The following is a 72089-nucleotide window of genomic DNA, read 5'->3' as shown; positions in this document are numbered from 1 at the left end:
CGTCTCTAAAATTAATCCCTACTCATTTTTATCTGTTTTTTTTTTTTATATTAAAGATAGACTTGATATCCTGATATGCATTAAGAAAACGTTACTTTAATCCATAGCGGGGCCTACAAATCAATCTGTCCAGTATATAGGATAGAACATTAATCTCAGCCTTTATCTTCAGAACCCGACAATGAGCTTCCTAAGAAATAAGGTCAGCAGATCGTCACGGTATTTACTCAACAACAAAGTTCAATATGTTATGACTTAGCAAAAACTTCGAGGCATCGTTTCCATATTGTGAAAATAATCAATCATCTATCTGATATGCAGAGCAGATGTGATACAAATGACCTTGTGCATTTCCTTGAGTAAATGTTAGCACGCGTAGTCATAAATCATCGACCAATTGTGTGATGATCGATGGAATGTAACGTTTGATCCCTACTTGGCTTGCGTGACCTTTGGATAGGAATTCAATTTTAAGTTCTAGTAAAATGGAAGCATTCAATCGTATTATTTGTCTTACTTTAATTTGGTTTTTATTTGTTTCATACCAAAAAATTGGAGTGTAATTTTGTTCGGTTCTAGGTCAGAGGATGACCTGTGTAACTTTTCGTAAAATCACCCTAAACAAGCGTGGTGATGATGGTCTGTGCCCTGCATTGGGATATTAATAAGTCTGATGTTGACCTTACTTGTATAATAATATAATTTGGATATGGCATCAGGTTTTATTTAATGCTTATTTATTTTATGCCACGAAAATATGTACGACAAAACCACTACTGTGCAGTAGCTACAATAATAGAGTATTTGCATTAATTAATATGACGACTAGACCCGAATCAATTTGTTTACTTTAGAGAGACTGTCACGAAAAGATAACATCTAAGCTTACTCTCTAAAATTAATTATTTTGTGCCATTACATTTTAAAATATTGCGATAATTTATAAATTGTCTACAGTTCGCAATAATCTATGGTAATCAACGCTTCGTTTTGTAACATTTCTTACAAATACAGTATAGCACAAGCAATATACAAAAGCATAAGAAAAAATACTGATGGATCTCTTGAATAATTATGTGATCTTTGGTACCATTTAGGTATACGAACAGACAAACAAACATGTTGATAATGTTATATAACTTTGCAATCTCGGTTACAAGGGTAACACTAAGATGCTGACGTCATCTACACGAGGAAAAAAGCTACAGAAAATCATGAAAATAGATGTTTGTAAATTAATACGCATTTAATTGGGGCATTGGACCGTTAAATCTTTTATTTATGTACAAATGCAGGAAAAAGAGCACCGCTTCAGAGATTGGTTCAGGTTTACAACGGTAACTTTAACGATGTTGATGTATTTGCCCTTACAAAAAATAAATTTAAAAACCAAATAATCAAGCGCCTTGCCGAAAGTTACTGATTGTTGTGTTCTACGCGCGTAAGCTTGAACTTTTGCATTTAACGTCAGTATTGTTGAAGTTAGCGAGAAGAAATTGTATTGTATCTCTTTTATAGTGTTTCATCTAACTGTATCTTTTTCTAAATAGTAATATGTGGAAACGTAGTGGATTGTACATTTAGTAATAGTTTGTGTAATTTAGAAATAATAAGAAATGTATGATTGTTTGTTTCCCAAATAAAATAAAATAAAAAATAAAAATAAAATTTATAGGTAAAGCTATAAATATAAAATATTGTAAATGTCATCATCTTAAGAGTCTTTTTCCAACTATGTTGGGGTCGGCTTCCAGTCTAACCAGTTGCAGCTGAGTACCAGTGTTTTACAAAATATTGGGAATGTACTATTATGAAATATTTAAACTAAAGGAATGAGAAAGCAATTTTTATCTACTAAAAATCTACCGATTCACTGAAAATAAATTAAAGCTTAGTATAAAATAAATAATTATAAATTCCCTTACAGTATAAAACTATTACTTGAGTCATATCATGTTTTTTCTATCGTGATTATACTAGTTGTTGGAAAAAGCTGGGTTAGGCGCTCCTGGGTGCCAGGGAGGGCATTACTTTGGTATTACATTGTGAAAATATACTTTTTGTGTCTTTCAAATACAATGAAATATATTTTAATGGGCAGCACTTAGTATTAGATCTATGTTATGAAATTAATTAGTATTTTTATGTGTTTAAAAGAATTTTTCATTAGGAAGTCTCCTATTCACCGTTGTTTGAAAATTCTTTCTGTTTTTCTAATCAGTAATCATTCAATCGGTTTTTACAGCTTTTGTAAAAATGCATTTCTTCCTAAATAAATAAGTTCTAAAATTCACGAAATCAAATCCTTTCACTATAGTTCATTTTACTGAATCTTTCTAAACCGATAAACTTTCCGTACAGTAATCTGAATGCTAAGTAGAAGTCGGTGAATGTACTAAGAGTAATTCACACTGCAAACTTTTAGTCGGCCGATAGTTTGTTTGGCATCATAAATCAATATGAAGATGAATAGGTGTGCGCACATTACGAAGAGAAGGTATTTAGCCGTTATTTGACCGAAGAAAACAGGTTTTTTATGCATTTTTTTTTATTATAGTCTCTGTACCCGTAAAGACTTTCTTTAAAAAAAATGCCACAACTTGTCCGATCAACTATCGGCCGACTTTTTAATCTGCGGTGTGCGGTTGCTCTATGTCTGAACCAATCATCTCTGAGTAAGGGATCCCAGCTTTGCCTTACAGATGGCGAATGATTAATCGAGAACGTTCTAGATTTTTCTCGAAAGGCTGGGAACAGTTTGAAGTGCAGTTTATTTAATCGAACGTTTGATCACTTTGTGCGCATCAATCTTGCTTGCTTTTTTAATATTTCATTATACCCAGTGAATTTATTTTATGAAGAAATTTATCATATATTTTTTTATGTTCTTATTGTTTGAAATGGACTACTTAAATAAATTACAAAATCTTGTAGAAAAAAAGTGGACGCAAAATCAGTAAGTAATACAAAAGATGGATTATGATGAACGTTACGGTGTGACGAAAAACCCTCCATAGAAAAAAAAATCTTGAAAGAAGAATGTTTTATTTATAACAAACTTTATAGGGTATTTAGATCCGACCCGAGACTTTCGTTTCACTTAAAGCTAAGTCATACATAAGTCTTTGTTAAACTGACAATCTCAATCCTTGGGTTAAATAAAAGGATTTGGATGAAACTAATAGTGCCCTGCGGACACATACCGTGTTGGCTGTCTGGAAACAAATTGCTTAAATTCTAGAAAAGTAAACAGATTTGTAAATTCTACCTATCACTCTGATATTTTGTTGGGAAACTCGCGGTGAAGTCACGTTGTGGAATATAAAATGTGTTATAATTTTAGAGATAGGATTATTAAATGAAATTACGTGTGTAAAATAATGCTATTTGTGTCCGATAAAGGTGTTGTACAAAATAATTTAAAAGTGAGGTGTGAAACAAATGTTAAATTAACTGAATAATACAACATATTAGTAGAACTACCGGCTTACATTGAAATTGGTTTTAACAGGAACAATAAAATTTTAAATCGTTCTAGTAGGTAGTTTATTCTGCGTTTACAAATTCAAGACAAACAAACGGTATACGGCTTAAAAGTCAAACTGAAAAGAAGTAAACTTCTAAAGTATAAAATGAACCATGTAAAAACTTAAGTCTTTATTGTGGTTACCGCGTCGAACAAACTGAATTCTAATAGGTATTATGACTGCATGGTAATGCATAATAAAATCCAGTTTTCTGTCGAATCTGATCCCAAAGTGTAAGGATATTAGATTAAAGTTTGTTTCAAGAAGAGTTAGAATCCCCACTATTGGCTTTTTAAAACGACATTTCATTCAAACGATTTTGAACCTTAAAACTAGACACTTAAAGTGCATTGTGTGCGCAACAACAAACTTGCAGACTTGATGCGCTAGCTTTAAACCCGGGTTTTAAAGGAAAGTGAGTAGCATTTTAAAGGAAGAATCGATTACTGAGCTTTTGATATGGTTAACGTTATTTGGAATTTTGCTAGAGAGCACTAAATAATTTATTGGTATGCCGACATCAGGGCAAAGTTTACCATTTGAGCCGCTGATCGCAAGATTGTTAATATTGAAACTAGGGATCAGAAGCTATAAAGAATGATCGTGTAAATGTATTGTGGGTTGTTGGCCTTTGTCAACTTGTCCTGCAATGTTCAACAGTTCTAATAAATTGTGATTTTCTAAACCAAGTGTCGTAGCTTACATTTAGTTTATTGAGTCTAGGCAAACAAAACTTTATCCAGAGTAGCATAAACACAATAATTTAGGTTGTGTTCGTAATAAATCAGTGGGGACTTGTTTTTATATACATTGGCTGTGTTTCAATTGTAATATACGTAGCTAGTAAAATGTACCAATGTCTTGAATGCTACATATTGTTATTTACAAGCTTTTGAACACAACATTGCCTATGTTTGATGTTTTTTTTTTAATAATAAGTTAGGACACCTGGATATTATTTTATTCTAATAGTGTTTACAACAATAGCACTCAACCAATTTGGTGTATTATTGTTAAGCCGCATCGCAGTTACAAATTGAAAGGTTAATTTATATAATACTAAAACCTCTTAGAAGCCCATATACCTAAACAATAAACCTACGCATAACCTTGATTGTAAGGACATAATATCACGCCATGAGTCACACCAATTGTGTCCCAACAGCTATCATCAACGTCTCTTGTTTTGACGAACTAATGAAAGGTTACCGATAACGAATGGGTTCATCCCTTATCACACTCGACCCTTCCCTACGAAGGCGATTAAGAGATTATACCCTTATGAACTGGATAGATAATATACCCAAGTTTAACACCGCAAAGTAAACTTACGATACGACATATTGGTGTGGTGATATTTGACAGTTTTGGTACTAATTTGAAATTGTCTACATTTTATTTTATGTAACAATTCATAAGTAATATACTTATATATTCGAGATCGCTTAGCAGGCTATCAAACGGAGAAATATTTTTTTGAAATGTACTTACAGTTCATGACATTATCGTATTCAAGCAAACCAACTCTTCAGCTTTATTTATGTATTTGAAATTATTAACTTTTGAAAGTAAATCAGCTGTCTCAGCATGCAATCTTGAAATAATGGAAAGACAGGTATGTAAGATATTTTTTTATATATTTCAAGATAAATATCAAACATTTTGTATTGACAGTCAATACAATATATTCAAAAGGCAATCATTTCCAACACATCATTATAAATAACTTCGACAAATCATATTGGTATGAGGATGAAGACAGTATTTTAAATCGAATCACGAAATGAAATCGACACATACAAATTGATGTCGCGATTCGATTAAAGGTCGCACCGGGGCTGATCTAGTTTCGCCTATGTAATTTAAGGCTTCACACTTTTCAAGCGTTCGTTACAAAATGGGACTTTCAGGGAAAAGGAAAGAAGGAAATATTAGGCAATAGATATAATTTTGGTGTAAAAATATAATAGGTATGTAGATACTTCTATAAATTTATTTAATTATCCTGTTGGTCCATAATAATGTGGAAAAAATCGGTTTTACTTGAATCTCATTTCTTAATTGATACAGACATCAAAAAAGAGATTTGATTGTATGTAATCAATATTAATTTCAGAGAACTGTAGAGATCTTTTATTACCAATGTTCCCGCCCATAAAATTGGGTCACGTAACATTTTTAACACTTTTAGCTGCAAAGAGTGTACTGTAACTACACTCTTCACTCTTCGAGAATGTACGATTCTCGTGTGAATTGCCAAAGTTAAGCAGGTTAGAAACTATGCACTTTTGATTACAACCTACATAGTAGCATCCGAATTCTAGCTTCAAAACTTGTATTCACAGCTCTATAAACTTGCAAACTCTCTCAATAGCAACCACACTTGTACATTTAAAATTATATTCTAAAGTAGTTTTACAGGGATTCTAAGATAAAATTTAAAATGAAATAGAATTTAACGTTACACTCAAGTCGTTCACGGACTGATTCGCTCAGCTCGAAATTATTATGCAGAGGTGTGTGCGAACCTTAACTTACGTAGATAGTGTGCACAGACCATTATATTAACGTTCCTACTATTACGAACTGTTACTTCCCGAGATTATAGAGCTGTCTACTTGTGAATATTTATTCTGGTTTATTTTGCTCAATATTATTGGCAGTAGCTGAATTTTTTCCTTTGGTGAATTTTTAAAACCAGACGTAAGTGATATTCGAAGTCTGAAATCTTGCAATATCGGTCTTTTGATATGAAAAGAAGCTTTATTTGGTTATTTATTCATCTTCATTTCTTTTAACGTTCAAAAATATTGGAATGCATAAATGTAGCGAGAAGTAATAAAATGGGTTAAAAAACTTTTAATATAGCCTTAATTTGATAGGTGTATCGATTACTCTCTATTTCTTATAACAATTAATCATTCATCTTGTTAATTGACTGAGATTTTCTATGCTCTAAATACACTTACAACACCAAATACATATTTATGTTATGACCTAATCATGTACCGTAAAGCCTATTAATTTATACCACACAGCAACATCAAAGCAAATACCTTACCATTCTCCTCAACGCTGTTAAAACATCGTAACATATTGATGCATTATCACATCACGCGATGCATTGTCCCACAAAGTGCAAGTCACCCTTGGGACATTCTGTGTGCACCTGCTTCTGTATGCGACCCAGGTCTGCGGTGCACGATAAATACTTGAGTAAGACGCGGTTTTGTGAGAAAAAGAACTAAATTGCACTATCAACTCCTGTTTGCAGTTACATGAAAAAATATGTTCAATCTTTTTAAGTATTTTCTGTTGTGTATTCTGTCACTAACTGCCTAGTTTTTTGCCAACTGTTGGGGTTCCCTTAAAGTATAATCGAATGCAGCTGCTGTCCCGTATTTTACAAGGAGCGACTACCTATATGACCTCTTCAGCTCACTAACACTTGATAAGGCTGGTTGTCAGACTCTATGGCTTCTGACTATCCGTAACGACTGCCAAAGATGTTTTAATGACAGCTGAGATCCAGATATTTAACATGTCTTCCCAAAAATGGAAGAGTCGTCATGACATGATGGTTATCCATCCACGGTCTTGTGATCGGCGGCTTTTAATTGCTTTGTTTTTTATTTCGTAGTAACTGTATTTTTCTACTTCACTTTGATTGATGACAGATATGTTTTTCAGTTTCAAAATTCAATATCGGACAAAGGAATTAGGCCGCGTTTCCATTGACGCGGAGCGGGGCGGAGAGGAGCTTAGCGGTGCACAAATTGACCAATGACTATGCTTGAAATCTCCGCTCCGCTTCAATGGAAACAGTAAGAGCGGGGTGGAGCAGAGCTGAGCGAATATTCATACATCGAGGCGGTGCAGTACGGAGGACAGCGAGCATTGGGGTGCAGAGCGGAGGACAGCGGGGCGGCACGGAGCGGTGCGGAGCGGGGCGGTGCGTGACTCGCGTGCAGTGTGTCAGTTGTCTTCGTTACGTCACTAGGTGCATTCAAAATCTTCATCGCTCTTCTCCGCCCAGCTGCGCTCCTGTCCGCCCCTCTCCGCCCAGCTCCGCTTCAGTGGAAACACTGACCACTTTTCACCGCTCTTCTCCGCCCCTCTCCGCCCAGCTCCGCGTCAATGGAAACGCGGCCTTGAGTTTGCCAAATCCGTAACATCATATTTTTTATGCAACTGGTAGTTCATATTTTAGTTGAACCCTGTTACAGAATGATCAAACACAAACGAATGGCATGTTCGTTAATAGTCAAACCGTACTTTTAAATAAAAAATATATATTCTAACAATTTCTACGTTTTTGCATTGTTATAAATCGTTGGAATTTTTGAATATTCAAGTGTGTGTATAGGTACAATAAATAAAAAAAAATCGCTACATACCAATTTTATACAAAATCTTCAACCGAGTTCTAGCCAGTCTGTTCGCAATAAACTCAAAAAAGTAGTTTTTTTTACGGTTTTCTTTAATAGAGTGATCACGAGCAAGTTTTGTGTATATATCATGTATATAAGTAGATCACCACTAGTACCTATAATCACTATAGACTTACTCGCTATAAACAATATAATTTCATATCAATAACTTAAGTTTTGAATCCCCTAGTTTTTATTCCTAAATAATATATTAAACTGTCTCTCTTACTACTAAACAAAATTGTTTGCAACCTCACATGTCCCAGACTAAGTGCTTAGATTTCCTCTCAAACTGATTCAAAACTAACTAGAACGTTAACCACATTTGAATTAAGCTGTAGATTTAGAATGGCATGAAGTTCATTCAAGTAACTAACTTTAATAGTCAATTTATTGAAGAAGCTACTATTGATTGACTAGTAAGGATGTTTATCTCCTATAGATTGACTAGTAGAGTCCTTTAGGTAGAATTATTGAGGTTGGATATCCTGAATTACTCAATAACAGCTTTAGTCTACATTTTGTGCCCGTTATGTATGCTATTTGAACAGAATAGGCTTCAGTTTTGTGTCCGTAGTATATAGTGATGTGATATTACTTGGATTGAATACCAATTTATGGCGTAATGTGGAAAATGATCATTCTTGTGATACTTCTTAAATATGAGGGCCTGAAATCAATTTACGCAATAAATTGTTTACATTATGTACCTACCTACAATTTCTTATCACATCTAAAATACCGTTGCCTACAGTTTACACACCATAACAACGAAAACAGGTAAAAAGGCCAAACCGGACAACACATCAAAAACACATCAGTTATCGAAGTTATAAATAGGCGTATTTGCATAGAGGAGAATAGGAAATATACTAGTGTCAGACAATAAGTTCAGTACATTACGGGGACATAATACGTCTTTTCTATTCAGTAGGCACACGGCGATCGGTCTTGATAACCCACGCATGGACCCGTAGAGCCGCCTAAAGAACTGGCTTACTGCCAAACGTAATGTGAGAAATGATTTAAGTGAACCATATTTTTATTTCAGCAAATGATATTTTAGGTGGCGTGATTTTTAAACGGTGTTTCTTGTGTTAGTCTAGGAGTACTTTGATATTGTTTGTACTAAATATTGATTATTTAAACAATCTGTTCTTACTCCTTGAACAAGTTAAGTGCGTGATGTGTTTTGTAATTTTTTGAAATGTCTGCCGATTTGTGTCTTCAATTCAGATTAAACGGAGATAACAAAATAGTATCTTTTGAACGATATTCTGTTATAATTTGATGTTAAACATTGTGGGTAAAAATTAGCAACATAATTACAAAACAGTTATCCAAAACATGATTTTTTGTTAGTCTAGACTTATCTTAATTCAAACTCTGCTTCATGAATACGCTATTAAATTCTAAACAAACACTCCGTAACAAAAAGTTTCACATTTTTAATGAATATTTTTTAATAATTACGTTTTTTATGTGAGCTATCAGTGTTAATACTCTTTTGAGATAAAAAACCTATAACTACAGATTTTTCGTACCTATTTCGTAGTTGCGTTTATCTGAAATTAAATTATCTGCTGTATTAATAAACATTTTATTTAAAAAATACGGCTAGTAACTATTACAGCAATCTTTGTGAAAACCAAAAATATTAAAGTAGGTATAGCAATTATTTTGGTTTCGTCAATAAATTCATAGTGTATGTGGTAATAATTTCTCTATATGACCTTTGATAGCTTCCGTAACGTTTGGTTTCAGAGTTAATTAAACTGTTCCACGAGATTAACTGTAGTACTTCGTTTGCTCGTTATTTGGATTTCGTATGTCGTCAATCTAACTATTATTTGTATAGACACTGAAGGGAATAAATCAGTTTAATTGACGTTCATTATGACCAGTTCAATATTATGTTATACAAAGTAATGCATAATTTGTATAAAACTAAAAAGAAAGCTTAAACAATGCAAAAGTTTGAACAGCTACACTTAACAGCAAAAGCTGGTGTTGCCACAAATTCAATTTGCGTAACTGCAAAGTCGACTTATAATATACTTACACAAGCGTTCAAATCTTAAACTCAAACTAAACTGCTTGCAATATGTTGAGCTTAAACAGGGAACTGAAAACACAAAACTTAGCGCAACAAAATAATTAAGCGCAAAACCAAAACACGTTGGCGCATCAGTCTCTACGCGTCCCGGTGAGAAATATCCGGGCAATATGTTCACCGGTATATCCGGCATAATCCGGGAATGGAGCACTGCAATTTGTTGAGTCCCCTCCCCTCCCCTGGATTGCTCGTGTCCGTACATTCAAGAGGGTAGGATAGGCCCTACTGAGACGTGACCAACGTTTTGCAAGACGCGCTCATTATGCACCGTCATCCATGGACATCTGGCATCGGGTCCGTTAGTTGGTTTCTGGCAGACCGCTGAGCTTAGGTACATAATGTATGTAAACTTGATCAAACTTTGTCTCGAACGTTCAAGTTATGGTTACAATCAACCACGGTCTTGTGTCAAAGAAAAAAAGCGGAATTTCTCTATTCGTGTGAAACATGTCGTAGCCAGCAACAATTCTTCAAAAGCCACTTCGCGAAAACCTGTGAAATATGGTTGATAATTAGTTTTTTTACCCGACTGCCAAAGAAGGAGGGTAATGTTTTTCGAGTGTATGTAAGTATGTATGTATGTCTGTTCCTTTGTGACCTCCTGTAGCCTAAACGGCTTGATGGATTTTGATGTATGAGGTATCGTTAGATTTGTCTTGATTACGGGAGTGTCATAGGATACATTTTATCCTAAAAGTCCCACGGGATATTTTTTCTAAATTTCCCTTTAAAAAAATATGTATGCGGTATCATTAGATTCATTTCAATCACGGGAGTAATAATTAATATAGGATACGTTTTTTCTCAAAATTCCCACGGGAACATGTTAATTCTGCGTCAACGCAAAGCAACTCATGCGTTAGCAAGCAAAAAGATAGGGCGTGGCCTGGCATGCGGCGCGCGGCGCGGTGCGGAGGGGGATATGCTCGAGTATACAGCCCGAATGCGGGCACACGCATAAGGGCACACGTCGTTGACGGTCTTCAGCAGTAATGACTCACCTAATTCTTTTTCTTCTTCACTACCAACAGTCCAGATTGGCGGTAAATTTATGTTGCGGAGTAACATCACTCGTAATCTAAAGCCAAATGTCGTCGAAATAATTTAAAATGGTACTTACATATACATAGTCTTCTACATCTACAACATTTTCGTTAAATAAAAACAGCTAAAAAGTTATAAATAAAAGAATTATTATTAAAAAAACAAAATACCCGACTGCACACTAAAAAAAGAGTAAAACAAGCCCCACAATAATATTTAATTTATAAATATTGATGGAAAGCATCGCAGGCGGGGACCACCTTGACCGCCACCAACGAAAATTCTGCTAAATGGTGCACAACCGAAATGACTATAAATAAGCCTCTGTTGGTCCCCGCCTGCGATGCTTTCCATCAATATTTATAAATTAAATATTATTGTGGGGCTTGTTTTACTCTTTTTTTAGTGTGCAGTCGGGTATTTTGTTTTTTTAATAATAATTCTTTTATTTAAGCTATGTTTTTCTGATAAACAAAACACACACAAACAAAAAACTACGAGTAAGTTTGAGTATGTCTCAAATTGTGAAGTATCAAAGAGGAGTTATGAATTAACTGCTACTGAAACAAAAATTAAAAATAAATCTCAATATTAATTTCCGACTTGTCTTTTGGCCGACTTTCAATATTTTCATTGCAGAAACATTTAAGGCTACTTGGCCTGCAGCCATTCATCTTACGTAGCAACCAGGAATGCAGATATTGTGAGTAAAGCTGCACAAGTGCGGTGTAATTTAGTCGTATTTGCATATGCGACCCTGGCGTTTGTAACGTTTCCACTGCTCATTGTGGATAAGCCTTCGCGCTAGGTTACAAACAAATATCGTAGAACAATACTTGAACATTGATATTAAGGTGCATTGCTTTTCTATAGTCAAGTGCTAAATCTTTATAATAACAATATTGAGAAGATTCTTTATACGTTTCGAACAACACAGGTAATTTAAGAAATACACGAAGCTGTCGTGTTTTGATTTTCGAAAGTCATATTTTGCTAGCTACTTTATTTATCTTATTTAACTTGATTAGGTATCATTAACATGTTAGGTATTATATGGCTATCATTACAATTAGAATTTTTCATCAGTTTCCTATTTGATAACACTACTTTTATTTCCCTTTAGTTCCCCATATCTGTACGATGACTCGCATGCGGTTTCATAAGTGTAACGTTCGCTATCGATATTAAAAAATGTTGAGTTTTTTATTGGAAATTACTGTTCAGATACATCGAACATCGAGCACCACTCCAGGGTTATTTTCGAATAATAATAAGTACCACATGTAGGTACACATATTCATTTTAATGTCGACTCGAATTATAGCGAACCTGACTTAACTCAATTACATCATTGAGCTGTAAAGCTCAAACAAACGTTGTTTTACTTTTACACTGTTGTTTATTTAATTATAATCGGTATAGCTGTTTTTGTTTTGTCTACCTATACTGCTAAGAGCTCATAACTCCTAAAATATAACCTTTCTTCTATTCCTATCGAAAGATTTTTGTAGCCAGGCAGTTCGCAAGAAAGCTATCCAAGTCTTCATTGAAATATTTGAGATAAGAAGCCTTGTATTATTGAGGCAGTAATTTAAAAATAGATTTTTACTTCAGTGATTTTGAATAATCCGTCCTTAGGTATTCTTAACTTACATCCATTGACGTTGGATGGTATCTCTACGCTTTTTTGTGTATGGTATTTCGCAGTTCAGCCAAGGAGGCCGTGGACTGCTTAACCGGACTTTTCCCTGTGGATGCCCATGAATTTAAGGCCAGGAGGGTAAAAAACTTATAATCTAAGCTTCTCTACACTACATAAGTAGGTCTTAATATATAAGGCTTCTCAGGTATAGTCGTAGTCGTAGCAATACCTCCCGTTAAATCCGTCGGAAGCCATGCGAAGATGATACTAAATATAAAATTCAATATGTAGAGCGAAGTCGCGCTACATATGAGCACAAAATCTGGGCCAATATAGTTTTAATATGAAATCTTCTTGTGCCATCTATACTAATATGATAAAAGGAAACATTTTTTTGTTTGTTTGTTCCTAAAGGCTCCGAAACTGCTGAAACGATTTGGAAAATTCCTCCACAGATGGAAAGTAACACTCTTCTCGAGTAACTAGGGCTATATTTTATCTCGGTACGAGGAGCAGTTCCCACGGGACGGGGGTAAAATCGCGGGAAAAGGGTGAGTAAATTATAAAGTACCATTTACGCACATAATTAGATATCAACATAATTTAAATAATTTCTATGTTATTTTTACATATTGACTAAAAGCAGATTACTACTTCTATTACAAAAAAAGATGGGTGTAAAAATAAATTGCTTTGTTTTAAAAGGGACATAATCATGAACTTAGTAAAATATTCAAGCAGGTACATTTGCCGCTTTGTATACTTAATCGAGTAACTAACAACTTGAAAGTTTTCATTAAGCTACATTCATTATTCAGCGGGTTGAAAATTGACAAAATCTTATCCCCTGAAACTTGTTAATAAGTTTGGCAAATTGCGTTCAATCAACTATAAAGAAAAGTTAAGTTAGGCTATTAATTAATGAAACGATTAGTCGCTTCGATACTTATTGGTTATTTTTTTTTATAAGTAGGTTTACCAAAAAAGTGGAGCAACTGATTACGGGGCGTTGGTTAGCGGTAACTTCCATTATTTTGGTATAGGTATAATGATGTTCTGGTGTCCTTCGGGGGCTTTCCAAAGAACCTGTTTAAGAAGAATATATTTAGCTTCTTTTGTGTAAACAATGATACATTATTATGTGACAAAATAAAAGTAGATACAAGTAAATGTGCCTTGTTTGTAGCGTAAAAATGTAGTGAAGAAATAAAGTAAAACAGTTTCCACTTGAATATTGAGGTCTAAAACCCTGCAAAATACTTCATCACAAATTCCGTCGCCAAGATAAACTCTTTAAAATATTCTAGGTGGGCTTAAATGCAAGCACCAAGTAACTAAATATTCAAGGAGTATTATATACTAGTTGTTCTCCGCGGTTCGAACTACATCGCTATAGAACTTCTACCAGTACCCGGATAACAAAAATAGCACATGCCTTTTCTCAGGCTTTAGCTAGACTATTTGCTTAAAGAAACACCTATCGGTTCTGTAGTTTTGGACGTGACGTGACAGACAGAAAGACTTACTTTCCCATTTATATTATTGGTAAAGATTTTTAAATTTTATACCATAAGCTTTAAATTAATTCACAAAACAAATCTAAGAAGAAAAACGCCGGGAAAAGGCTCGAGGCATTTCCCTTGAGTGTTTTTAATCAAATTCGGGTTTCGAGAAGTTTGGGTTCTTAGTTTTTTGTTGCAACATGTTTCATTCATTTTGCTTCGTTTATCACGGGTTTTTGGTACGAAAAGGATTTCTTGAGGACTGTTGAAATAATTTTAACAAATAATTTTACGAGATAATCTATACTAATATAATGAAGGAAGCATTTTTTGTTTGTTTGTTTGTATCCTAAAAGCTCCGAAACAACTGAACCAGTTTGAAAAATTCTTTCACTTTTGGAAAGCTACACTCTTCTCAAGTAACATAGGCTTATTTTATCCAGGTACAGATACACGGTATATAGTTATATAGTTAGTTAGGTATATAGTTTCCACGGGACGCGAGTGAAACCGCGAGAAAACGGACTGGTAAAAAGATAAATGGTATTACTCCTATTGTATGTAAGCCTATCAATAATGTTGCACTTAATTTTAATTTGTTTATTCACTTGCTGTAAGCAGGTTAATCGTAAATAATCAGTTTATCAATTTCGATTTAACATAAAGCTTATTATCGTTTCGTACAGTATTTCATTGTTTGCATTAATCTACCAGTCTTTCGTAATCTGTCTGTGAACAATTTAATTCAAAATTTAAAGTGATTTAGGAATACAAAAGCGGAATATGTTACAATCGTCGAAACATAATACTTTGTAAAAATATTATTATAGGTAAAGTCGAAAGTTTGTCAGTATGTACCTATGTGCCTATATTTTTCTATTAGCAATATTCCTGCCATGTTTTATTGAAATGCGCTTAATCATTTGCATGAGTAGAAGAAATAATAGACACACAAACTTACACCTTTATTGTATTAGTGTGACAGCTTCATATTTCCAAGGACAACCATTTCCAAGGACAGACAACTAAATAGCCCATCAACCAATTATTCCCACATCAAAATTCCCGCTTGGATTGCATTTGACTGCACTTATTGGTATCGATGCAAATGCTCATGATCCTCAATCAAAGCCCCCGCAATGCTATTATCTGTTCTGCTTTCGAAGGCCATGTTTTACCTCACTGTTCCCGGATTATAGTGCGAATTTCGAAATAAACCTTGTTATGTCCGTGTGAAATTTATGAAGCCAGCTTTTTACTGTATAACGTTTGGTTAAGATAATTTTTGATAGTCTGTTTTTTTTTGGTTAACCAACCTGTGGAGTGATTGATTAATTTTGACAGTTATTCTCCGCTTTCATATTTCTATCTTGCCAAAACTGACGATCTCGGTTTATATAATGGGTTATCTAATACTGAAAAAAATTAAAAACTGTCTAGTTGTTCTTGAGATTAGCCCGATAAATTAGAGATACTTAGTTAAATAGGACCTTTGGATATGGTTCATAATATTAAGTTCTGTAGGTAAAGAAAGTAAGGTACCCACCCTCGTACATCAACGTTGGCTCTTTTCTATGGGAACTCGAATATGATTACGATAAAAATCTACCTGATTCGGGGTTCCTTACATTATCTTCTTTATTCCGTTAAGGTGACAATACAAAAAGATGGGCCCTTTGGTGACTACACCTGAGGACTCTTTCGGAATGTCAATAGCTTTGGCCCTTTCAAATAAAATTCAGGGACAATGAGTATTCCTATACAATAGAGTTAAACAATAATATGACAAACGTATGGAGGTGACGACTTGTGGGTTAGTAAAAGTACTATAATATTATAATGGGAATCATTCAACCTTTTTCAAATTAGAAAACTTAAAAATACAATTCAAAATCTGGGATAAATATAATTCACTTTTTACTAACGGGGAAAACCATTAAAACTTCGTCAACGCAAATTACACAAGAATACTTTCGATAAAATTGCGGAACAAAATAACACTGTATCGAGGCATTATAACATGGCATCACACAAAATAGCCCTCTACATAGTTCAACGACTAATCTTAATGAGAAAATCCGAGATAAAAACAAAAAATAAGGACGTTGTCGCTCATCGAACGAGGTTTACTTTCCTTCTAATAGCACTGTTGCAAACAAAGTAACAACCATTCACAATGTGTCAGTTGCTGATAACACCGTTATTGCCGCGCTATAAAGTCGAAAATTGCACGCAGTCGGCTAAATGAACTTCCTAGAAGTTTGCGAACGAGTAGAGATAGCCGACTTGAAATAGTGCTCTGTAATATTGGGTGCAGCTCTGAAAGTATTTACGGGTATTTGATATCGACTGCTTGGAACAGGTTTCGTTAAAGCCGAGCGTTGGCTTCTAAAATATCAATAAAAGAAACTAATCAACCTACAATAAAAGGTGGTTGCGACAAATGATATCACTTGATATGAACTTGCACTCACACCTTTAACAATAATTATAATTGTCGACAAACGGCGATCTTGCAACAGCAGGTAAAATGCCAACTTTACGAAAAACACCGTAACGAACACCAAACAACACCTTTTGAAACAAAGCGAAACAACAACAAGCAACAAATTCCTGCTTTCTAATTATCAAAGAGCATGTAAGCATTTCATACGCTTTCTGTTTTAAGTTGCGAACAATAATATCCGTCGAAATTCACGATGCACGAACACCAGGAAACATAAATTACTGGGCTTGTCGTATGAACTTCATTTCTCCATTAGTGGGGTCATGCTACCTTTGCTAAATTACTCCGATGATGGATTGCGTGATACAGTCCATTACAAATTATACCACCTTGGTGTTCGGCGCACACTTGCTAACCTAAGGCGTGCTTCACACAAATTAAGGGTGTGTCTACACGGTGTAAGTATCTTGCGCATATTGAGGCATGTGAGCCAGTTATATGCATCTTAAAAACGTGCGGGTCCAGTGACTCGCGCATGAAGCAAAGCAAGATACCCGCGTGCTCAGTTGCATCCGCGCGGGTCACTTGCTCCAGCTACATGCACCGTGTAGACGCACCTTAACTTAAATTACTTACTCGAAAATTAAGCAAGGTTTTCGTAAGCTCTGAAATTCAGTGAGACAAAAGATTTCGTTTCCTCCAGTTATTTAATTCCAGTCTATTAGCAGTATTCATAAGACGGATGAAAGTCTAGAAATTTTCTGGTAAACGCTTTCAGAATTCTAAAGTTTTGATTACTAATGATGAAACTACAAAATGGTTGTTTTTAGAAATTGAATGTAAATAATTACTTGACGAAAATAATTACGTTTAAAGTTTTCGACCGTTTAACTATGAATTTGAAGACCTTATTACAGGAATTTATGTACCATTATATAATAAAATCATAGTACTCGTAATTTATGTCTCATTAATTTATTAAGTCTTTACCTTCAGGTACAATTTGGATTTGTGTAAGAAAATCTAAAAGAATACAGTAAAATGCTGTTTGAAAACGTACGCTTTCTCAAGAAATGTTTAAAGAAACACTTAACCATTACAAAGAAAATTTTGGCCGCATCTGTAGCTTCCATTCAGCTAGCCGTTTCTTTAAAATGTTTTCCGAAATAAATTAGTCTTCTAAAAGAAAATTTAAACCTTTTATGACCATTATTCTTAGCACTTCCTCTATTAACAAAGAAATACTACCACAATAGCCTGATTTTGTATCTTAAGGTACAATAAAACTTGTATAAACATATTGTAACAGTTAAGTAGAGGATCTTAACATTGTTGGCAACGTTACTTGGGAAAAATAATAATAGATTTAAGTGTGTCTACGAACAGCAAGGTCTGACGTAAGACGCTTTGATACAATGCGGATACTAGCAAGGATATAAAATTAGATACTTTTGTTTTAGTTCAATCTTGTTTATTTTAACGCTCATTTCTATAGAATTTAAGATAATTTCGTGTTTAAGTTTTTAACTAGGTGCAGGCCTTTAAATATTTAGATTTAGTTTAAGATTATTTTCTAAACATCCATTATTTACAACAAGACCCAACTTATTTTGAATACCTGTTAACTTATTTTAAGCACATGAAACAACACTCTAAAATCCTTCGACCTTCAGGAACATTTTGAAGCTAAAAACAACTGAACTGTTTATTGCACGTTCTGGTCATCCTACATCAATAGCAATGCCTGTGTAAATCGCAACTTCAGCTACATACCCTGCAATTAGTAAAATTGATTGATTGATAGGCTCATAAATAGCTAATGCGTAGCTTATCTCTCTGAAACAAAATCCAAATTATCAATGAACCATCACTTTACATGTAGTTTAGTTTCGAGCCACTTTTCTTCACGTGCCCCATTAGGGGCACGTGAAGTGTTAATTACACGAAAAGTGCAAGAACAGTTTTTATTTAAGCTTTCATAAAATGGCTCAGTAGTTCTCATTACCTGAGTTCACACAGCATGTAAAGACATTATCAAAAATATATTCTTCACAAAGCTAAAAATAGTTTCAAAAGCATATTCACAACTGACCCGAATTAAACGCTCCCAAATGTAAAGTAAATACGTACTCGTAAAAACAAAGTCTTCTAAGTCTTAAACAAATGTAAATACAGGACTAAGTTCCGAAGCTAAATTGGCGTACCACATTAAATCGGATGTGGCAGCGTGGCTTCACTATTCCACTGAAAGCTTTTTATCTGCCACCGAGCTAAGAAACTAGATAAATTGCATTGAGATTGCGCATGAACTTTGCAGTACATTTTATATTATTTCAAATCAGATGATGGAGGTTAAAGTGCTCGTATTATGTGAATTTTAATATGATTTAAATAATAAAATATAGCGTTGGTCAATTTCTCCATTATTGGGGAGGCCTTTGTTCAGCAGTAGACATTTTTCAGATTTTACGAAATTGTCATTGGGGGATTTTAATGTGGTGCAAACGCAGATTTTTTTGTTTGTAATGCAAAAATTAAATCATAAGCAATGATGTATTTATGATTTGGACAGTCATTATTAAACACTTTCTTGATTATAGAGGTATTTACCTACAAACATTAGAGTCTTTTGTTCTGTTGAACTTCATCAGTATTATGTTTATTATTTAACGATGTAGGCATCTGTGCCTACACCTATTTATTTAAAATATTCTATCGAAACTAGTTTCAAGCACTCATTAAAATTATTGCTCAAAACACAATCATCATTAGTAACATTTCGCCGACACGCAATCAACTGGATAAACACAAACCAATCTACTGTGATCGATTTGAAAATCCTCAAATCGAGGCTTGGCATCGACAATAAACAATTATATTTAATTTTCGTCTCTGCTACTATAGTCATAAGGTTCGAAATATTGAAATCAAACGTCATCATAACGATATGGAAAATTTTAGCGCTTGAGCTGTCGCTGTGTGTGTTCAATATTCAGCAAACGTGCATCAATTGTTCTCTTTTATTGTTCAGAACGACATACTAAGCGATAGAAATTGTGGTATCGATTGGTTCACGTAATTTGTACTTACGTGAAATATGATTGCATATTACTAATCTCAAATATATTTAATACTAAGAGATTTATGCCTGAAAACTTCTGTGACCTTAACAGAAACAAAAAGATATTATGACGACGTAGATATGTTTTCTTAGAAAGGGGCCAATTAAATGGGAATAGCTATACCTACATAATCCTATTATTGGATTTATGTGAGGTTTAGGCTCTAACTTTGTCCCGGGCGTGGCGGAGAGAAACGATAAATAAGAGAACTACAATTTTATTAGATATATTTTAGTAAAATGAGATACTTACCTCTACCTACTCAACGATTACTTACTTTTAATTCAAATCCAAATCATATATTAATTAAGTAAAAATGTTGTCTATAAAATATAATTAAACATATTTTTTAAAGTTCCAAAATTCTAAACTAGGTGTAAGCAGAACAAAACAAATATTTTAATGAGTTTTACTATCTGCATTTTTATGTAAATTTCTATTTTCATGAGACTAAAATAGAGAAAATTAAATTATCTGCACTTAAAATGACATTGCCCGTAGAAAATTGGAAAAAGAACAATAGAAACGCACTAAACCTTTTATTAAGAGAAAGCTTAAAAGCTTTTTTACTGCGTCCAGAAATACGGGTTGTCGTTGGTACGTAACGAAAATGCACTTAGGTACTTTGTGATAGCATGTCATAAAAATTATGTCAACCTTTGTGGAGTAATATTAAACTGTTATGACTTAGGCAGTTTTGAATTGCTAATTGGTGCTTGCAGAACTCTTCATCTATCTTTTGTCATGCATTTCGAAAAAACATCTTCATCTGTCAATACATTTCTCCACATGTTGGAATCGGTCTTCAATATATCTAGATGCTGCTTATCATAACATATACTTGACACATTTATAATCTCCCTTAATTTAGTTCTGTGAAGTCCAGTCAATTTCTTTGCAACAAGTTTAAATATTATGTATTTTTCGGATACCGAGGAAATGCTCTTGAAAAATTAGGTACACAAAAACGGTCTAACTACTTCAACAGATACATAGTTTCGCAACATAATTCATTACATTTTTACTAAACTTATGTATATCGTCAGAGTCGGGGTCTAGAGACCAAATAAATGTTTCTTACTCCACTTCTTAGATAGATTGGAGATCTTAGTAGGTGTTATTAATTCACAGGTAGCGGCTCCATTGCCCCACTCCATCATCTGTTGGGATACCCAAGAGGCATGTTCTCGCCATACGTTACAAGTAGAAGATTATGGCCTTGGATCGTCGTTTATGTAAACAGTAAACAAGGTTGTTACAGTTTTAAGTTACGAAGACTCCCGTTTGTTAAGTAATTTTTTTTATTTTTTTTTTTTTATTCCTTTAATTCAGGCAACTAGGGCCCATAGAAAATACAATACACAAATAACATTAAAATAATTATAAACTATTATAAAATATTTGAGTAAATTTTGTTACTAACAGAAGTCGCTCCTATGTATAAGAAAACCAGCTGCCACTAGCGGTTAAACCAACGTCTCGTGAGAACTAATTTGTGATTGATTAATGGGCTATCTATCATCAGTGAAATCAGTCTAGTAGTTCTTAAGATAAGCGTGTTTAAACAAATTAACAGACAGTTTTATAGTAGTAGTACACAGATACATAATTAGACTGTTTAAGCTGAACTTCTGAAATTCACAACCACTTTGACGTTATTACCGGTCAAGCACCAGGTCGAGTCTTCCAGATTTCAAGGGAAACTCCTAACCCTTGTTGAAAGTATCCGAAAAGTTAGTTGAACTGTACTAATTCTGTTGGTTAAGGTTTATAGTTATTATCATTTCTAACAAAACTATCGCAATAGCCCGACTTTGATGCAAACTTTGCCTGACGCTTAGTAGTTTGTTATCCTAAAATGTTAGTCAGGAAATGGCTTCTCATACCTTTTAGAAATGTAGGTTAGATTTAGCTTAGAAACTCAGCTGGGATTTCAATTTAAGCATCTGACTCTAGAATTGTTTTTTTCTCTCTCTGTTGTTCTTCGTTTTGTCTATTAATACAAAAATAAACCATATTCTATTATATTTTAAACATCAAATCAAAATATAAATTGTACTCACGACCGTCTTCACCGCTTTAGCTACCTAACTAAACTTCTTTGAGAGAGTGTGAAGAATAGTAGCTGCAAAATATCTCTACGTGCATACAAGCAATATATTTATCTACGAAGAGTTATGTGGCATTTCTTGTTCAAGCATTGAATTGAGCACTTGAACTATTCTCGCAGTATAAACTTGAGTAATTCATCAACCCGGGTACTTACACAAATAACGTCTGACAAGGTTTACACTGTCAAAAGTGTTACCAACACTTGCCACAGTGTTGCAACTTTATTTCATTCTAACGTAGTTTCAGTCCAAAAAGTATTTTCAAAGAAAGTAACGGCGCAAAAAGATAATGTATGAGGGAAAGTTTGCATCTGCATTGTGGATGCACTAGGGTGAATTATTCACATTTTTATAGAAAAAAAAACGCTAAAATTGTGTATCAAGAAAATGGTGAGTAAAAGGTTCCGTATCGAAATTAAATTAATTAAGTCGCTCGATAAAAGTCAATTATGACATTTTAACTACACTTAATTTTGTTAGTTAACACCGAGAATAAGTATACATTACCTGTATGCATTTTATTTTATACTGCATTTTATTTATTTATTTGATACTGCAGTGAATAAAGTTCGATAGAGCTCTTAATGATGCCATCGCGTATTTTAGTGTGAAGCATTAGTGCGCCTTCAAGAATGTTATATTTCGTAGACAATTTAGTTCCTACTATATTTTATCTGCTTTTAAATAGACGATAAAACAAACAGTTAGTAAAAAACAAAATCTTTTACCTTACAAAAGACTCTCTGATAAAAATATTTTTCTTCACGGAACTTTACTGATTTTACGAGAAACAAAAAAATCTGTTAAGAATATTTTTTTCTATTTTTTTACGGAACCCCAAAAAAACACGAGCTGGTATTACACGAACGTATTCACTAGACCCGCGACCAAACGTTGTGGAAAATGTATTACGTTATGAAGCCTTGTTCAAATAATAAATGTGGATGTGCGAAAACATTTTTCTTATTATTTTGAAAATGCATAGAGTTCGTTCAGTCGGTACGTTTTTTCTTATGTTAGTTATTTCTCAAAATTGTGTATTTCTACATACACTTTTAGTCACGTAATAGGTATGTAGCTTTTAAACACACACAAATACGTAGGTATTTAATACTCCTCTTAGGCCTCTTGCAACCGTATAAATGGAGTATTTAAAAATTATATAACCGTATAAATGGAGTATATAAAAAAAAATTATAGTATAATATGTTCGTTCATATTTCAAACTAATAGAAATCTCATAAATACAGGGTGAACCTTAAATCGCACGCTTGGGTAGCTACGCAAACCGATTTACATATTTTGAAATATAATTTCAAATATTGTGTGATTTATTCTGTCTGCGATCAGGTTGTTAATAACCACTCAATAAAATGCAAGGGTATTGCTTCGTTACAGTAATATTTCAACCTAATATTAGAAATATGCAAATAAGAATTAGCGGTGATTAAAATTACAAGCGCGCACCATACTTAAGGGTTTATAAAATATTCATATACACGCCGTTCTAAGTAGTATCGTACTCAGTATAATGTGCATTGTTAAAATTTTATGGAATAAAAAAACGTGGTTCGGCTATGAAAGGGTGGCTTTAAAATGGTTGAATCAAAATTTTGGTCTTGGGTAATAATTTTGTATAAACCGAACTATATTTTTTATGAGGTATCTGAAATTATGCTGTAAGTTACGTTCATAATAAGAAAGAACAATGTCAGGTTTCGGCCCACCCAATCAACTTTTAAAACTAAATTCTCACGAACACAAAGTTCTTTACTACAACAATTTAAATATAAAATACTAACTTCTTATAAAATATTTAATTGTTATCTAGAACTTTTCCAAAAAAAAAAACTTTTTAACAAGTAATTATTGTTTATCGAGTTCAGGTTTTTCGTTTTAATAATTTGGAATAATTTGGTTTTGAGAAGTTCAATGTAAAAGTGGAAAACATAGAAAAGCTTCTGACATTAAACTACACAAAAAACTGTAAGACTTTTCACTGTCCATGAAATATTTTTATTGAGCCTAAGTTACTATGGACGTCTGACATTGTTCTTTATGTATAAAAATATGTAGGTAAGTACTTATTGAGTAAGTAGTCATTTGTATCTGCGCAACCTTCAATTAATGTATCACATAACTTTCTGTTTGCCATTTAAATTGATCAAAGAATAGACGTACATTTATATCAATATACAACTGAATGTCAACTCGATATCAAAAACATGTAGGTATATAAGTACATATTTCACCTATTTATCGTTGAAATACAAACAATAGGCACGTACTTCGATTGTTCTGCTCCATACACAAAATTTCTTTGTGCCACATAACAACGAGAAACCTTCTAAGAAAATACGTTTTAGACAAGTAGGTAGATATTATGTGATCATTACATAAAATTGCCGGTCCCCTGTCTCTTATTAGGGTGCCCCAAATAGTTTGCGATATTTTTTTTTACTTACAGTATAATTAAGTTGTGATTAGATCCTAGTCTGAACGTATGGGATGGGAAATTGGAATATGTGATCGGAATGACTAAGATAACAGTATATAGGTCTTGTTCACAAGACAGTTCAGTTTTGGGACCTGTATCCAGGGAGATAAGTTTTCTTTTAAAGAATTAGCTTGAGTTGCGAGTGATACAAATTATGTCCTATTGTTTTAGTTTCCAATGAAAGTACCGTTTCTTCAAAGATTCAGACATCATATTTATCGTGAAATTGTTAACTTTTTCTAAACACGCTCATGAAAATAATATTATGTCTGCGTTTTGCAAGACAAAACACCACAATAATTTTCCTATTATCATCAATACCATATTCAATTTCCAAGTATGTTCCACGTAAAAGTTAACCGATATTCCATTGAAGGGGTAAAACATAAAGGAGCTTCGCAAACAATGATTGAAGCTAAATTGTTTCGATGAGAAGGGTATTATCTCAACTTTCTACACGCGTAATCCCATTCAACTGAGAGAAACATATGTAGTAACTTGTTCAATTAGGTTGGGATACACGTGAAATCATAACCATAAATAAGATTATAACACAAACAATTTGTTGGTCGATTCGGCATGCAATTTACGCCGTAAATAACTTAGCGTGAGGACGTCTACTGCATGCTGCGGGATTGTTCGAAAAAGTTACTGCGGCCCTGGGGCATACATAAAAGGAATACGAAGGAACATGATGGGTTTTAGTCAGTAAGAGTCTGGCACTCCCTAACGCTGCTAACCCACAGGCGGAAGAGTTATTTGACGATTTCCCATAAAAAAATTACGTGTACTGCGTTTGTGAGTTCAATAGACATCTAAAATAATATATAGAAAGTCGTCCCCTGTGAGCAAGTTAGCATAATGTGTCTAACATGGCAGCATATAGGTACTCAATAGTTAGGCAGTCGATGTTCACATAATTTTGTATAAGTATCATTTATTTTCTTGGAATTGACTATTTTACATGGCTTAGAAGAAACTAGCATTATAAATATTTGTGTTTTATAGAAGTGGGTTTGCAAAGTTAGTGCATACCTATAAGTCTATGTCTGAACTCTCAGATAAAATAAAAGAAAAATAAAGTATTCGTTGAATATGAGATACCATTACATATTCTCTATGCGTCTCAAAGCAATAACTCGTATGCAGAAGACTTTGTTGGATATGCTGAATAAACGAACATATTGAACGGAGGATCTTATCGTTAGATTTGTAAATCTAAGTAGACAATGTAAGGCTGTTCAATATTGTCTTTATACATGTACGTACGAATAGGATAAAAATAATACAGACAACTTAAAGGACATTCCGATATACGGAGTATGAAATACGGGTGTATGTCGGGATCATTTCTGGATTCCATACTTAAACCCGTTACTCGGTAACTCAAGTATAACATGTAGTAGTAATGCCATGCATATGCCAAGTCTTATCCGGCTAGTTACAGTCTTGACTTTAACCGACTTCAGTGAACAAGGACCAAGTTTGATTAGGGTCCAAAATTAATTCCCCCACGGGACGACCTGATCTAATTTCGGGAACTGTTATCAAGTGGCTGGGGAATGTTTCTATGTTCCCATATATCCACGCTTTTGGGTACACGATGGATACATGGTACTTTAATCGTTTTAGCGTTGATAAACTATCACAAGGGTTTTCCGATGGTGAATTTCCCTATAGAGTTGTATTTCATGGAGTTGGTACCTACCTGAGTGAAATCTAACGAGTTGGTACCTACAATTTGCAGTGCTTTTATTTATTCTAAGTACTAGAGAGAAATAAATGAACATCGCTTTTAAAAGTCAGTGACACAAGCCGGAGGTAAAAATTCAAGACTGTCGAAGCAATTTCCTAAGAAACGAGGATCAGGGACGAACAAAAAACTACTTCAAGAAAAGTTAAGCAGTTCTAGTTTTTTAAACTAAAGAAAGATTGTACACGTTTCGTAAGTCAAGGCCTTACAAGCAAGCGGCTTAGACAAAGTAGATTTATCAGCGAGCTTAGTAGAATATGCGGGTATTTTTCAGTTTGAGATTTTAGGTGACCGAGCCTAGAATGTCTAACTTAGTAACTTAAGTCATTATGCGGGACAAGAGGATGGTTTTGTAATTTTTACCGACTTCTTTATGGAAACATTTTGATGAATGTTGAAACATGGCAATGAAATTATTGTAAGGCTTTTGCAGTCCTTTTTACTTACGTGATAAACAGTTCTTAAAATTATGTGTGAATTTAATTGCTATTTTTATGGTTGGTAGTACTTTGATTTTACCACTTATAATAAGTGTACCACCTGTAATAGGTAACTAATCCTCCTACTTTTTAGACATTAATCTATTTATAAACTCGGTCTAGCCTATTTATGTTCCTTTCCTCTTAAATAGGTAAATAATTTAGGTAATAAACCCCTGAAATAATATAAACCCTTTCAAAATGTTTAATTTTCGTAAGAGGAAGTAATTTAGACCCAGTTTGCTTCCAGGAAAGAGAAATTAGAGCCAATTTCTACGAATGTGTGGCGTTGTGACATTTTCAAAAGAATTTTCTTCAAGAGTTTTGTGTTATTTAATAAGTTCGTGTTTTTATTAAGGGTTTTAAGAAGGCTTTATAGTGGAGTGACTCCTGTCTCTGCAAGGCCGGTAGCTTAACGTAAGCTAGGTACAACCCTTTTTCATGAATTATTCATTAGTATTGTTGTTTTAATATTTACATATTATTCCGTGAAGAAAGGTAATGCTGATCTTTTTCCATTAACTGTAAGATTTTGGAATAATAGATTAGCATTGCATCATTTTTTCAGAAAACATATCTACCTAATACAATTTAGAAGGTATATTATTTGTATTGCAGTGGAGATTTGTACCAGGAAAAATCACCCCTTATTATAATCCTAATGAGGCATCCGTTTTACGTAGAAACTCATTAGTAACAGGCAACAAAGGAAACATTGCTCATGACACCTGAAGGACCTCGATTGAATGTCGATGAGTCAAACCGTTCCCGTAATTATAATTGCCGAGGCATACCCTGAGGGCAAGAAGATTTGGACCTCAAACATTCCCAACAAATGATTTGGGTAGTTTTAATTTAATCAGAAGTGTAGAAACCTAACGAGGGTCCGTATTCCCGTACTCAAGTTAACACTGAGATGGAATGGACTGGTCTATTTTAGTGGAAAATGCAAGCTTGGGTGAAATTGTAATCGGTGTTATAGTATGAGTTAGTTACGTCATAAAATAAAGCTCGGAATACCTACCGATCAATATTAGATAACTAGCCTCCATCAGTGGTTTCACACAGTAGGAAATAATTTGAAAACCCATATAAAAAGTAGTCTAAATCTACCTAGTCTAAATCTACCTAACGCTCAAACAAGTTTTGAAAAATGTGTCCATAGTATTGCTATAGATTAGTAAAAGCCTATCACTACGTAAATTGTGGTCAATATTATTGCAAAAAAATCAGTGTGTTACAAAATAACGTCACCAGCTACGTATTTTAGTTTGTTATTCGTGTTTACAAGACTTTGATTAAATTCTATTTGAATTCACTATGAAACCGAGTCCGCACATGCAAGCGGCTTAGTGAGCAGCTCGTGCCCACTTTCGTAAAATCTCCATGTTAGTTAAGTTTATCTCTGTTAGCCTTTATTTGCGTCCATAGGGTACCTACATATATGTACATTGATAGAACCCAGTAAAACGTAGACTGCGTTCACTTTAGTTGAATGTACAAATATTTTCACAGGATTATTGATCTAGTATCGCTGATATGCACTGCTTCAGTCTCAATTTTTATTACAAAATAGTTATAGGTAGTAGGTAGTATATAATAGGTAAGGGTTGCTTTATTATTTTTTCTGTTGCCAAGTTGTGTCAATTTATTTCTGTGGGAAATAAAAAGTGCCTGAAAAACTTAAATAAGTGTCCTAGTTTCAGATAAAGGTATACGCTTCTTTAGTATTCCATCAGCGTACCATCAACAAATTTTCAACTTTATTTTGATAGCAACCATCATAAAAGATGTCGCCCGTAAAATTACTTCATACTTTCATTTTGTCGGAAAGCTGTAAACAAGGAACTTCACGTTTTATGGCTCCACATTGTGTATTATTGCGAGTTTTATTGTCATCTCCATGTTTTTTTTTTAGGGTTCCGTACCCAAAGGGTAAAACGGGACCCTATTGTTTTCGCTCCTCTGTCCGTCCGTCCGTCTGTCACCAGGCAGTATCTCATGAACCGTGATAGTTAGAAAGTTGAAATTTTCACAGATGATGTATTTCTGTTGCCGCTATAACAACAAATTCTAAAAACTAGAATAAAATGAATATTTTGGGGGGCTCCCATACAACAAACTTGATATTTTTGCTCATTTTATAAATAATGGTACGGAACCCTTCGTGCGCGAGTCCGACTCACACTTGGCCGGTTTTTTTTTATCTTGTACTAGTGATGTTCCTTATCATTCGAGCGAGGCATGACGATGCTTGAACTTTTTACGATATTTTGATATCTCACATATTTTCTGTCAAATGTGAACACGTTTTATGTGAACCACGTGTGAGATTATTATAATGTTCTTATTTAAATTCAGTTGCTGAAGAAAACTTATTAAAGTTTTTAGATTTACTGTTGTTCTGCCTAACATAAAAAACTTAATTAGATAAATAAAAATATCATTACGAATATATTCAATAATAATATATTTTTGTGAATCTTTCATACAAAAAAAAATAATCAAAGTGTGTTAAAATTAATAACATAAAACGGAATCCTAAAAATCACTGAAGCCTACAGTTTAACGTAATTAATTGTTTTATGCAAAACAAAATTTTAATGTGCCTAAAGGCTGGAACAAAATCAGATAAACATTAACTTCCTTTAGCAGTACCAGCAACTGGTTTGCATTAAAAACGATAAAATGTCAAAGTTAACTCAACATCAGTCTAAATTATTTAATGTAGTTATATTATTTTGTGTAATAATTCTTATCAAACTTCAACCCGTGGCGATTGGTGGAAGTTACAGAATGGTTTACAAAAGTAACGAATACTGTCCCGATCCAGACCCACCGTATGAGCAAGACAGATCAAAAAGGGTCGACATTCATATTTCTGTGGTCAACAATACTGACAACGCCTATTTTAGAAGTAACTTTAGCGTCAAAGAAAATCTACTTGGATACACGTGGCGATTCAAAAATGGATACGAAAGATCAGGCAACGTTGTGTATGAAAATGACATAAAAGGATTGTCCTGTAGAACGTTTATCCCTAAACTAATTTATGGAATGGCGAAAATAAAGTTTGACCCCAAAACATGTGAAGTTTACAAAGGGAATTATGCTATAAATAAATTAGAAATTGCCAAATTAGACCGAGCGTCCACATTCTATCCAGCCAGGAGACTTGGTCTAAATGTTTTTTATTTAAGTTTTTATAAACCGAATGGAACGTGTTTTTGTTTCCAAGTGCGTGTTTTGTTAATAAAAGTATAAATAAGATTGTGCTTTATTTTCGGTACATTTTTGAGTCGTTCTTCAAGAATGCTCTTCATAAATCTTCATAAATTTTTAAATAACATAGAACAAAATTGAGTAAAAACTATACATGAACTGATGTAATCGTTTATGTACTTTATACTAACACCCTCTATTAGGTACATATCTATATATTAAATAATGCTTCCTGAAATAATTTGTAACAACAACACTAGTTATATGCACGTATGTGCATATGTAGCTAAAAGTACTCCTTATTTATATTACTCACTAGAAATAATTATGTTTTAGTTCATACCAATAGCGTACCCATTCAATTATAAAAAAAAACTCAAATGCAAATAATAGACTCCAATAAATAATAAACAATATTTGTTTGCTCTAAATAATTTTATTTTCTATCCAACTATGAGAGTCCAATTATTGTATCTATAATATTATTTGTGAACCAATTGGTAAATCGGTCTGTTTATTTGAAATATACGGAATAGCTTATCCAATTGAATAGTTATTATATCTAGCCTGTAGTGTCCCACTGCTGGGCAAAGGCCTCCCCATCTCGCTTCCACCCTTCCCGATCTTTCGACCGTGTCCACCAATCCGGACGATAGGCGTCTATTTCGTCACGCCATCTCTTCCGGGGCCTACCCCGCCTGCGGTGTCCATCCTGAGGTGTCCACTGGGTGATAATAGTGGCCCATCTCTCCGGAGATATATATTTCAATAGAATAGAATAGTCAAAAATCTAAATTATTAATTTACTTATATCAGTAAATAGTCACTATTACGTTTACCTCGTTTATTCCGGAATGGAGAAACATCACTGCTAGCTAATATTATTTATTCAAAAGTTTTTATGTGTGTATGTATGTACAGATGTTCGTTCCTGTTTTGCGCAAAAACTACTTAATGGATTTTGATGAAACTTGACAGTCATATAACTCAGGTCAGAGTACCATAATAAACATTTTTTTATCTTGGTGCAAGAAGTAGTTTCCTTGGGCGGAACTTAGTTTAATTTAGGAAATTCAGTATGGGAGAAGAGATACTCTGAAGACTGTGAGCACCTCTTTTTATCGAGATGAGAGAAGCCGTTACCTCCTTACGTATGTGAAACAGCCAGTAACTTATATATTATTCTCATAATAAAAGGTATAAAGACACCCGTGCTTGATTAATCTAATTCAGTAACGTTGTGATTCATGACATTATTAAGAGGTACTTTTATGAAATATTGCTATAAAATAGTTTGAATGGCCACCATTTATGTTTTTACAAAAAAAATCAAGGAAAATCATTGTCATCTTTGTCATATATTTGTGGTACAATGAAAACCAATTAATTATAAATGGACTATATGGATCTATAGTTATGATCATTTTAGTATGTATTAACGAGAGTATTCTTTACAACTATAGGTAAACGATTCAAATTATATTGTGCTCACTGATTGTTAAGTCCGATTTGAAACTATTCATATACAGGCTGACTTTTTTTCTATAGAAAACATAATACATTCAATCATCAGAACAAATTGTACGATAAAATATTCAATCTGTCTCAAGATCATCCACAGTCCATTTTGTAAATTAATTAATATTGATAAAGTACAAACTTGATTTTTGCTTTGAAAGGTTTTACAACTGAAAATTGTATACAGATTGTACAGATTTTATTAAAGGAATGTTGGTAAAAAAAAAAACCTATCGGCGTTCCTTTTATTTTGACTTCTGAATAAAAACACTCACTCTGTATAATAAATAGGTACTGCCAATTATATTGTAAAATAAAAGGCGATTACTTTAAAATTTGAACTACAACTACAGTGTTCAATAGACTCTATTACAAGAATACTATATCATTCGAATTTAAAAAAAAAAAAAAACAAAATGGTTTTAAAATATTGTGTAATAATTTTCTGGCAACTTTTAACAATTGGATTTTGTGTGAAATATAAAATGATTTACCAAGGACACGAATTTTGTCCAGAGCCTGATCCACCTTATACAGACCTTAATAAGGTTGATGTAACCGTAAATGTGGTTAATAATACAAACAATCCATACTTTACCGCGAACTTCTCGGTGAAAGAAACCTTAGCTGGATACTCATGGAGATTCAAAATCGGATTCGAAAAAGAAGGCAAAGCTATCATCGAAAACGACTTCAAAGGATTATCGTGTAATATTTTTCTACCTAAACTAATTTACAGAATATCTTCCATCAATTATAACCATAATACATGTGACATATTCAAGGGTAATTATACTCTTCATAAGTTAGAAATAAGTACATTAGATCGAGCCGTCAATTATTTGCCGACTAGAAGACTCGGTATTTACGCTTATTACTTAAGTTATTATAAGCCCAAAGGAACTTGTTTTTGTATACAGTCTCGCTTATTGTTTACGAAAGCATAAAAAAGCTGAAAGTGATCTGTTTTGTTAAGAATCTGGTAGAATAATAAATGATTGTTGGAGATTATTTTTTATTTCAATAAATACTTTTTGTTTTCCTAACAATCTTTTTAGGTCAAAACAAGATCTACAAGGTTTGTTGTGGGTTATTTTTTAGAAGTTTTGTTTTACAGAAAAATCGAACAGTTTAAAATCCCTCGAACCAACCTGATGATAGAAGTGAAAAGAATCTAAAGGATTTCCGTACTGGCAGCGGTAGTTTATCCAAGTTTGGGCTCGTTAGCTGTGTTCCGATGTCATTATCGAAGTTCGTTGTATCCATTTCTGAGAGAACGACCAAGATTTAGCTATGTTTCTCTATGGTAGTCTATAAATACCTTCTGTTATTTTTTTACCTGTGTAAGTAACTTATACTATTCATTGACATGGATGATACAGCATTTAGTAGAAGATTGATATTAATTGAAAAAGATGAAACACTTTTTTCCTCACAGACTGATTCCTGTAAACGTCAAAATTAAACCCTAGCGACTACCTTACACGAGAGTGATTAAACTTGCATATCCCTTCAATTAAAATGTTTTTTTTCCATAGCGGTGCTTGCGCTTCTTAGTCCCAGGAGTATAATTATGTCAAGCCGTCTCTTTCAGGCCAGCTCCGAACACTCATATGTGCTGTCATGTGTTTCAAGAGCCATAGAGTGTATAGAGAAGATTTCTTCCATATATCTCCGTTTTTATTTATTTTTGTACTTAGTATCAATATCTACGTATTTATTATTAGAACACTTTGTTAAAAGTGTATTTCGCAACATCATTTATGTTGTGAATGAATTATGTAGTCATCAACTATGAAATAGAGTTATTCACAAAGTCATCAACAACCAGTTAGTGATTTTAACATCCTAATGACTTTTTCAATCAGAAAGCAGCTCATCTGTGGTAAATTAGTATCTATATTTTGAGTAATACTGAGCAAAATTAATATTGTAGTAAAATGAAGCTCGTATTTTCTTGGATTGTTATTCAACTTTGGTTTTACATAGTTCTATGTGTTAAATACAAAATGCTTCACAAAGGAGATGAATTCTGCCCTGAACCAGACCCGCCGTACGAAGCGCACAGAAAAGTAGATGTTAACTTAACTGCTGTCAACATAACCGACGGATTCTACTACAATGCCGACATCAGAGTGAAAGAAAACCTATCCGGCTACGTATGGAGATACAAAAAAGGCTACGAAAAAGACGGAAAAATCATCTACGAGAATGATTTCAAAGGACTGTCATGCAAAAGCTTTATTTTCAAAGTTATTTATGGCATGTCTACAATAAAATATGATCGTAAAACTTGTAATATATTGAAAGGGAATTACTCTTTTCATCAATTGGATGTGAACAAAATAGATCGGGCCGCCGTTTTCTTACCGACGAGACAACTGGGAACTAACGTTTATTTTTTAAGTTATTATAAGTCTACAGGAACGTGCTTTTGTTTACAATCGCGTGTTGTGTATGTAAAAATATGAATGTTTACTTAAAGATTACAAATAAATGAATCAATTTTTAACAATTTTGTGTGTTTTGAAGTCCTACTCCAAATGTAAATTATTTGAAATCTTCCAGGAAGTATCCTTGGGTACCGGTTCTTGAAATGGAAATCCTTTTATTTTCGTTTGCTACATTTTTATTTGAAGTTTATTTTTATATACGAATATTTAAACTGAACACAGGTAATTCGTGTTATTCTATCACTTTTATAGGAACTGGGTATTCAAAATCAAAGGTGCTATATTACTTACTAGCTTCCGCCAGCGGCTTCGTCCGCTTGGGTGTTCATAAAAAGTAGCCTATGTGTTAATCCAGAGTATCACCTATCTAAATACCAAATTTAAACCAAATCGGTCCAGCTGTTTTTGCGTGAAAGAATAACAAACATACATCCATTAATTGTCACAAACTTTCACAATTATAATATTAGTAGGATATTAGTAGGATTGAAACCATATACAATACTTATCTATTGTAAAGTCAATAAGGCAGGCTATTTTCATATGAAAATAAATCAGTGTGAAAAGAAAAATATATTTTCGCTTTTCAATTAAGATCCAAGGATAGTCGACTATAATTTCATACATCTTCCACGAGCTACAAAAGTGGCTTCCATATAGACCTACCAATATTTATCATAGTATAGTACTTGTAAGTAAACGCCGCTCCATACCACTTACGCTAAACGAGTAGTGATTTATGACATACCACTCTAGGCCCTGAGAGGATAACGAAATACGGGATATTATTTTGTACCAAAGATATAAGACGTTATAGTTGCTAAGTAGGTGTAGCGCGTGGTGCGCTAGGAACCGGGGATCTTCAGGATATTAAATTAAAACATTCAATAATAACTTTAACTTTGCGTTTATTCGCTGACTCGGGGGTGAAGTGACACACTTCAATATATAAAACTTATTCTATGGAACAAATCGAATACATTTGAAATGATTGTCCGGTCAGTATCAAAAATATCTCACGAATAAAACCTTACAAATGAAAAAGTTTCTAACTACGTTACAGTACCTACCTATACAGGAATGAATTTTAAGCAGTGCACAAAAAAAACTGATGGTCCAGAATCATTAACAGAACATATGTGCATCATCAGTAAAAATTTTTTTTTTTTTTCATTTTTTTGTCCGCCCTAAAATCAGCAAAATATGGATACCAACTATTCTTACGCTCTTGGAGCAGCGCTCGCGTCAGTAAACCGGTTTTGCGTTGCCGCCGTGCCTACTATGACGACTGTGACCATACAATCGGTTACAAAATAAACATCTTTCGATATCAATAACTTTTCTTTTTTGTACTAAAACACGACAAAATAAAAATATACGTATCTATAAAACTTATTTAACTATAAGTTGACAAAGTTTGCGCACTGAATAAAATTCATTCCTGTATGATTCTGCCTGTTTAGACCATTGAACTTATTGTTTAAGTTCAAACTCATTAACGGGAACCTTTTTGAAAAAAGTAGACATTAATTCCTGTAGAGGACGGCAAAAATGAACAGTTTCTTGGAATGTTATAAACGCGTATAATACATATGTATTCAGAAAGCCATGTTTTCCATCGTCTAATGGGCCAAATGAAATGCATTTCTGGAAATATCATGAAAGATTTTACGATTTTTCTTCAAAAGCTTTCTTCTTGGGAATTTTGTTCACATTGCACGATGTCAAACAATAACATTTAACCGTGATGAAGAAGATCGAAGTGAAGAGTTAGTGTGACCAAGTTACCACACTCACTTACATAACTAGCCTCTCTGTTAAAACTCATCATCATCATCTCCCGAGCCCAACCATGTTGGGGTCGGTATCCTCTCTGTTAATAGTGTTCTAAGGAAAACCGAATAAATATTCAGAGATATGGTGACAGATTTAAAGAGTGACGAAGGACTTCTATTAAGGACGCGACCTTAAAAAATCAAGCATACCTACTAATATCATTACAACAAATATGTGAATCCCTTACTTACAGTTTATTGTGAAGTTTACTACAATTGATCTAATAGATTTTAATGTGATTATAAATGTTTACAACTCGTTATTTTGCAGCCTTATTATAAACATATCAGGAACAGTTAAATACGTCTAGTTTTGAAAATTGCACATAACGAGATTTAGAATGTATTTTAATTGTTTTTCTGTTGTATCCAATTGGTAGCTATTTTAACTTTGTTTATTTTCTGTGCTACTGCAAACTTTAGTACGTGTGCACCAAATATTATGAAAAGACTATGGAATTTTATTTTGATAATGTTTTTAATGAGTTTCTTAACATCAGTGGCATCAATGACTTTCAAAATGACGTTGCGTAGTACTGGCAGATGCAGCAAGCCGGATCCGCCGTATGAAGCGAATCCACTAGTATCACTTAATGTCATTCCATACAACAAAACTGGCTTAGTTTATTTCAGAGGAAACCTAACGATAAAAGAGAATTTAAAAGGATACTACTGGCAAATAAAAACAGCCATTGAAAGACCTGGCCGTATGTTAAAACATATGTCTACATTCAAGAAATTGACATGTAAAAGTGTGATACCAAAAGTGGTATTGATTACTACCAACGTCAGATATAATGAGAAGACTTGTGAGATTTACAAAGGATCCTACACATTTAACAAAATGGATTTAAACAAGCTGGATTCCGGAGCGTATTACTTTCCTATTAAAGAGATTGGTGAAAATATCGTGTTTTTCAGCTTATATAAGAGCACAGGTACTAGTTTCTGCTTTATGTCGCGTTACGTGGTTAAGAATAATTAATTATGATAAATACAAGAATAAACTTCATGCGATTATTTTGTTTCATTATATTATTATTCTTTATACCTTTTGACTATGAAAACTATACTTGATTGGAGTAGGTACCTTTCCTAATTATTTTCATTCACAAGTTTTCATTTCGTCGCTTAACTACTTACTGAATTTTTCTCACGTAAATACAAAGAAGGGGTTACTTTGTACATATTTACACTTCAACTATGTGTAGTAGCCAGTAGGTAAATCCTGTGAACTAATCCGGAACCCAGTCGTTATTTGGTTTCGAGTGTTCAGATACATCTTTCTCCAAATGGATACTCGAGGTTGACTATGTTTGTCAAGTCATATTCAATTTATATTCCAGTTTTTTTTCTTAGAAAAAGGCAAGGTAGGTAAATTTTATTTTAATAGTCTTGTAAGTATGTAGGTAAACTATTTTTAAATTACAGAACCGACTATGTTGTAATCAGGGACTGAGAATATAATTTGACTTTGTGTTTTTCTACACCGTGACTTTTTAGTCGTCTTACAAAGTTGGTCCACTCAATCTATCCGACATAAAATACCACTAGACACGATTATTAATTTTATAGCCTTACTTAATTAAGATAATAGGTGCAAAGAAACATACTGAAAAAAAAAAATGTTTACGTATCAAACGGTAGAAAGTAGGTACCTTCCCAACGCGCCGCGCTCCATTGATTCAAGATTTTAAGATTTTTCAAGATTGATACGGGCAGCGCTCACAACAGGGTGTTCTTATAATCTACGTCATGCATCAAAATAATGAATTAATTTTTATTTTTAAATTATTCAAATCTCATAAATATATATTTTTTTTATATGAACGTTTACTAGTCATTGGATACATGAAGAGGGCTGCCGTTGTAAGACGACTAAAAAGTCACGGTGTATATTTAAGAGTTTCTCGATCGTGGTATACTTATCTTTTATTAAAAGGCAAAAAAAAACACCAATGTTATTTTAAACGTTTGTTTAATATATTAAATTAAAATATTTACACATGTATGTTATATTTGTGATGCAGTTTGTACAAAATTATCTTTCTTTTTCAGAAAGTAAAATATAATTTAGTAACTTCAGGTACTAAGTCTCGAATAAATAGCTCTAGTTGGATTCTTGAGGGCCTTGCTCGGCAGGCTCCTGGACTATGACTACTTGCTTATGGGCCCGTCTTCTGGCGTAAGGGCCTAATCTGACCCTTGTTGGTTCTCCGGGTCCTTCTGACACCTGTAAAATGTGTTACGAGTAAAATTAACTCAGTGTTTTTGTGTTTTATAAATGAAAGATTCTTGGGCAAGAACATTGTCACAAGACTTTTTCACGTTAAACCTGACAGGGGACAAAAGTGGGACTTATCCTTAATCTATGGATATAGGAATAATGTATTTACATGTTGTAATTAAATAACAGTAAATACTTAAACTACTAGTAAGATAAAAAAAGGAGTCTGTAAGATTCATTCTGTGATTTCTACGATAAAAAAAAATACACACCTGTACTCTCTTCCGTCCCGCTACATTGTTTTCTAAAAATGTGTTTACAGCAGACAGCGTATTAATTGGTATCTATAAAATAAATTAACATTAATAATAAAATAAATGGGATAAATTTTAAAACAAACTAAAACTGTGCGTTTTACAAAGTTGTACTCACCAGACTCGCATTATTTTCTCAACCACCAAAAACACGCCGTGTACTAATTAGAATTTAACCAAACCATGACGTACTCCTTTAATTAGTTACTAACTACTTATAATTAAATAAAAAATATAGTATTAATCTAATGGTGTAACCCATTTATACACGATTGACTTCCACAAAAGTTACAATTCACTCCCAAATTTTATTCAGAAAACCGAATAAAATTTTAAGCCATCACCAATAAGTCATTTCATAAAATAGTTCGCAACTGTGAAACGTAACGAGATAAAAGCTTTTTTTTTAAGCAAGCAAAAAAAGGTATCTTCTTACTACAAGTAATTGAAATTAAAAATATAATGTGAAATCATAAAAAGAAAACAAAAACATGCATTTACAAAATGTTAAAACTCTGCATGCGGTAATGTGCGAATTAAACACATAATGTGTATGTGCATTAAGCATTATGGTTTATAAATCTGTGATATACCATTTTACGTAGTTTTAACATTCATTAAAATCTTAGCTTTAATCAAAACTCGTCACATGCATTGATTTAAAATTACTTCTTAATTTAAAAGGCACCAGGCAAGACTTCTAGCGTATTTGTGTTCAGCATGCAATTTTCTTTAATTGAGAAGGTATCCTTGTGAACAATCTACATATATACAAAATCCATGCAAAAATAAAAAATAACACGAAATAATAATGAATATCAATACCGATGAATGAACGTGCACTTACAGAGAAAATGCCATCTATAAGTTTTGAGGCACTCGGTGTCTGTACCGATATGTGTGCCTCGGATGCAGATGATGATGAAGATGGGGCATGCTTCGAAGATATGGAGTCAGAGTCAGAGTCTGTAGGAAATGTAGAATTTGATCAGTAATTACATATTAAACACAATGAAAAAGACTTACTAAGTAATTACCTAAAAACAAGAAAGATATACCTCTATGTGTTATGCTACCATGCGATGATATAATGAAAATAGAAACTAAGATAATAGGAAGGACTGATGTTATATGGGTTTCTATGTGGTTTGTGCTGTAATTTATAGACAGAAGATGTATATCTCTTAAAAAAAGATCCTTTTTATTTCAAATAAATGTCGCAATATATTCTTTTAATCGTTGCTCTTTGGCAATGAGACAGTAGCTGAACAAAATGGGCTTCTTGATTCAGTAGATAGAAAGATCAGCAATAAAATTCAATTCTACACTAAGTAAATATGCTCAATTATTTACTAAACGAATGCAGTATCTCAACAAAACAAGGAAATTATAGAGAAACAGCTAAAGTAAGTATCACAAATAGCAATTGTTGCCATGGATGTCTAAATAAATTCCCAGTTTTAAGCAACTTAAATGAAAATAATATAAACAAACCCAACAATTTTACGAGTTAATGCTGCAGTTATTTTGTGCAAATTTATCTGTTCTTTTAATAAGTCCTACGGAGGTGTTTGGTGCAAAGGGGTTCTCGTAAAAAATAAAAATGTAATAAAAGCTGGAAGATAAAAATATGATGAAGATTACAGGGGCAGAGGAGAGGCCAAGATTATAGTGTGGCGTTCCCTACAGAATGCTTATCACAATTTGTGCGACATAAAACATTTTCATGACTGTAAATAAGCGTTTCATACTAAAAAGGTAAATAAATTTTGATTACAGTAGTTTTATGTAGTGTATCAGATACTGAATGCTTTTACTAGAACTTTCCATTTATACATTTTTACCGCTTATGTTATAGATTTCAGTTCAAATAAAACTTGTCCAAATATAATTGGACGTAGTTATGCAGAAACGTTCCAACCCACTGTACGCGTAAATGCTTATATCTCAAATTAAACTTGAATTTGAGATATAAGCATTTACGCGTTTCAGTTGTATTCTTTTTTATTCTAACTAGTAAAGGTACTAGAGGTTTTATTGTTGAAGTATATTGAGTTTAGATAACCATATGCTAAATTTTAGGCTGTTCAATCACAATAACTCGATTTCGGGTGACTTGTGGGTTGGAACGTTTCTGCATAACTACGTCCAATTTACGTGTTATTTTCCAAAAAAAAGTCTACACCACAATTTTTTTCGGTCCTTCACTGGTTGTAGTTGTACAAAACTTATTTGCTAAAGTACTAAAAATATTGTTATTTTTAATAGTAGCTGGAATAACCGGAATGGCCGTAAAAGCCGGCACCACCGGATACATCAGCGTGACCACCTGCTTGGACTGAAGCTGACTTGTGTACTGTCACACCGGTGTTTTCTGCTGTGTTAGTCAGAAATCCGCTCACTGCCTTCAAAGTTGAGATTGGGATCTGCAAAATGTAATATTTTGGTTAGGCGATGCTGAAGTAATTTCTGTTATATTACCTTTTAAACATTTTTAGGATGGTCATAAGAACAAGGAGTAACGTGGTTAGGTACAACCCCGTAGTAAATAAATAAAAATATTTGGTTCAAGATTCTCCTCGATTGAAAGGGTTCTCATTATGTCATAAAATGTTTAGTTGGAAAATTAAATGGAGTCCACTTACATTGAAAATATCCTGGAAGAAAGTGCTTGGCTTTTGAGCACTGACAACAACCTCCTTTCTATACGAAACATCTTGACCATGCCCATGTTCCCCATGGACGGAGGCTCCAGCATCACCATGTGCTTCGATATCTATCCTCTTTTGTATAGGCTGAACGGTTTTGTATACCACTGTTTCCTTAACTTTGGTTTCTGGGGCAGCTACTTCTCCACCAGCACCAGCGTAACCACCGATGAAGACTGTTTTGTGAAGGTGATGTCTGTGAGGCTTGTGTTTGCGAATTGTGATCACTTCTGTTGGTGTGGGTTCAACGTGTACCTTTATTTGAACAGAAAATGGTTTTAATTTCGATTGTTGGTAGAGTAGACAGTTGAAATTAGAACATAAAGAAGAATAGTATGCTATATAGTTGTTGAGGTGAAAATGTTGTAGAAGATTTTATAGCGTCTGTATTTGAATTAACTGCCGTTGATAATGTCTGGGCTTAGAAATGGCTGAACGTCTTTGATCAGAAAAAATTAGAGATGCTTCTTTTGTTGACACGTTTTTTTCTTCAAAGCCAATCTGCGATAAAAATCTAGAAATGTGCGTAGTGAAAGAAGTAGGTTTTGAGGGTAGTTTATTTTTGTAAATTATGGCCTATTTATAATTACATAATTTAGTTACCACCAAAAATACTAAATGTAGCAATTATCGTAAGCTCCTAGATGAAATAACATTTATAGGTTAGCAATTTATTATTGTGTAGTAAAAGTTTTCTGCTGGGAGCGATATTATCGCTTCTAGAATAGCATTGATGCAGATCAGCATTTGTGTAGTTACGGACAAAGTGCGAAGATTTCTTCGGCTGTCTTCAAGCCTCTGGGTGCACGTACCAAATTACTAGTTTATTTTAACGAACCTGATGAACATAAGAACTTAGTGGACGCAACCACATCGGTTGAACATAACTTCTCTGTGGGATCCTAAAGAACGAACTCATAATATCTGGAAAAAAAACTTGAGGAATTTTATGCGTGCGATAGTGGGGACCTTTCCATTTACTCACTTCTTTGACAATGACTGGCTTCACGTCAGCGTTCACATTTACATGAGCTGTAGCTTCAACGCCAGCATTTGCAACTGGTGTGATTTCATTAGCAGATTCGAATTTCGCTTCTCCATAAACTTTCTTGTGTACTGTTTTAACTTCTTCTACAGGTACAACTGAAACTTCAGTTTCTTTTACCACTGTTAATGGTACTCCTACAGATTTGTGGGCAGAGACTGAAAATCCTGATTCTCCTGACACGTCAGTTTCGCCACCCTGGAATTACACAACCATTTTAATAATTTCTGTTGAATCGTTAATTATATAATTTTTTTGCCATGCCAAATGACTTTTGCAATTTTCAAATGATCTACTTTTCATATAAAAGTGTTGATCTCGGCATGGGCACATTCCATCTCATACAACCGCCATGCAAAATTTGCAGCTTTGCAGCGTAACAAGTAGAAGTGAAAAACGGGATTTCAAACGAGGCTCGAAATGCAAAAATGGGTACAGTGCATTGTGAGTGCATGCACAGAAAAACTTGGTACTTTTACCTTAATCCAGTAAGTAACCACACATCATTTCAACTAGGACACATTTTGCAATGTTTTAACTGAGTAGAAGACAGAAGAATAGGTACAAGATGATAGTCTTGATCTGAGAGGAAGATTTCTTTGTCGTTAATTTTAAAGATAGCACATTGTTTGTTAGACGTTTATTTCTGAATAAAATGGGTATTAACTACAAATATAAAATAATTTTGTTACGAATTAAAACCTCATTCTCACATAAAGTTGATGACGATGATGAACGCCCCATAATAATATTTCTAAATCGTGTCTTTTCTGTTTATATTTTCAATTTTAAATTGGGACTTGTTACTTATTATGGAACTTTCATGAGAGAGGGTAAGTCACACTTAAAACTAAATCGTCCGCCACCACTCAATATTTTGTTTGTTCTTTAAGTTGTTTTTTCAACTCTTTCAGTCTACGTCTTTCTTCTTTCCTTCTGGCTTTTTCTGCTTTGTCACCTACCAGGACGGAGGAAGAACCGTGGCCTCCAGCATTTGCAGTGGAGAAACCTCCTCCAACTGACTTTCCACCGCTGACTGCTCCTCCGAGACCTGCAGCAGCATTCACGTTTCCACCAGCTGTGGCGCCGGCAAACAGTCCACCTGGATCACAGAACATTGCATTACAAAAAGTTTTTTATTTACAGCTTTTTAGTGATACGAATAGTTGTCACTATCCATATAAGTGGAAAGTTCTTATCAATACAAAGAATATAAGCCCAAATACGAGGTATTTTGCGCTAAGTCGTGTCAGAAGTATAGACGGTATAGTTTTGTCAGATTTGGATGCCAACAAGTTACTTAATCGACCACACGACGACAGGGCGTTGGCAGAAATAACGAGGTTAAGAAATCTTCCTTCCAATACTTAAACGTCGGTAAACATATCCATTTAGAATATCCTTAAACTGTTTTTTTGTCTTCACTATCGAATCTGCAATATTACCCATCTCAGCTTAAAGTGCACATCAATACGAATAAAATACGCCCAAACACTATGTAGCTGCTATCGACCATTAAGGAGTTCCCTAAACTGTACTGCACCTGCATCACTAACCTTGCTGTAGCAGTCATAACCCATCTCAGCTTAAAGATCTTGTCACCACGAATAAAATAAACCCAAACATTATGTAGCTGCTATCAACCATTAAGGAGTTCCCTAAACTGTACTGCACCTGCATCTCGGACCTTGCAGTGGCAGTCATTACTCATTTCGGTGTAAAGATCTTGTCAACACTAATAAAATAAGCCCAAACACGAGGTAGTTAAGATGTGCCGTTTAGGAGTTCCCTCGATCCTCTGTCGTCTCCATCATCAGATCTGCCCTAAACCTCCATAGTATTGTAGTGTCATCAGATATACACATAAATATAAAGTTTTTACCCCATGCTCGCCTACAATTTTCAAGAGATGCCCTCGATTTCTCAGGGTTTCCACCATCAGATCCTGACCTGATGACGATGGGACCAAATGACAAGCATGCCCTTTCAAATAAAAAAAGAATTTTTGAAATCGGTCCAGGCGTCTTTGAGAAATCGAGTAACAAACATAAAAAAAAATACAGCCGAATTGAGAACCTCCTCCTTTTTTTGAAGTCGGTTGAAAAGTGACCTTATTGTATTGACAATATGCTTTACTTTTGTTAAACAAGATACTGTTAATGAGCTAAAAAGCTAAGCTGCTACTTTATAGGTTTACTAGCTTCTGCCAGCGGCTTCGCCCGCATGGTGTGTTGATAAAAAGTAGCCTATGTGTTAATCCAGGGTATCACCTATCTACATACCAAATTTCAATCAAATCGGTCCAGCCGTTTTTGCGTGATTGAATAACAAACATACATCCATACATTCTCACAAACTTTCACATTTATAATATAAGTAGGATTATATTTATTATGTATTAATTTTCAACTATTAACTGTCAATATTATTTAATTACCTACATCCTAATTCTGGATGAACAATGTACAAATAACAATCAATTTTAATTTCACTGTTCATTCACAACAAAATTAGGTCTTTTGTAATTCCAAAACCATTTCTATTTCGACATTAGCACGCTCAGAAAAACAATTTTGAATAGTAATAGAGAAAATTATTATTCAAATAAATTACTAATTAATAAACGTATGGTTTGATGGATTTATTTATTCATGCAATTGAATATTCATTATAATGTGATATTATTTGGGCATACGTGGCATATGCAATTGAGACAACGAGTTTTTCAATGAATTCATCAACTGTAGGTACAGTCAACTTCAGGTCAGTGGTAACAGTTTTATAGGAAGATCGTACTTATTAGTATTGAGTTAAGGTGCATGACAGTTATCACTGATGTGCAGCCTGCTGTACCTCAGTAATTGCTATCTGATGCAAAAGGTCGAGGTGAAGTTGACGCTTAATTAATAGTTACTGCGTTACTGCGGTCATTGTTTAAGTCTAGCGTGATAAAGTACCTTCTTATACAAGCTATTCAATTCTAATCTGAAATATCTTAGTCAGAATATTCACACTGAAACTAAGACGATTAAGATCTTTATCAACTTGGCAGTTTCATTATGTATCCAAACATACGATTTGTTATTCGACTTAAGCTTAACTAAAGTCTGGATGAAAATTTTAATAGCAGATAGAATTTAGTATTATATATTAACGTTTTCAAACATTCTCCTATGTGTTTTATTAACATACACAGCTTAACCATTATCCTTGTCTAATTTTTCGTCATCGTGGAACACGTCTTTTGTTTTCTTACCAAAGGTACCACTGTTGCCGTCGACAGCTCCTCCCAGTCCAGCCCTGGCTGCTGGCCCATTGGGAGTACCAGCTTCAGCATATAAACCTCCTCCCGTACGACCATTTCCACCAGCTATAAGAAACATATTTTAATGAAATAATGTCTTCACAATTGTTCTTTTTCTATTTCGTTCATCTAATACACTAAGTTCATAACAGGGAAAAATTGTGTGTTTTAATTCCTTTAAATCCTAGACAACCAAACTACTACTTTTACGTAAGTTAGTTAGGTATAGTCAACGATTTTTTAAAAGAAATGTTTATCAATCTATAACCATGCTATGATAGGTCTCTTCGTATTAAATCTTCAACAAAGCATTGAAATAACTCTGTTTACTTTTATATTGAATCGAGATTATCATTTAATGAATCTGCAGTAATCCAGCTAAACTCACAAAACAATATAAAAATAGTTTTATTTTATTTATCACATAAATATATCACATTATTTACCTGATAAGTAAACACCATTCGTGAAAAGAATTTCGAAGGATTACTTAGAATTGCTGACAAAAATAATGACAAAGTATGTATTGTCAAAGGTCAAAAAATCCTACGTAAATATCTATTTGGACAATTCTTATTTATATCGACCTACAGCGAATAATACATTAAATGAGATTTGAAATATTTTTTTCTATATTTTTAGAAGGGAACAGGGCGTAAGGCTTAAATAAAAACAAATTAACGTATATCAAATAGGAAAATTGAAATAATATTTCCTTTAATTACGAGTATTTTATTTAAATATACTCGGTAGTGTAGAGACCAACTTTTATTTTCTTTATTTAATCAAACAATAGCTTAGCGGTTTGGTTTGATGTTGGAAGTTGGAACGTTGCGCTGTTAACACTATTTAATCAAAGATAATTAACATACCTAACCCTCCAAGGCCCACGCCAGCGTGGTATCCACCAAAGTTGACCCCCAATTTCCCTTCACTGAAGGTAATAAACTGCGGAGCCTGTAAAGAGAGAAACATTAAAATTAATACAAATTCATGACAATTATATTCAGCATTATACAAATAGCTTCATAACTACTTTATGGACTACTAATTTATTAAGTTTATGAGTTAATTTATTTTACTTTGGGTAATTTTGATAAAATGATTGCTTTCGCGGTTTTGTATGGGGTACCTATAATTTTGTGGTTGTTGCGGTAAGAGCGGTTTCTGTCGGGGGAATTGATAAAACTATGACGTTAAGTACTTTGCTCATTTGCAATGCCTAATGTTACATTAATTTGTTGTTATTTATAAGTTAGCCAAATGGCGATACATGTTGATTTTAACTATAATTTAGTTCGTTTGTGTACTTGAACATACTAATCTTAGGAACTGACCGATTTTACATTTCTGTCTGTTACAGATAGTCCTATTGACGAAGAAGGATATTTTTTTCGCAGCTCAAACCGCTGGCGGAGGTTAGTCTCTTCGTAATCAAGTTATCATATACTTCCACTAGTATTATTTGGACATAGTAACAGGAGACGAGTGTAGAGAATCTCCGTGTAACTTTGTGTAACTCGTATTCCTCAAACTCTTCGGTGTTGCTCGTCCTTTCACTTAGCTCAAAGTTACGTCATACTAAGCTCCTTGTAAACTCACTGTAAACTTATGGCCTAAGGATAATTTGACTGATATGTCAGTATGATTATGATAAGCTAAATATATGGCTTGTAGCTGAGATACATCCACAAGCTTGGTGTCCAAAGAGATGGTGACCATTTTATCATGACGAGTATATAACTCTGTGTTTTTTTTTGAAGACACATTCAATTAATTAATTTAGTTGAGTTAATCGTTTCTTTAATATTTTGTTATTCTGCTCGTTCCTAACAACTCATCAAGTTTGCTTAGCTCATGAACTTAACTGATTCACAGAAATTCCAAAATACCGGAACACCGATTACGTTCTAATTGGAAAGTTCCGACAGGAAAATCATGTTAATTCTAAGTACACTCTAAGTAATAAACCTTCCTAATCCAATCAAGCTATCCAAAACTATTTTCCTAGTAGTTAACTCACTAAGTGGGTAGGTACATATAAAACGAGACTAGCTTTTGCCCGCGACTTCGCGTGGCATAGTGACTTCCGGCAGATTTTTGTTTTGACCATAGATAGCACTGTATGTCCGGATTTTTTTTGTTTTTTTTTTTGTAATAAAAACTATCCAACGTCCTCTCTCAAGTTCCAAAATATGTCTGTATCAAATTTCAGATAAATCGGTTCAGTAGTTTAGGCGTGAAGAAAAGACAGACAGACAGACAGACAGAGTTACTTTCGCAAATATAGTATTAGTTTGGATAAACGTATCCAAGATGAACTTACAAAGTAAGTAGGTACCTATATAAACTTAAACCGTCTTACCACAAAAACTTTTTAACGTCAGTTTAAGACTTGTCTATAAAAATGACAAATTATGACGTTGACATATGGTTCATTTTGGAGCCACATTTTTTTTAGACAAGTGTAAAACAGTGGTTAAAGTTTTTGTAGTAAGGCCATAAAGGTTCAAATTGTAGGCGTTGTTTTAAGCCTATGTTCTCGAACTCATATTTTTGCGTTAAACCCAATAAATTACTGAGTGGATCCTTAAAGCAGAATTTACGGTACAACCTCTAATAAAATCTTGGATTTAATACTCTCTTGAGTCTAATTCTGTTTAAATATCTGCCATTAACGTGTCTGTTCAAGCTAATTGTTATTCATGATATTAAAGAGATTAGTTTTATTATAACATCAAAATATTTACGTATTGATCCCATTATCTTTGTCTAAATAAAGATACACGTGTAGCTGTAATTAATCTTAGAGAGTTCGAGATTTCTAAGAAATTCAGGAATCTGCTTCAAGTCTATATAGTACTAGTATCCAGACCTTCATACTCAGAAACAATGCCTGAGACCTGGGTTTGTTTATAAAATAATTTATAAAATTACTTTCCTTTAAACCGAGAAGTGATACTTTTCTATATACATTTCAAGTTTTTGAACTATTTTCAATATAAAAAATATCTACCACATAACTTAAAAGTGGTCAAATTCACGTCTAACCAAATGTGCTATTTCCATTTAAATTGGTAAGTAAAAAATATAACGTGATTCACATAACTATTGTTGGTATATTTTTGCTTCAACATCTTTGACGTACACTTTACAATACCTACATAACCGGAGTTATATTCCATAAAATTACCATTAGGAAGCATTAAAATTTCATACATTATTTATACCTAATAGTTGGTAAATACCCATGTATTGAGTCACAAGACTAACACCTTTTATTGAATTCAAAGTTGTGTACTGCATCATAAGTTATTTTATTGGCACTAATATCTTGATTGCTAACTAGCTGATTGCCTGCGGATTCACCCGCGTTCAGGAGAAACTTCTTCCCGTACCCGGATCGAATATTTAAAGCCTATGTTACTCGCAAATCGTATATCTACCCCAACAATAACTTTAATTTGTGAATGTGATTTTTTAAAATCAGCTCAGTAGGTTTTGAGGTACAAACAAACACATATTTCTTCTTTAATGTATTAGTATAGACGACTATAATTAGAAGATACTTGTAGTTACGTCAGATAGACAATGGCTTTTGTTTGAGTCTATAAAAACTTGCGCAAGGATGAGGTAAAAAGGTAAAAATAACATCTGTTAGTGATCAAGCAAGATAATATTATTGAATAGATATAATAAGTATATTTTTCATTTCATTTCAAAATACTTAACATTTTAACTAAAGGATACTTTTAACGGATTATCCTTCCTGCTTCTTAATGTACCTACGTACTGACCTAATAACATAAGATAAAATGCATTAAATGTGTTAATGTTAATACCACTGTCTGCAAGAGTATTCTACTACTATTATAAATGTGAAAGTTTGTGAGAATGTAGGTATGGATGTATGATTAATGTACTTAAAAAACTATATTAACTTATAAACTATAAATGTGAAACTTAAAAACGGCTGGATCGATTTGGTTGGGTATGTAGATAGTTGATAACCCTAGATTAACACATAGGCTACCGCTTTTATTACTTCTAAGCTAGTATTACTATAAAAATAACGTTGCGTACTTAAGCTTGGCAAGAGAGTACGTACATATAATCTCAAAACACAATTTTTGTTCATAAAATCGTATGTCTAACTTGCCACCCGAGTTGCCAACGGATAAGTTGTCTCGCTAAAGACGGTTAGGTAATTTACATTATTTTTCAATTAAATAAGGGTAATTATAATTAATATAGGTACATTATGTAAATGCCTCATATAAATTAAATTTTGCACAAAATTGACCAATTTGAATAGTACCTTGTCATTTGCCTCTATCGATTCTTCTTTTTTTTATTATTATTTTTGTTTTGCATAGTTTGGTTTAGTTTAATTTAAGTTATTTTTAATTTGAACGTTGTGCGCACCTGTAATTAACATATTTACGCAGGACTTATTAAAATTGTAAACTTATATATGTGAAAGTATTTGTAAATAAGTTGTTGGTGTGCCTAAATAAATAAATAAATAAATTATGCATACAGTTAACAAGCCTAATTGTTGATAATTAGGTAAGTACGTTATTTAATGAGTGTTATTCCGGTCTTTTGGCAGATTTTTCTTCTAAACCTTGTTTAACTATTCGTTCTTTTCTCATATTTATAATTGATTTTAAACGAGCAATTAGCAAGCAAATTGTAGTTATTTTCCAATTGCGTTTAAAGTTAGAATTATCGAGTCACGCAATAGTTTTCTAAGAAATAGCGTATATAAATTAATATAATAAATATGATACCTTTACTTTTTATTTGAGATTTCCAGATTTTCTCAGTATTTTACTAAAGTCTCAACAATATTTTTTTACTTATTTGTACCAAGACTTGAGGCAATAACTTACCTACTTCAATTGTGGCTAACATGTTAAACAACTTATACTTAATTTAAAAGTAGGTGCTTCTTTCAGCTATAAAATAAAATATTCAAGTTTTTTTGATAATTTTAGATAAAAAAGCGATCTTCAAATATAGAAAAAACCCGCAGATGAAACACATTTCATGTTAGGCATTGCGAGGAGCAATATATCGAATTTTATCTTCATACGTTAAAAGTACCTATCTTTCTTTATGTTACACTATGGCAGCATACAAAGTAAGCCTCAAGTTTGGATAAGTATAATCGGAATATTTACTGCGAAACCTTGATGTCTGCTTTATATTGGTGGTTGTTTTATTTCTTGGTACTACATTAACCCAATATATTCAGTAATCATAAAGTGGGACCGGTTAGGTTAAAAAAGAGTAGATACTTTCTGCAGCAGTGCAGTCATCAAGAACGATTCAAGCGTGATGCTATGTAGGTAGGTAGATTCTCTTTAAACAATTTATATGTATGTTTGCCTGAACGATACGTCTTATTGCATAACTTGATCTACACTCTGTTGCAGTGAATTATTCAGAAAAGGCCGTAATTTGGTGAAAGATCCGACTTTTCACAATGAACATACGTATACAGTATTTTTTTAATGTTATCGCGCCGCTTTTCTATTGCCCTGCATCTTGACCTACAACTGTACAATCTTAAAATAAATCTCTTAAAGTGAACTGAACCTTTCTGAACTGAGATGTGACCTTAGTTTATTACATAAATAAGCGGACTAATTTAAAGAATTCTTCTCCTTTCACTTTATTAATTTTCCTTGTTTAAGTCATAAAACCATACCGTCGAGTATGCCGTAAACTGTTCAAGGCTCCCAGTTATTTGAACACAATAGGAAATTACACAAGCCATGATTATTATTCGCTGTTTTGGTGTGCAATGATATCCGTTGTACCAACCTCATTAGTTATTTTGGCTACAAATCGTAAAAAGTGTTTGTTTACGAATATAAGCAATAGGACTGGTAATATTGTTTTGTAATTTATTTCACGAGAAAAAAGAAGTTGGAAGTGTCCTACGTTTTATTGTAGAACAATTAACAGTTCTTTCACACTAGCGGATTTTTGTCGAGCACGTCGCAAATAATAGTCGTACCCTCGGTGTTGATAATTACATACGACAAAAATTCACTAGTGTGCAAGCGTTGATACAATGAATGCACTATCTAATTGGTACTCGTAGTACTACCTACTTATGTCTATGCTCTAGGTACGCGTCGGTCGCTTAGAGCTCGTGCACACTACTAACTTTTAGTCGGCCGATAGTTCTTTTGGGCTCATAATTCAGGTACTTGTGCAGTATGAGACCGAATAAAAACTTTGATTGAATTCACAATTTAAAAAAAAAATGTTTTCCTACCACGCAGCTTACAGTTGGCCGAATGTATGTATGTTAGTCTTACAATCTGCGCACGCGCTTAGTATGGGTAAATCCCTAACATCTATCTCGGAACTCGTTAACACGACATTTGAATGACCGTGTCTGATTCTGATTATTGTTTATGAACTGATTTACATTTGCATGTTCGTAAAATGTAAATACTCTGAACATTGACCCGTAACATGGTCAAAGTCCTCGTATTCAAATGGTTTTAAGGATCACTGGTGATGTGGAATTAATACAATATGATTGACTTTAATGTTATCGAGAATATATGAATTATTTATATTGTAATTTTAAAGTGGAAAAAACTTAATGCATATTGAAATAGTTGAATTCAATTTTTGCAGTAAAGGTCAGTTATGAACTTAGTCATTATAAATAACTTTTATTGCTAACAGTTTCATAACGATTTCTTGCCATAGGTCAAGTAGCTAGTAAATCGGCCTATACTATTAAGACATACTACATTAAATTAGGACCAAAAAAACTTAATCAACATTCGTACCTAGTAGAGAAAAAGCTAGGCAGATAACGATAGGTATATCTGTGATAGATATATGAAAAACAGTTCATGATAACAAAAGGCCAGTTTTGCCAACCAATCGTAACCCTTTCCATATTCAATGCATCACTATTTGCAGCTATCGGTTATTTTTGTGTATTTTGATTGCATCGCGGGCATCGCACTTGTTAATACCCGTTTTTGTCTCAATGCAGACAGACGTCAGATTGATATGCACTGAGGCGAACCAGACTTTTGAGTATTTTTAATACAAAAATAAATTCTGACAAAACAATTTTTTGTAGCGTGTTTATTTTACAAAACAATGAGCTGTGTCGCTAGAGGGGTCAATCTTTGTTACAAAATTAGAGACTCATCTATTTCACATGCAATTTAGAATTATCCTTATTTGTTTGGTTGCTAAAGATGCTATTATTTTTTTAGTATTTTCGTTGCGTTATTGTGTCACGTATTGTTCAAGAGTGGATGTTTCCATGGCCCGCAGTTACGGCAATTACACAACGTAATTATTATATCGCTGGCGTTACGACGAACACAGATAATACGAGTGTATATGTATAATATACATTGTTTGATGTTTGCTAATTGAGAATAGTAACCTATTTACGTCTTGCATTTTCTGTATCATTTATATCCGTACTTTTTGACATATTGATTCAATTAAAATATACCGAAAACTTTGCCTAATGGATAAAGCACCTGCTTCTCAATTTTAAGTATGTGAGATATTTAATGATATTGACTTTCTATGAGTACCTTGGACACCGATGACTGAGTAAAAGATTTCTTCCTTCATTAAAAAAAACGCAACGAAAACGCATGTTGTCTGTGCCCTGTAGTGGCACCATAAAATGTGTGACGATGAACACACGTACATACATGTATTCATGAAAGCCTATGTATTGAATCATATACTAGATGCATTGGATGCAATTAAAACACAATTAGAAAAGTCCCAGTTCAAATATAGGTATATTTACTTAACGAGTTGTTTATATCAGTGGTTTTTCATCACAGCGCGCAAGTCATTAGTCAAATGAAGAAAATGAATGGACTGTGCCTGCAACGGATATTATTCACTGTTGCGGTTATGAATTCTTTGAATAATTATTCAGTAAATCTTAAGAAATAGTAGTATAACTTTTCCATTACTATATGGCACTGTTTAATTTTTTTTTAATTTTAGAACCAGCCAATGAATAGCCACGAATTAAGCTACAATATTTTTTTGGAAAGTACAAAATTTTGCAAAGACATTATTTGTCCAAAATAACCAGTTAACCAATCCGTAACTTTGATTCAGTAATTTTATTCGTAACTCAATTCAACGTTGTTTCGTATATTTTGATTCCTTTGAGTTACATTGAAATGAATTATTCAGATTTTGGTCATTGAATCATTTGGCTTTCGAAGATAATTTTGACAAACCTTTGTAGGGACAACAAAAGCTGGATGTTCCAATTACTTATTAATAAGGTCATTCAATTGATATGCTGTCAATTTGATCACCGTCTGAACATTGTAGAGGTACCTACTGAAGATATATTAGAGTTTCCATTTTCTCTTTATGTAAAGGTCAAATAACACAACAACCAATTAAAACTTGAACAGAACTTCGTTCGCTTGAATATATTTTGTTGATGTTTGAACAACTTAATTTTCTTAGGAGAAAATAACTGATATCCACATTAATTACAAATTGAGAAGCAGATGATAAAATTACTAAGCAACGGTAAGAGAAATTAATAGAAAAATGTTCACGTCTTCTATCATAAATTTTCTCGCAAGATTACGTCCGCAACTTGCACTATATTTAAACTCTAAGAACGAGTTTATTTGCTTCCTTCATTTCTCATACATATTCTTTGAACTTCTTTTACTTTACATGCAAGACAAGAAATATAAATCTTATGGAGCTCGTGCAATTTTTCCATATGAGTAATTATATTATCAAATACATTCTGGAGAGAAATAAACAGACTGACTATCTGTCTAATTAACCTAATCTTAGTTCTAATAGAACTAAGACCATTGTTAAGTAGAGGGATAGGAATCGAATTCTCAAGGAGGCAAAATAGTGTGAGGAATATTTCGGGAGCCACATAAATTTCCTTGAAAAAGTCATAAAGACCTTCTTCCTGTCCTGTATTCTACACAGAACATAATCAAATCTGTCAAAATAGGTAAGATATCCTCATTTGTTTCGACCAACCTTCATTATACACATAAACTTCAATTGTTTGTAAACCTACATAACAAAAATATTATGCCCCACATTCGTGTTGTAATTTTACTATTAAGTTGAGCCATTCACCGTATATTTTTTATATAAAATTACTCCGGGTGAAGGTTAATGCAGGCCATGACATCAACTGCAATCATTTTACTAAGAAGCGTCTATTAAGCAATGCAGTGATACGTCAATGGATTAATGTCGGCTATGAGTTGCTTATACCGAGTGTAGATATGATTCCTTAATGAAAAAATACGATTGCAAATTATCTTTACCAACAACAACATACTCACTGCCCCTGGTATCGTGGCAACATTATACAATTATTTATTCATTCGTACTTATATCAAAATTCATATCGTAAAGAGACATGTAGGTAATGGAAAAAATAATTTAAGTAGCTTTATTAGATAATTCGAATTGTAAATTTTGATGATTATTATGTAAAAAAAAGTCAAGTCTGTTTTTTTCTCAATTACTTCCTAAAGTCGGCGTGACGATAATTTAAATATGTTATAGGAAGTTCCGAAACATCGAATAGGTACTCAAACGAAACTATAATAGACTATCCTCCCCACTCAGAGACATTTAATGATTACTTAAGTCACTCCTTAGTGACAGAATGTCATACAAATCCTTCACTAACGAATGGCTTAAGTAACCATTAAATGTCTCTGAGTGGGGACGTATATTGCAAATTGGAACACCCCGTATATGTTAGTAGTAGTTTCGTTAGTTCCTCTGTAATTTATCAACTTTTAGTTCTGCTTCATAAATAAATAATTAACGAAATAGTAATAAATTGCTAATTTAATGGCTTTATTTTATATTTTTCTTTAGTTCAGTACCTACGTACTTAATTTATATTTCCCTGATGCTACCAAAATTAAATTATTGCATATCAATAATGTACAAAGGTATTTTAAAGGAAGGTAAACTTCTGTAGCTTTTACTGGCAGAAAATTATTTTACATTTGACTTCGTAGAAATATTTTAAGTAAAAATAAAGAGTTCGCTGCCCTATTAAGCTTCTGGCTCGATTGGAAACATTTAAATTGATAACAAAAAGTTTTAATACAAATATAACTCTGTTATATCTTAGACAATAGCTGGACAAAAAAGTGTGTTTATAGGTAATGGTTACCATTTGACAGACACTAAATACCCATTCAAAATATTCATGACATGTACACTGTACAGATGCCAAAAATATGACCCACTGAACTTAACAATTTCCCTTTACCATGAGTCATATGTGATAAACACCAACCGTCGTACCACAAAAACTTTTAAACGTCTGTTGAATACGTGTCTAAAAAATGTCAGATTATGACGTTAAAATAAGGCCCGTTTTGCAGCCACATTTTTTTAGACAAGTGTTCAGCAAATGTTCAAGTTTTTGTAGTAAGGCCACGATTGTTTAACTATTGTGTCTGCATCTTGGACAGTGAACTTATCATAGAGATTCTTTGAAAACAAAATAAAACAAGAAGCTTTTAAAATAAAACGTAATTATTAATGGTCTACATTTCGTCAGCATCACTGGCATACTTTTAAAACAAACTTAGTTACCTCATTCAAAATGCCACCAAAATTAATTAACTTTGTTAATCAATTTAAAGTCTCTCCTTTACTTAAGTAACTGTAGCATTTCAGTAATTGTACGTTCGGAAAGTAAATTATATTTCAAAAACATCAGTAAAATATTTATATCAAATTAAATAAAAATAGAAGACTCGAAATATGTATTTAAAGAAATTGAAGTTAACTTAAATATTTCTTTAAAAAATTCTTTGCAATACAATTTATTCATATGAAAAAAAAATTGATGAAAAGAAATTCTAGTTTTACCAATACCCTAAAAAAGTCCCTGAAGAAGTACTAGGTATAAACTCATCAGTGTGTCTAAAAACTTTTTTCTAGGCTCATTTTACCTAGAGGTTTATCTAAAAAACTTTGTAAGCTATACTAAAACAGATAGAAAACTAATAAAAACTACAAATCTAATCAAACAACCTCTTTGTGAACTAGCTACAGATATTAATTGGTTCCCCAGAGATTTTCATGAAAGTATTTCTATCCATACATATTTGATCAGACTTCGTTTCGCGGATTTTGGTGAACAAATATATTTTTTCTTTATTTTTTATCAAACCAGTTACCTGAAACTATTCTGTGAACCTCCAGGGGCTTTGATCAATGTTTTCTTTAAGGATTATTGTTTTTGAAATAACATTAGGTCTGTACTCAATTTCGACTATAATACAGACAGTAAGTAATTTAGGTCGGTTTCAGACTGTCGTCTACTCTATATAACTTGGAAATACTATTAAACAAAACTTATTAAAGTTTTCAGTGCATAAGTTATTTTGATTAATCTAGCAAAAGACGTAGAGTATATTCACATTTGTCAAGTTGCATAATAAAATATTTTTAGTGCAAACAAACGAGCTGAAATACTGTTTTCATCAAAACTTCCAATGAACTAAGATCCGAAAATACTTACGAACTTTATATTTTCCTTTTATAAATTACTTTGTGACTTCCCGAAATGAAATTAATAAATATTTTCTTATGAAACATAGCATTTATTATTACTGACTTATTTTATTTCCTGTCACGTTAAAGTTACAATATTTACATCATGTAAAATACCACTTTGTGTTTCCACGAATCAATTTAACGAACAAATGAATGAACTGAAAATATTCTCATTTCTTTTGTGTTTGAGATACAATTCAGAGAAAAGGTAAAGTAGCATTTTTTTTTACTTTATGAGTATTTTGCGGTCATTGCGTTTCACAATATTATTTCAATTTATTTTCTTATTAATATAAAACCCAATCATTCACCTTTGAATAAAAATAACATGCCCACTATATTGCAATCGTCAACGATATATTCTGTTCAATTTTGAGTAAGTACAACTGCACCATTCTATATATAAAGGTGTTCTCCCCTTATCGAATTACAAACATCACATCGGAAAATAGCGGATCTAAGTAACCTCAACATACGAGTAAGTCAAAAGGTGTGCATATAACGCTAACATTTCAAAACCCCTTCAGATTCTCAACACACTTGCAAGTATGATTATTATACAATATCCCTGAACCGTCACCGAAGCCAGCTACCGGGTGGCTGACCGCATAATATTTCACAAGTCACAAAGCGCTCGAGGTCCGTGCGACATTGACAAATCGTTTAATTCTACATATGAACTCGGGCACGCATGGTGTCCAAAATAAACAGACCGTTTTTGGAGACAGTCTAGGCTGAACTTTATGAAGGTTACCACACTTTATGACCGTCCGTGTTTTGTGTTATGACCCCGTTTCATTTCTTTGGTCGGGGAATTCTGTACCGTGCTCAAAAAGTTATATCTATATAATTGTGTAATTGAAATCTGCTCCATGTTTGTGTAACATGTTTTAATAAATTTATGATAGTTATGGTGTTAAAAAATAAGCTTTATTGGAATTTGAGTACCTTTATGTACCTTTGTATACCATAATGTAATATTTTAATATTACATAATAATGTAATATTTTAACGCGTCATTCATTTCATTTCTTCAATAAAATGTCTTACTCATTATAAAGTTTATAACACTAAAATCCAAGCAAATATGATCACATAAAATATTAAAATCCTCATCAATCACAAATGCTAATGAATTCACAAACAATAAAATTGTGTTAAGAAACATGAGACGTCAGTTCTCATTAAACTACTTCATAAATACGTCTCCATCTATCTTCCGTTTAATAAAGTAAATCTTCTACGACCTACAAAATGTTCATGTATGACACATTGTAAAGGGACAAACTCGTAATAAATTACAGGATTTTCGAGCCTCAAGAAAATCTTTCATTAATTATACGAGAAATTTCATATTTTGCTTTACTCTAAATGTTATTTTAATTAGTCTGTGAGCTTATGTAACGTCTTGAGCGGTTACGTAAACGTGAATTAGATTGTTCACCGATAAGTTATTTGCGGTCTTATTGAATTTCTAACACCAGGTGTATGTTTAATCACACGAAATTATTTTAAACAAATACACCTTGTTAAACTATGGACTTTGCAAATCCTTGATGGTCTTCAAATAGTCGTTTGAAATGAATTTACTTAATGTATGATTAAAAATAATGTTTGAGTTAGGAAGGTCAAGTGCATACAGTTTTTATTATAAGTAATAAATGAGTTTTAGATTTGTCCGTAGATATAACGTATTGTTTCTCAATCTCTCAATTTCATTTTTGGTGAAAAAAAAAAGAAATAAACACTTACCGAGTAGGCCTGTACTATAAGTACTGTTAATATTATTATACTTGATTGCCTCATGTTGCCTGAAAAAGAAAAGAAATAACAAATTAATCAATTAAGGACGTGACACATTACAGCAGCACCGCAACAGCACGGCTCCACACCAGCATTTAAGTTGTCATTCAATTTAGAGCATTAAATCGTGTATATTATAATATATTTCGTAATGTCAATATGAAAAAGCCAACGGCGAGCAGTCAGCGTGCTTGCCGCTTCCACACAACTCGACTCGCCGCCCGCGTGCTGACCTCATGCATACAGCGCGCCAACGGCGTGCTTATTGCGCGCCGACTCCGAGCCGGCAGCGAAACAACGTCATTACGTCGTGTTCAATCATAACATCGATCATAATCGTCTTAAAATAATATTGAGTTTGCTGTGACAGCAAGCTTACACCTCGCGACCGACGCGCGACCGGCGCGCCGACGGCGAGCGGACAGCGCGGTAGTCTTAATTCGAGGCGACGCCGTGCTGCAGCCGTGCTGTTGCCGTGCTGCTATAATGTGTCACAAGCTTTAAACGCACTGGAGTTTTATAAGATAGAGCATGACCAAAAAGATGTGGGAGTTAAATAATAGACTTTCTTTAACGAAGTGGTTAGCTATTTTAACGAAAGGTCACGGCAGTAGGTGAAGGTCATTATTGCAATTATACTGAGAATTTTTAATAGAATTAAGCGTGCTATAAATAGTACCTTTCCTTAACACTTGCTCTTAGAATAATATACTTTAAAATTAATTTCTTCACGGACGTAAAAATGATATTCACAAATCTGGGCCAAAGTATGTCTCAAAAAAAATAATCATTCAAGAGAATAGCGATAGGTATTTCAAGTTACAAAAAAAAAATATTTCAGTGAAAAGTCTTTGAAAAAAAGTTCAAACAAATAAAATACCTGACTTCTTTCTTTCATTTCAATCCTCAGAATTTCTTAAAATAGATAGGTAGGTACTAAAAATTGTCAGTCGACGCGAATGAACGAAAAATCCATCAAGTATTTTCGATCGACGTCATTCGAATTGGCAAGATTCTTTAATATGATCATAACTTTGATCTTCGATTTTCTTATCGAAAATAGGTAGCTACTTTCTGTTCTACAGTTTACGGATAAATAAAGCGGACACATTAGTTATCATCGAGTCTCTAGAAAACAAAGGGTTAGACCGAAATTTGAGTACCTGTATCAGTGACGTGGTATGGTCAGAATGGTTGAAAATGTGTCTATCATGTCACGTAACACTATATTTTTGGTGCATCTCCTATTACAAAACCTACATTGGATCGCTCATATTTCACCAATACCACTGGCTTCTTGGAAACGGCCATCATCCGACGCATTTAAAATCTATAATATAAAAATGAATCGCAAAATGTGTTGGTAAGCGCATAACTCAACAACGCCTGGACCAATTTAGCTAATTCTTTTTTTGTTGTGTTTGTTATTGTCAGGAGAAGGTTCTTATGAAAAAAAAATAGGGTAAAGTAGAGAAGTCAGTTGACGGGAGCGAAGCCGCGGGCAAAAGCTAGTGATAAATAATAATAACTGTACAATTTATCCATTCAGTACACTTTAACAACTTATTATAAATTCCATTCATGTTAGTACTAGGAAAACCGCCTGATAAAATACTAATAAGGCAGTAACATTCGTGGGTGGTAACTTAGTAGCTCTATATTGTGTTCTATATAAATATCTATTAATACTATAGAATAGCATATGAAAAGTGTTAGCATTGAAGTGAGAAATCTTTCTAGGCTAAGCTCTTTAGCCATTTTTCCGCGGTTTCACCTGCATCCCGTGGGGACAACTACCCGGGCCGGCTCTAGGCCATATAACATATTGAAATTAGTTCAGTAGTTTCGAAGCCCTTAGGGTTAGGGTTATGGCACAAAAGTGTTTCCTCTTTTCTTTATTAGTATTTATTGGTTTTCCACCATGTATGCTACAATAATGTGCCATCTATTGAAGAATTCCTACTATTTCTTTTAATGGAAACCGTTATCACACCAGACAGTTCCGCGGAAATGGAAATTATTTTCTGAACGAGGGCCTTTATTCATGAGCGCGAGATGCACAACAGTTGTTAATCCTCAAACGACATTCCATGGAATCGTTGTTCTTCAGATTACAATAAAAGGTCAATACTGTTTACTTGGTGAATTTCCTGTTGGTGACTGTCATAGGGTGTTAGCAATAATAGAGAATAGATATTTCTTATACAATATTATTTTGCAATTCTGTTTTATGTTTACATGCTATTTTTAAGTTTAATTTCGTACTTAAATCAAATCTGAGTCAAAATTATTATTCACGCATTTATAAGTAAGGATTTTTTGTTTCATCACTAGGTACCTACTTGACTCTTGTTCTTGGAAGCATCTTCAACAGAGGTTTATTACCTCTGAAATTATATGTTGTTGAACATATGAACACGAAATACTATGTAAGTAGTAAAGTATTATGTAGATACATCATAGTTCAGAGGCAAGTTATAAGTTTGGTTGACCAATCCGAGATCTAGTGTCGTCATTCGTACTTTCACTTGAATTTTACGTCATCTTATAGTTATTATGACATATTGCAGTCGGATACAGTGAGTTAGTGGTAACTGTTGATTTAAGACGGTTTTCAATAACCTATCTGTTGATTTGTTTGCTACGGATAGATTTTTTAAGCCCTTACAAGCACTGTCAAATTCTTATCTCTAGTAAGTATACATAAAGAGAGACGGGTCATTGAAATCGAGTAATGGCTTATTTAATGTTTACTAAATATTTTGTTATCTTCCTGCAACTTGTCCCAAATTTATTTGGGTTACGGTGCAGCATGTTTTCGTCTTCCATACTCTTCTGTCTGCTGTCATCACGCAAGCTACATTATTTCGTTCCTTTATTTATTCCAATAGCAAACCTCAGCCTTGCTATACTCACACTTAAAGCAAAAAATACTGCATATTTTGTGTTCCTTATTTGCCTCAAAAAATGCTTTGAAACACGTTGAAAACACACGGCCAGTAAGTATAGCAAGTTTACCAAAATACTGAAATTGTGAAAATGAAATGAAATGAAATGAAATGAAATGAAATTGTTTATTTTGCAAGTTGGACATTACATCACTTTTACACGTCATTTTAAGAACGCTGAGGCCGGCATTTCCTAACTGACTGATCCCCGAGAAGAAACGCCGAAACAAACTCAAGGGTCATAGTCTCTTTTAAAGTCCAAACATGTTATAAATGAAATAATTATGTGTGAGTGTCACCATGTACGCGGTCTGGAATGGCCTTTTGAGGAAAGAGCCACATCAGGCTGGAGCTGACCAGTCCCAACAGACGGCACGCATGCATCAGTCGTCGTGTAGCTCAACCATATTTTAGGGAGCTCAACGACCTGTCACACGACGATACCAGATCTGCAGAACATTTGCGTAGGCCATTTAAAAATACTCAAACCTGCCAGACAGTATTTATGTTATAAGAATATATAATGTTGCTCGCATACACGATACTCACATTCACAATAATAATAATAAATTAGCCCCGCAGGGCATCTGAGGCGGATGACGGGGAGTAGCGACCCCGCGGGGCTATATATCCGAGTGCTCCAGGGAGAGTATACTGTCCCCCACCTCCGGCTTGCCGGAGTGAAGCATGACGGGGGATAGGTCTCCCGCCTCTTGGCTTGTCTTCATCGGCCGGTCAGAGTGGAGTCGCTAGAGCAAGGTTAGTCCTGCTCGGAGGGTAGGTGCCTCGTGGTAAGTGGCGAGTGGGCCGGTGATGCTGGACCCACAGGGAGCGCGTGATCTGCGTTTAAAGTCCGCCGAGGTATCCTCACCCTTCTCAGCCGCTCATGTCCCTGTTGCCCTCTTGTTGCTTTTCAGTGACTGATTCCCGGGGGCCCAGTAAGTGAGTTGGCGAGTCTCCACCTGCCATTTTAACATGTATTTAATACATTGTCATCGGCAGGTGCCATAGTTCCCGTAGTTTCCCCATTCCTAGTCCATTAGCATCCCATCACAATAGCCTAAGTAGTTTTCATCCATAGTTAGCAATAGTTTAGCACAGAACCGGGGATTGTCCTTGGGTACATTTCTATAGTGTATACAGGGATAATCGTCGGTTTTGTGTCACCATTTCATTAAAGTTGTCTCAAAAGGGCTTCAGCGTGTTGGCTTCGGCCCCACGTTCGCCTCCCAAAAATCCGGGACTCTATAGTCCCGAGGTCTGGAAGAGACATACAAATCAATAATAAATTAAAAAAAATAATAATAATACCATTATAACATATAAATGTCAATAAAAAGAATGTCATTAATAAAAGTTATCTGATGATAATAATATTTAAATGTCAAAAGTAACAATACACAGGCATTTAAAAAGATATCACTCACTAAGCGAGCAGCTCATTCCCAAGCTTCTTTATCATTTAAATAATCAGATATTTTGTAATATCCTTTTTTCAAGAGTTTGGATTTTATATGATTTTTAAATTTCCTGATAGGTAAGTCACGAACCGCTTTGGGAAGTTTATTGTAAAAGCGTATACATTGACCCATGAACGAGTTGCTTACTCTGTGGAGGCGAGTAGCATGTACAGCGAGATTATGTTTATTCCTAGTATTTATGCTATGAACATCAGACATTTGAACAAAGTTAGAAATGTTTTTACGAACGTACATTAAATTTTCAAAAATATATTGAGAGGCAACAGTCAGAATGTTTATTTCTTTGAATTTCTCTCTGAGAGAAACTTTTGGGCCCAGATTATAAATGGCTCGAACAGCTCTTTTCTGTAGAATAAATATAGTTTCAACATCCGCACAGTTTCCCCAAAGGAGAATCCCATACGTCATTGAACTATGAAAGTAACTAAAATAAACTATTCTGGCTGTGTCCACATCGGTGATAAGTCGGATCTTTTTAATATAATTGAATACCGGCCGTTGGACCGGCAAAATTTCCAATTACAAATTGCAACTTACTTTTCAGTGTGGCAATGTTTATAGTTACATACGAGTTCCCAGAAGTACATTTTTAGAACTAATTACAACTTTTCCGGCGCGTTTGGGATATGTTTTTGTGTAACGCTCAAATTATGAATAGTTTTTACTGCACCTCTAAATTTATTTATGTTTAGGTATTCGTTTATTATTTCAGGTTAACTGTACCAATTTGTTACATTATTAGAAGCCTACCTAAAACAAGTAGATACTCATAGTTTGATGCCTACGTTGTGACTACGATTAAAAAATGCAAAACTCTCTCTAAAATGTAACTAGAATATCGTCATCCATTCCTTGCTTTCTTTTCTTGTCGAACCGCTCCAATTTTCCTTGTTTCATGGAGGAATCGATAGATCACAAGTCCTCATAAAAAATAAACGTCCTTCAATTTTAATAGTGCTCCAATCTTCTCCCAGAAGAGAGGGTAGAGAGTTCATTGGTTATTTGAGCGGGTGACAAGGGCTCGAGAATCACTTATTGGATATAGCTACTCTATTAATTAAGCTATCTATATACACGTATGCTTCTGTAACATAATTAATTGTGATCTGATGTACCAATTGTGTGGCACAAAGGACAATTTCATTTAAGGGTTAATAGGGTTTTGGAACACCATGGGTAATGCATAACAGGGGAGTAAAGCATGTCAAACTCGTATGTGTGTCGAAAGTTTAAATGTAAATTATAACATTTTAATAATAGGAGGTGAAATTTTACGCAAAATAACTAGGCTGTAGGTGTTCAAATGAATGAAAGCGATTATTAATATGTCAGAGCATGTATGATCAGTAATATTGTGTTAAAAATTTATTACCTGAGTCAATATTTCATGAATAGTATTTAGTAGCGAGGGGCGTACATAAAAATATTTAAATACTGATAACTCGGCAAGTAATTAAAACAGATCTCATTGAGTTACAGCACGTTAACTCGACGACCTCGATGGCGCAATGGTCATCATGCCGGATTGTCGTATCTGAGGTCCCGGGTTCGATTCCCGGTTCAGTCGACATTTGTGCGATGAGCATGCTTGTTGGCCGTGGTCTGGGTGTTACAATATGTATTTATAAATATGTATATATGTAGCTATATGTAGTTTATCAATTGTGTTAGTACCATAACACATAACACAAGTTAATTAATAACTTACCATGGGGCTAACCGACAGTGTGTGAAAAAGTGTCCCACATTATTTATTTATTTATTATTTAACTACATTATTCAATGATCATACTTCATTGTTACAATATGGTCATAAACGTGGTGTTACGGTCATTCATCTGTGTTTTTAACACGCCTTTATTAGGTCGACCTGTATTTAACTAACTACATGTGTAATGGAATCTAACGTATTTTTAACTAATAATCTAAAGGATTTCCAAGGATTGTAGCATCATAAACATCTGCAGGTTTTTGTTGTTCTGATGACGATAAGTAAAAAAATATGATGTAATAATAAAGACCTAGGTACTACTACTCACATTAGGTATGTTATGTTTTGACCACACCCGCATAGCGATAACGAACCTCCATAGCTCCACAATGAAGTCAATGATGGAAAATTCGTGAAAAATTGTTTCAATTCCTAGAAATCGAAACTGGATTACCGGTTAGGGAATTTGGGTGCAAAAAAAAACTAAAATATGCCCCTAAAAATCATTGAGAAATACGTAGTTTTATTTTATAGATGTTTTTTTTACATATTAATATAAAATACAGGAAAATTACCAAGCCAGCAGCTAAAAGAACTCGACTGAATGAGCAACCACCGCAATTACGTCTTAAAATTAATATCTACCTACTCATTAAAACGTTGATAACTGCTTTTATAAATAGCATAATTTTACGTACAATTTATAAGCAATTAAATAGGTAGGTACATAATAATTACTATCAGTTTCCCACGGTTTCAACCTCGTCCTTTGGAAACTACTACTAAATACGTCCTATGTCACTCAGAGATAGTGTGCTTTTCAAGAGTGAAATTATTCCCCAAATCAGTGTAACAGGTTAGGAGCCTTCAGGGTACAAATATACAAAAAAACTCTCTTCACAATACTAGCTCAGAAGTTAAGATAATTAATATTCTCATGTAGATAGATAGATAGATAGATATTCTTTATTAGGTACACCAATGTTACATTTTTGATCTTAAACTAGGTAGTTAAAGTAGGTGACATAATGGGCGGTCTTATCGCTAAGAGCGATCTCTTCCAGACAACCTTAGGATGGATTGAGACGAGAAGGAAAATATTATATATGGTAGGCAGTATGGCAAAGTGTACACTTGCTCCTGCAACTTGTGTACCTATAATAATATTGTTGTCATAAATACATAAACTATAAACTAAATATATATAATAATAACAATAAATACATATATACTTATATATAATGTCAATGCTAAATATAGATTTTTGGAAATAGGAATAGTATCCCACCGTTAGGAGGAAAGGTAGTGTTCTTTTAACATACTCTTGAAAACGGCTAATGATTGAGCCCGTCTTATCGTAACGGTATTTAGTTATTATACATGTATTTAATTATTAAATAATAATTGAACAAAATTCACAGATTATTGATTCACCTAACTTCTCCTTGCGTTAGTAACTTCCTACACAGCGAATAAGGAAAATTATGTCGTGTTCGAAATCAAAGACACTAAGTCACACAGTCTACCAAGCTATAAAAAGGATTAAAATTCTTGTCACATTGCTTGAACAACCAACACACATAGGTACTTCTTGTACCTATTAACTTCGCTTCAATATGACTCAATGTGGTCTCCCAGACCTCAGACACAATGTTCATAATATTATCTAATATTGCTAATCAGTACCAGTCTGACGGATTATTAATTACACGCTAATATAAATACTAATTAGGGCATACCTGGCTAGACTCTCGCTAATTATAACTACAATCATCTATAAATTAATGGCATCTACTTAACAGATTACTTAGTGATATTACTACTCGGTTACCTATATAATTAAGTACCCCGTAAGACCCGAAAGTATGTTATATTTTCTTCAGTAGTGGTCGAGTCATACAAAGCTAAATGTGCATATTTACACACAAAAGAATGATTCAACTGTAAAAAAGTACCTGGCACTTATTTCTCCACCCAATTTTTTTAAACTTCATGTGCAAGTTTACCAAAAATAGTAAATACTAGCTTCCGCCAGCGGCTTCGCCCGCGTGGTGGGTCGATAAAAAGTAGCCTATGTGTTAATCCGGGGTATCACCTATCTACATACCAAATTTCAATCAAATCGGTCCAGCCGTTTTTGCGTGATTGAATAACAAACATACATCCATACATTCTCACAAACTTTCACATTTATAATATAAGTAGGATTATAATATAAGTAGGATAAGTCAAGACACAGTTCATTGAAATCCTCCTGAAACAACTATTTATACATTTATCTTCCTATATTCGATGAGTAAGTTTTAATTGGTTGTACCTATCAATTAAAATATTTTAGTACTGTTATTATACACTTCATTGATACAGCAAACGATTGGACTATTTTACTGTAAACTGTTATTTTATTTTACATTTACTTTAAATAACTGACTTTTTGTTTTATAAAATCATTTCGCATATGTAGTACATTTGTGGTTAATTAACGCAGTATATAATTATTATAATTGCAACTGCACTTCCAGTAATTATACGAATATCTACAATTATATAATATTACTTGCATTACCAATATTATAACAGAAAACCAAATAAAATGTATACATACATCTTTTTACACTAAGTAATAATTTAACATTTTTCCTTACAGAAATCTCACACCAAAAAAACTGACTTTCATAACAAAATTCGTACGAAACAAACCTAAAATACATTTGGGGTGCCAAAACGGAACTTTAACCAGCTCTTGCATTCGGCTGAGTGCGTAAGAGCACTGAACTTGACCTGAGTTTTATACAACAGGCCGTGACGTAAGATAAGTGACGTAACTATTGTTACGTCATCACGCAGCTCCGGCAACGCAAATGTTATGATAACTTATTGGTGTAAAAAGTGCACTCGATAGCGTAAAATAAGGCCAATGGGGAAGTTGCGAGATTATCTTTTTTTCTTGCTTTGGCTTTTTCGTCGATTTTTGCATTTCTATCTATTGTTAATAGCAAAATCATCATTACCTATGTTTCGTTGAATATCTTCATATTAATAAAAGTTAACTTTCCAAAACCAAAATAAACGTTAGGGGCCTTTTTATTCATTTGTATAAAGAAGTTTACGACGACTTTCTAAAATACCTACATAATTGAATAGACCCACTCATAAATTATTAGAAATCTATGTTCCAAAGTTCACTTATATGGACATTTTGACCTCTAATTTTATTACAAAAATCTCAAAAGTCTTTCATCAAATTATTTTGGCTTCGTCTATATGGTTCTATTTCTTAATTGATTTATTCTTTTAACATGTACTGTACATAATAGCATCTTCACTAAAAATAAAGAAAAAAAGACAAAAATAAGTAACCACTTTCCACTGCACAAATTACAGACCGCGCAATTCAGTGTTGCCATTTAATTAAAACATTTTCCATCACAGCGACTGACGAGACACGGCAAACGTTTCTAAAGTGATTAGTAATTAGTGTTGCCTTATACTATGTAGTGATATTTTAATGTACCTACAATAAATGCATCTGCACTAAAAAAACAGACAAAAATAAGTGACCACTTCCCACAGTACAAATTACAGACGCCAAACAATTCCGACACTCAGTGTTGCCATTTAATTAAAACATTTTCCATCACAGCGAGACGAGACAGTCGGACACGGCATACATTTGTGCAGTGATTAGTAATTAGTGTTGCGGTAACAGTATAACGAGAATGCCGACCGCCTAATAGCGTGTTGATTGTTAGCTTACGATTATAAATCAACTGTTCAAATATTTTTGGAACATTATTGCCTATATTGGGTACTGATACTATTTTATCTGATTGTGTTACTGTTCTGCTGCTGGGCACTAGTTTCTTGTCATACAAAGAACGAAAGAGCGTTAATCCCCATGATTGATTTCAGACTTCCCCAAGATCAAAGTCCAGGTTTCTTCATGAGGTTTTCCTTCACCTTTACATAGTCATTGGTGTCCAAAATGGAAAGTACTTAAAATTTCGAATAGCTACATTGGTACTTGCTTAATCCGGTATCGAACCCGCACAAATACTTAAGAGGCTGATTTGACCTTTGACTACAATGCCACCACGACTTTTAGCATAGTGCCTAAATCTATGAAAATCTGTCTATCGATGTCTTATGAAAGCTGTCATTTATTTATACCTATCCAATTTGTTATTGTAAGGTATTTGTAATTTTACAACAACTTTAACCAATGTTGCAAGTGCCGGAGTGTCTGGCGTTTGGCAATCATGAAGACACGTGAACGCGCTTACCAACTAAAGCCGGTTGATTCATATCTTTTTCTGCAATATTGTACGTCTTTCACTCGAGTTTAAGTTGAAGTTAGATGACGGCAGACAGATGAGATTGAAAGGAGAAAACATGCTGCATAGACGCGGAATAAAATTAGGCAGAAGAGTGATGATATTTTGAAACCGAAAATAAGTACATAATTCGTGTTTAACATATTCTTTGAATCTGTTAACCACAACTTTTTTTTATACTTGGTGTGTAATTGTGCTTAAATGTACGTTAAATTAAAGTGAAATAAAAGTAGGCATCATTAGACCACTTTTAAAAACACCTACATTTAAAATTTAAATTGGAGTCGCTTAAACTTTTTGGTTCATACCTTTTTTCCTCAACGCAGTTTCGGAAACGAACTGTACGTAAAAAAATAAATAAAGTACCTAAGTGTTTAAATTTTTAACACATTAAACTTGAAAATGTTCCTTTTTAAAGGTGTTTTTATTCTTTGGATTTCTATTTATTTATAATAAGAGCTTGTGAACGGATGAATAATATTGTCAACTCCCTATTCTTAACACTTATTTTGCTATCGAACCTCTTCTTTATTGTCATATATTATTTACTATTTATTTATTTTAAAAGAACATGAACATGACATGTACACTACACATGCTTATAACACCTTTAAGTTCTATGATTAATGAACAAAGACCATAGTATAGTATCAGGAATGCCATATGCGTATGTCGGATCGTGATCATTTGCTTCATAGAATACGAAATTAGTCTATTGTTCTGTACATCTTGCCATAACAATAGTTGACAAAGAAATATAAATTAATTGCTACATAATTGTAACTGTGTTAAGTACTTCAGTTCTCCCTTGAGACGGTTTGCAAATCCAATTTAATCTCGGTTTCTGTGTAATAATTAGTTATTTCTTTAATATTCCGCACTGACATTAATTTATTAACGCTCATATCCTACCTACTGAGAAATTCTTAATAACTTGATTTTCAAATTTTAATTTAATACGAAACATTCAGACTGGCACAATAATATTTTCTTCGGTAGCATCATATTAAAGATCCAAAATATAATATTGCCAATTGTGACTCTACGGATATATTTTCGGTACCTATAACAAAAAATTACACCAAACATCCACTGTTCCACAATTATGTAAAGTTAAATAATAAAATTCGCTTAATTTTTCTACATTTTAAAATTCATAAATAATGTTTAAATATTTCTTTAAAACTTACTTCGTAAAAAGACACTCCACAAAAATATTATAAACACACTTTGATTTAACAAAATGTAGTATTCGGTTCGTTCAAACGTTTCGCAATCGTTAGAGCGTCGCGTGCGCCGACAGAGGCTTTGCTAAACAAACTATCTACCCGTAGAGCATAGGCCTTGCCATTCTCCCGTTCGCCGGTCAGTCGGACTACAACCGGTCCGATCAGACTACATTTACACCGTATAACCGCATATCTAAACTATATTATTATTTTTTTTTTGTTTGCTTGTTTGTACCCTAAAGGCTTCGAAAATAGTGAGCAATTTGAGAACTTATTTCACTTTTGGAGAGCTACACTATTTCTAGGTAACATAGGCTATATTTTATATCTGTAAGGGAAGAAGTTACCACAGGACGCGGGTGAAACCGCGGGAAAATTACTTGTCAAAAATACAGTTCAACTGCCTTTACATTCATATCAAACCAATGTTTTATTTGATAAAAGAAACAGCTTTAATATTCATAACGTTTAAACGTACAATTCCACCACGAACAATAGTAATAAAGTTCTATATTTATTCATAAGGTATTTGAAAATTGAGCGCAAAATATTTCATCTAACTTGGACATGAAATATTAATAATATGTTGATAGCGATGATTGAGCTTTTAACAGATGCTTTGTAATACTTTGGTCGGCTTTATACATTTGAGTATTTGCAACGGTCACAAAACAATTTGTAATCCTGTATATTCGGGATTTTATACTCTATCGTTTGAAATCCAAACTTTTATTTTAGAATTATTATTTTAAATATCTTTCGTATTATTTTCACGTAACTCGATGATGAAAAGTTATAACAATTGCCATACAGGATCAAATTGTTCATGCCTAAATTTTACACAGTTGACGGTCTCTATCATATAGTCTCTGTCATAGTTAACATATTTAATAAAAAAAATATATATATTTATTTCATGCCTCACAATTACTAATTGCCCGGCAACATATTTTGAATACACCTGTGTTCCCGCCTCACTTAGCACCTACAACAGTATTTTGTACGTATTCAAAAATAAATGCAAGGGCTGTGTGTAATTTCGTAACATGATGGTTGATTTCTGATAAATCTACTGTGAGATGGAGCGGCACTGGTTCGAAATCCAAGCGTTCTATGGACGACAATCTTAATTGTCGAATAAAATGACTTTTAGAAAGGGTGAATTAAAATTTTATCGGTAAATCAATTTTTTAATACCTATATTTTTATTTGCGATATTCAATTTCTGCACATAAACGATATTTATGTTTTATTTATTATCGAACAATATTTGAGTGTCCTTTTCGCCAAAGAAAGAAAATACTCATGACATTATTAAAAGTTGTTGTCACTCAACACAATATTAATAACCGTAACTACTGACTTTGTTATCGGTACTTTTAGAAGTTCCAAGGAGACGTTTTAGCGGAGTCTGACGTTTTATTTTTATTATAATCGTTAGGTACGCATCGGTGTAAATGGTGCCGACAGAATATTTTGCAACTGATTTGCGTAAATGAAATAAAAGGAATATTATACTGGAATTTCCTAGTTCTACTTTATTGGTAATTATTATTAATTAAAACACAGATGTCATGATATTTAACAAAAATGTATATTTAAAAGATATGCTGTGTCATTTGACGTATTTTAAAACTTTCCTCTTTACTCAAAGCTTAAATTCTCCATTGAATGA

The 72089-nt window shown here is 33.5% G+C and overlaps 1 protein-coding gene and 1 long non-coding RNA gene across 3 annotated transcripts; both read right to left on the bottom strand.

Annotated features, from left to right (window-relative positions):
* Positions 1-37658: 37658 nt before the first annotated feature.
* LOC124633785 lies at positions 37659-38623 on the bottom strand. Its single transcript, XR_006984780.1, has 2 exons — positions 38197-38623; positions 37659-37930 (listed from the first exon to the last, which is right to left on the bottom strand). It is a non-coding gene; the product is annotated as an uncharacterized LOC124633785 (long non-coding RNA).
* Positions 38624-40401: 1778 nt separating this feature from the next.
* On the bottom strand, positions 40402-70533 carry LOC124633784 (circumsporozoite protein). Of its 2 annotated transcripts, none has more exons than XM_047169118.1 (8): positions 70376-70533; positions 58661-58719; positions 46168-46252; positions 45248-45361; positions 42954-43093; positions 41785-42189; positions 40884-41201; positions 40402-40664 (listed from the first exon to the last, which is right to left on the bottom strand). In XM_047169118.1, the coding sequence occupies exons 2-8, from the start codon at positions 58712-58714 to the stop codon at positions 40500-40502; spliced, it is 1281 nt and encodes a 426-aa protein (XP_047025074.1). In that variant the 5' UTR covers positions 58715-58719; positions 70376-70533; the 3' UTR covers positions 40402-40499. The 2 variants fall into 2 exon arrangements, with proteins under 2 accessions (XP_047025074.1, XP_047025075.1); XM_047169119.1 differs by having other exon boundaries at positions 41932-42189; positions 70376-70532.
* Between the last annotated feature and the right edge of the window lie 1556 nt (positions 70534-72089).

Source organism: Helicoverpa zea, chromosome 10, assembly GCF_022581195.2.
Source record: "Helicoverpa zea isolate HzStark_Cry1AcR chromosome 10, ilHelZeax1.1, whole genome shotgun sequence".
Taxonomy (NCBI): domain Eukaryota; kingdom Metazoa; phylum Arthropoda; class Insecta; order Lepidoptera; family Noctuidae; genus Helicoverpa; species Helicoverpa zea.
Note: the sequence above shows the minus strand (reverse complement) of the source record. Positions and strands in the feature narration are given on the sequence as shown.

Bases quoted from the DNA above. Each gene is read 5' to 3' on its own strand.
- LOC124633784 (XM_047169118.1), bottom strand. From the start codon at position 58,714: ATGAGGCAATCAAGTATAATAATATTAACAGTACTTATAGTACAGGCC. The intron at 46,253-58,660 runs GTAAGTGTTTAT...CTCTCTTTACAG, and splicing joins TTATAGTACAGGCCTACTCG to GCTCCGCAGTTTATTACCTT. The intron at 40,665-40,883 runs GTAAGTGGACTC...TACATTTTGCAG, and splicing joins TCTTCCAGGATATTTTCAAT to ATCCCAATCTCAACTTTGAA.